We start from the raw sequence: 72089 nt of genomic DNA, 5'->3' as shown, positions 1-72089 counted from the left end.
CCAATTTCGCAAACCTTATACTTGCATGAATTTTTTTCAAACAAGATCAGTTCATTCGTAGTATTTCATTTTACTAGAATTTATGTGAAACGTCGAGATCAAAAAACAATTCATATACCTAATCCTCCTCCAATTCCATATCCTGATGAAAGAGCTAGGCTGCCTGATCCTAAATGACCAATTCCGGAGCCATATCCATATCCTAAACCAAGGAGACCTCTTTTTTCCTTCTTGACGTCACCGCAAGAGATGACGGCCACCAAGGAAAAAAGGACGCAAGCCTAGAATTGAATATAATTTGAATCATTCATTCAAGTCTCATCGATTATTTTGCATATTGATGTGGAGTTCACATAAAAATTTCCTTATGAAGTGACAACAGAAGAAAAATTGGTGAAAACGTACTCAAAGAAAATTATAATATTCGACTAAAATATAGAATACAGTTTACCATTTCAAAAACGACTGAATTTGACATATTTCACACTTTGAAACGTTCACAAACATAATTGGTTGATAGATTATTCATTGACTATTAATTATTATGTCTCTTCTATTCGTAGGAATACTCACTTCTCGACAAGGTGGAATTTTCAAGTATACATTTTCTAAAACTGAATTTTTTATTGTGAAGAATGAAATTCTAACTATGGTCAAGAATCCAAAATAACTCTTTTCTGATAGACACAACTGCCACTCTTTTCACGAATTGCGTTTAACAATTACATTGTCTCCAGAACAATGCTGATTTGTGATGATAATCAATATTTTACAAAGAGGGACATATTATTGATATATTATTCAATTCTCTTAGGTCGTAAATTAGAAGGTTTATTCATTCATGAATTATAATCCATCATCAATAATCTTTATTTTCATATGAAAATTGAAAAAAATTAAGTTATTTGTATTTTTGGAAAATGTTCATCCTTAGATATTTCCAAAATATCATTTTCATTGCGTTGAATGAAGGTGATTGTATAAAATGCAATGCATAAAAACTATAAATCAGGCTGAGCAGGGCTTATAAAATTTTACGGCGATTGAATGCACTAAATCTATTTAACTAATTAACATCATCATGAATTGGCGCTCATTTTACACATACATTCTCAAATTTGGTTTTTGAAAGCGAGTTTCTCGATTGTATATCATGGTTTTATTTTTCTGGGAATGATATCAATATATATGCTTATACCTCGTACCTACACTCAGCAGGATCAGTCATAGCGTGTTATCCGATAATTTCAGAATTCTACTTTTCAGCTAATGCTGTATAATAATTTTAAAAAAAATCCTCGATCTATCGTGATTTTATAGAATTTTTGTACACTCAACTTATTTGGTTCAAAATTTCAAATATTATGGTTTTGTATACATGTATACGTATTATTTAACGTATCATTGAACGTATATGAGTTTGCAATATTATTTTGAAACAATGTTACCTTCATTTCTGAAAATAATTAATTTTAGGAGAGAAATCGTAACCACTCAATACTACGGTGAGGGTATAATGAACTAGAGATGCACCTGAGTGAATTGTAACCAGCATTCTGAGAAGGCTAAAAATTGAATATATTGGGAATTTTTTCACTGAAAATATCATTTAAATAAATTTACAAAGGGAATGAATAATATCAGATACACAGAAACCCAATAACAACATGACAAATTACATTAATTTGGAAGTCTATTGACTCAGTACTACATCTGGTTATTTTCATTTACCAATAATCAATTCTTCTCTGACTGAAAATCAGTGGGAGATTTGGTAGAAATGTAAAGGTTTCATTTCCAAAACATCAAAAATAACGAAAAATTGCAGTAAATATCAATGAATATTCATTGGCCAATTGAAAACTCGTATATTTGGAAATATTTCAAATGCATTTTCCAATTAACTTGATGAGAAATACCAAAAGTATAGTAACTAAGAAATCGTTCCAGGAAGAATTTTCAATATTCTTCTTCCGATTTGCAATTCCACAATTAACAAATATGAGTTACTTCAAAAACTCTTATCGAAAGTATTATCCTTTCTTTGAAAACATTGTCTACAAATCAGATTGAATAATACTCAGTTTCAAATTGAAAATATGGCAAAACTTTCTTGTTCTGGTGACGAAAAGTGAAGTGTTGTTCACTGTCAAAAATTCAATTTCCATATGAAACAGAACCATACTATTACATGAAGAATATGAAAACCGTCGCAAAAAAATTATTTTCAAGTTATCACTTCACTTTTCTCACTGTTTTACTATCACTTGCGATATCACTTGACAATATTTTTTATTGCTAGGATTATATGCTTACTTTGAATGCCCTCATCGTGTTCTTAGGATGTCGGTTGAATGCATTTGTCGAATCCAGATCCAACATTTATATGAAACAAGGCGTTGCCCCTCTTTTTTAGGCTGGGAATCGAGCCATTTTGAAATATGAGATGAAACATGCATCTGAACTTTCACTGATAAGTCAGATCGGTGGTTACGCATGAATAATTAGTCGCAAAAAAGTACATCGACGGGTGGGTTCGTGCTTGGTGTACCATTTAGGAAACAGGGAACGAGTTAAGTCATGAACTGTTAGAGAGAGTTAGGAGAGTTCGCTGGATTTATGTATCATTGTATTTCAAATGAGTTCACTAGAATGTCACAAGGTATATTGATAATGAATACGTATTTTTGGAAAATATTGCTGCAGACGACACTTTGCAGTATACAGGCTGTTTCATATTCGGACCTCATCATTGGGAACTCGGAAACAATGAGAGATACGAAAATGGTTGAATTAGGACAAAGTTGCGCATTTACGTGACTAACAATTTGCCATTGAGAGAGTTCTGAATTTCCGAGTATATCTGAAGATATCCGGAAAAAACAGAAATTTCGGAAAATGATTTTTATTGTTTCCTGGCTTCATTTTTATAATGACTCAAAAATAAATTGCACATCCACATCGCCACTTTTTTTTCCTGCTACAAAATAGTGTTTTCAGATTTACTATCTGACGTTTCGTCTCCCGGCCACCACCATCAACTTTATTTTTTCTTACGGACGATATATTGGATTCTCTCTGTTTTGTGTTCAACCAGATTTCACCTTTTTAATGATGTATCAAAAGTTATCATTCTTTTTTGAAAAATTGGAGATATAAAAAAAAATTATAAGCATAATAGGCCTCGACTTAGATGTTTCTAAATTGGACTTTCAATTTGTTACACTCAATGACATTTTGTTATTGTACAAGTCATTGAATTTTTGCCGGAAAATGACTTTCACGAGTGAAGAAAAAAAAAGATATGATTCAAATTAATCACAAATACGATAGAAACAGTGTTAGGACACAGGAAATGTAGTTAAACTTATATCCCGAAAGACAACCGCATCGAACTATGTTTAAGCTATTGGATCAAAATCTCACCAAGTTTGGTTCATTTGAAAAGCCATTGAAAATATACGAAAACAGAATCAACAATCAAAATTTGATGAATAAGGTGTGTATGAGGTAAATTAGACATTGTGTCCTTTTCAAGAAAATAGAACAAAATATTTGAACAAATAACAATAATTAACTTGAATGCTCAAAATGCTGGCTTTGTTCATGATAACACAACTGTGCCCTTTTCGAATATTATTATTATTCAGTGCACGGATAATTTTTCTCCTCCTCAAGTCTGCGAACTCTCTGACAATGCTGTGTTGAAATTCCTTGATATTTTGATATTCCCTCTGACCAAAAATTCATTTTTTAGTGTATCCTATAAGAATGTATCCATAACATTCATGTCTGAAGACCTTGCTGGTCACCTCACCAACCCTTCATTCATTATCCATTTATCACAAAACCTTACAGTCAGGTAATTAGATACTCGTCTGGTAGTGTGCGGTAGAGCATCATCATGTTGTTTATGTTTCAAATGTGTTCATTATTTCGGTTGAATATCCCACAATTCGTAAAACTGCCCAAATTACATTTCACAGGAAAATCAGGTCTTCTTATTAGCCAATTACAAAATTCTAATCTTCTTTCGGGATCACCTGGATGCAATTTTCAAGATATATGTATTTTGTAACATTCTCAAACGCTTTTTTTGTGATGTCTCCGAGCATTTGAGTGACAAATATTCATTTCAGAGGAAATTTGACGTGTAGATTTCCCAGTGTTTATGTCTGCAAATTAATAAATTTTATTGAAAAGGACACAATGTCTAACTTGCCTCATAGATACCTCATTTATCAATTTTCTTCAGTTTCCTGGTCCATTCTGTCTCCGTATTTTTTCCTCGGTTTTCGAATGAACAAAACTCGTTGAGATTTTGATCCAATAACTCAAACATACTTCGATGTGGTTGTCCTTCACGGAATACAAGTTCAAATATATTTTCGATGTCTTAACACTGTTTCAATCGTATTTGTAATAAGTTTGTATCATATCTCTTTTTTCTTCATTCATGAAAGCCATTTTTCGCCTTGTACAATAACAAAATTTCATTGAGTGTAACAAATTGAAAGTCAAATTTAGAAACATCAAAGTGTATTATGATAAGAATTAGTTTTTTTCAATATCTCAAATTTTTCGAAAAAGAATGATAATATATGATACATCATTTGAAAGGTTCTATTCTGAACGGAAAAAATCCAATGTAGCGTCTATAAGAAAAAATAAATTTGATTATATAGCAGCGAAAGAATGGCAATGTGGAAATGCAATTTATTTTCGATTCCTTCGAAAAATAAAGCCAGAAAAAAATGAAATCCGTTTTTGATAATTTCTGTTGTTTTCGGATACCTCCGGATATACTCGGAGTTTTAGAACGTTCTCAACGGCATATTGTTAGTCAGGTTAATGCGCAACTTTGCCCCAATTTAACAATCTTCGTGCCTCTCATAGTTTCCGAAATCCCATTGGTGAGGATTGAATTTGAATCACCCTGTATGCATTGAAGAATGCATGCAGAAATGAAGTGTCACAATATAGTGTTACCACTGAATCGTATATTATGTTCAGTGAAGTTTTTTAGTTCTTCCGAACTTGTTTAAACTAAATATTGAAAACAAAATATTTGAGTCAGTCGTTCAAGAAACCCCAATTATCCGAAAACTGAAACTTGTAGAAAAAACAAAAAAAACATTTCAATACATTTTTGTAAACCACACATTCTATCAGGTTTTCAAAGTTTCTTTGAGCCCAAACAATTAGAGTTACCAATAAAATGTATTACATCAGGTAAACAAAATAAACATTTTCATAATACGACATGTTTCGCCAACACAGTTGCTTTATCAAAAAATTACTGTTGATAAAGCTACTGTGTTAGCGAAACATGTCGTGATATATTTTTCAAATAAAGTTTGTGATGATCAAATCGTTAGGCGTAGTTTATGAAATTACTATGGATCTTCATCAAGTAACGGTCAAATCAATCAGAAAAAAAAAACAAAATAAATAAACTATAATCAATTTTGATCATAAAGAGTTTCTCTCAAATGACAGGTCCATTTCTTAAATGAATTGAGTTTTTGGGAAAAAGGTTTTGGCTTTCTATTTCTTCACTTTTTTACCTAAAATGTGGGGAACTTACGAAGAAAAAAACCAATGAATTTCGAAATAAATTGTCTCCCAGATAGGAACTAAAAATACAACTACCTACTTCAAAGAATATGAATATTGAATTATATAAAAACTACTTTTTTCGACTCAGTTTGTAATTTCTTACATTCATTATAAAAATTAAACGGATATCATATACAACTACGCTATACAACATAATACATGAAATATAAAATTATCCTTCTTTCAGTCGAGCAAATAATGAATGTTTTTACGTACTGTCATTGTGACAAAAGCAGACTAATCTCTCCGTGACAAAAGGTTTTAATCTTGTGCAATAAATGCGGGCATTTTCCTTCTCAGTAGTTCGGTGATCAAAATGCGTTAACAAGTGTTTCTGAAACAAAAATTTGAGGAGATGATAGATTTTCATGTGTGTGAAATTTCATATCAGTACTCTTTTATATATCACATTTCTGTGAATGATATTGGTTTCAATTTCTTTGATAAATTTAAAATCATTTAAAAAATAAATCAAAATTGTCAGATTTTGAATACCCTAACCCATCACTTGATAAAGATCAAAAGGAATATTCATAATAATAATTTATTATTTTCCATAGAATGAACACAATGTGTTTCTTTCCTTTTGATATTCTGATAAACTTCAGTGAATTTCACCATCCAGGTGGCACGATCAAAAATGCAAATGGAGTGAGGTCTGTAGATCGAGCATATCATTTTTGGTTGAAAAATTCAAAACTGAAAGTGTAGCTAGAGCTAGAGATAGATGATCTAAAAAAAAACGATTTGGGACTAGGAAGAGATAGAAATCATTGCGTTTGTGGTAGAAACCCACCGCAATTCACGACAACAGTTGCTCGTGAGAATAATATCTCCACAATCACCGTCAGAAATAACCTCAAATAATTTTCACTTCCATGAACTGAAATTATCACATGAATTAAAAAAAGATGACCCCGACGGATGAATGCAGTTTTTTAAGTATATCCGAATGTTTGATTGCAAATTGAAACTTTCTAAACGGAAGTGTGATGTGAGGATGTTAATGTCTGGGGAGAAACATCAAAAATGTATAGTGCTGGTTCTATATCTAGAGGTCATACGGTTTTTACCAATTAATGGAAGGTTTGTCTGTACACTTCATTATTGTTTCGCGTAACTTGGTTGAAATATGGCTATATTATCTGTGGAAAGACAAGGAACAGATGCTTCCCTGCGGGTTTTCTTCGGTTCTCATTATCATCAGAAAAATTTCTTTCCGCACGGATGTTCAAAACGTAAACTTCAGGTTTGGGAAAACACTTACTCCTCCTCCATTTGAAACTGAATTTTTTCGCAGGTTTTTCAGTTACCAAATATTCCATGTGATGAATGACATTCTTCTAGATTTGCTACAGCTGGAGCTCAATTTACTTTTGCATTTATTCAACGCACATTTTTTCAGAGCTTCACCTCTTTTCTTTTCATTATTTGTTCCTTCAAATACTTACCCGTCATAATGTAGACGGATTCATGTATTTTCATTTCTCTTTATTTTTTTTAATTCAGTTAGTTGGGAACAGTCACTGGAGAAGTAGTTTTCAGAGTTACGTAGAAGAACAGCTAAGTTGTTGAATTCATTCAGAAACTTGATTGAACTTCGTCCTTCATTTTCAAAAGTAATCTCAGAATATGAATTTTTGTATCCATTTATTCAATATTGGTTTGAAATCATTTCAAATAAATCATAATTAAACTTCTTATCAAACAATTTGAATTGATATCTTTGGAGTCATCGCAAAATTCAAATTATCGCACAGAAAATAAATTCTCCACACACTGAACGATACACAAACACAAACACACACAGACACACACACAGAGTGAATCACTATGAAGACAAATTTCGCATTTCTGTTTTGTAATATGTTCGAGTAGATGGTTGTGGAATTGGCCGCGGTGGTAGTGCGCCCGACTCACGAACGGAAGACCGTGGGTTCGATTCCCGCCTCGACCAGATATTTTTCTCGAGAGAATGTATCTAGTTGAAGCTGGGATGATTCTGCAACCATGTAAGGAATCACACGTCAAAAGGTAAGACCTCGTTAGTCCTTATCTCGCACAACTTTTTAGAGTTGTCGTTCGTATGGGGGTGACAGCTGATTAACGGAAAAACAGATTTTGAACAGATTTTTCAAACAGATAGCTACATAGCTATTTCGAAAACAGGACTGATGGAAAAAAGTATTAACTTCAAAATATAAGAGGTCGGCGTATCTTGCAATGGAATGATCTCTGATACTTTCGAATTATCTGGAGTTTTGTAGAAGGTGAAATTTTCAAAAGTACTCCTGTTGGCTAAAAACGTATACCTTTCTTCATGAATAAGCCGATGTGACACTGACATAAAAAAAAGGATATACGTTCTGCCACACGTGCAAAGTCTGGTCGGGTTTTTAGTAAAATGTTTATGAAAATTGTAGATATCGCTGCATAATTCAGTGAGGCTGAATAATTTCATGATAATCAGCGGCATCAAATCACATTTTATTGCAGCAAACAAACTTTCTTCCGCACTTTTATGTCTCAACCTGAATGTATTTTGGACGGTTCCAACTTATAATTCAGTATTTCAAAATATAGGTATGTACTGAATAATCCGATGGACATCAAAACTGTTTCCAAACAGAAATCAGTGAGGTATGCCCAGCTTCAAAATCGCTGAATAGTTTCTACGTATCGCTATAAAAAAGTCGATAGTTTTAGATCAAAGGATTCAGCTATTCACTCAATATTCATCAATTTCAAAAATGTCCCTCTTACAGCAAATTTCCGTACAAAAAATGTTTTTCTTATCACTTTCATAATGTAATGGATACAAGTATGATATAAAATGATATTAACCAATATAATGTCATTCATAATAACAAACTTGAGAAGTCAATGAATTCTACCTTAACCAGTCAAGGAATGATAAACGTTTTTCATCATGTATTTTCATAATTTTCATTTCCTCACTACTCCCTTTCATTTTTGGAATAACTATGGTGAGTCATGACAGTCTTGTGAGAATTTTCCACTAATAATTTACTAAGTTATACAATAAAATACGAACCGGAACTGAATTCTATCTTATGAACTTGAAAGATCTATACAATCATGAATTTGGGAAAACCATAGCTTTGAGAGAAATACTCATTACTGTAAATGGAATGACTCACTGGTCAATAGAATCTTGAAAATTATTCAATGAAACTATGCTCAGAAGATTTTTGCGACCATTTTTGCAGTACTTCATTCATCATTTTTTCTAACACCCTAATGTTGCCTTTCTCGTTTTCTGGATCTCGAACAAGAAAGCGTTACATGTGCCAATTTGGAACGACTAGCTCTTGATTTGCGGAGCTGAGGGCGAAGGTCGGTTCTTGACCTTTTATAGAAGTTCAATTAGTGCTGAAAAGTGTTATCTAATTGAAAGATTTCATTTGAGCGCCATCAACAGAAGTTTCTAGAGATACTGTACCCCTCTTCAACACTTATAAATGTAGACCAACTGTGGTACACCAGGATTGAAGACACTTCCAGAATACCGATGAAACAAGAAATAATGTTCTCTCGAGAATTCCAATAGGGTTTTGCATACCCAACCTTGAAATGTTTTGGATTAACAAAAACATTTTGAATCGATATTGAAATTCAATGGTCTCCAGATGAAGAAATCAGAGTTCAATGTTTGGAAAGATTGTACTCTTTCGAATGATGACCTCAATAGGAATAACAAAATACAAGGTCTTATCCTAGAGGTTGATGCACTAAACCTGTCAATTTATGATGGAAATCCTATTTCTAGGAACCATCAAGAAAACTCAATGTTGTTGTTTTACAATCCTCCAAATATATTTCTCTGATTCTTGAGATCCGGGTTTGTGGCAGTCTCCAGCAGTAGCCACCTCAGCGCAGTCAGACACGTCCACGGCGATCTCATCCTTGTGTCCAGTTTGTCCTCGTTTTCATGCTACGAGGGGTTTCTATGCTTTTTATGATCGTATGCCTTTCACGAATCTTTCATGATCTTATGATCTCTATGATCATTTCCCGATGTTCGTGCTCATTTACTATTTACGATTCAACAATTTTTCTTCGGAGAACTATTATGAAAAAATTGTTGTAAAAACTATTAATGATTCTACGGTTGGTTACAACTGAAAAATTTGGAATAGGATCTTATATAATTCTTTAATGAATTCATATCTATAAATACCTTAGATGTGGAAAGTGGAGGATGGAAGATTTCTACGAATTTTATTCAAATCACAACCACAAGTTCTCTTCACAAAGCCAAGCGCAGAAAAGACACTTCCAATATCTAATCATTCAGTCACAGAATCAGTATCGGTTCAAAGTTCAAACCCTTTTACGACTTGTTACAATAGTTCCTTCAGATTCTGAGTATCACATTACTGAAAGTACCTCACTCCTCACTCTATGTTACTCTGCACTTCAAAAATGAACTCTAGGACAGAACAAAAGTACTAGCTGACGTCTGTTAACAATATGGACTTTGAGTAAGTAAATATCAGCATTCTGATTCTTATTTGATTGGAGGGCTACTGTAGACTGCTCAGAATAATCCCAGATCTGTGAAAATATATCGGTTTGTTACAATCTACAAGTTGAAATTAGCAAAAGTTTCTCTGAGTTCAGAGTCACAAACAATATAAAAGGAAAAGAGGAAAAATGGAATGTTACATTAATTTCTGCCTAATCAGCTTTCAAAGATATTACGTACCTGATTATCATCCCAGTCCCGTTCATTCCACGAAAAAACGCAAGCCTTCAACACTTTTTATTATATATCAAATTTCTCAGCAAAGAAATGTTTCCCAAGATACATCAATAGGGATATCTATAAACATTTCAGATTCTGGAGGACTCCCAAAACCATGTATCAGATATCCAATTTACCATCACCCTATATTCATCATTATCTGCCCGATATGAATTTTGTTTATTTTTTATAAAATAGTATAACTTCCTAAATTCTTGAAAACTTCATACCCAAAATATTTCTTATTGGTCAGTGGGCTAGGCTTGAAGACTGGCAGTAAAGAAATCCAAAGAAATGAACATCAAACGTTCAAGCCAGTCTTCAATATACTACTCCCCTGGCTAATACTACGAAGGGCGATGTTGGATTATATCCGACAATCGTCAGTGCAGGAATCTCCACAGGAAATTTCCTGCATATGCAATTGGCAATACAACTGGAAGAATCGACTTTCAATTTTGGAACACGCACACTTGCAGATCAGTTTCGAGCTCATTAGCCACTCATCAGTGCAAGATAGTGGCCATCATCGAAAAATCGATGATTGCCACTATATTGCCACAATATATAAGCCACAATATTTTCTTTATATTCATGACACTGCCAGCAATAAAAAATTTCATTGGATATTTTCACTAAACTTTATATAACATTTCTGATTTTCAGGCGTTTTTTTCAATTTCTTTTATGATAATCATTTTCAACTAGCTATATGATTTTTCTATATTTCTATTCCATAGATTAACAAACCGTTTTCATTGGGAAGATTTTTTCCAGTAGTTTTGGTCAAATTTTCCAATGAAATAATGAAGAAAAAAGAATTGAAAGTTTCTATGTTTCTTATCACTTTTATTTATTACTAACTTGACTGCAGTTTCGTCTTATTAGGACATTTTCAAACTTATACATTAAACTTACAATGATTGATTGAATTAGCCCTTATATAACACCATTATAACACCAATATAACACCACTGTAGGTAATAATAAAGGTATTTAGCTAGATTGAGTACCTGAATCTTGTTTATTAGTGACAATGTGGATATGCTAATTTGAAAACCGGTGAGTAAACCAAATCGATTTGATCATTTAACAGGTTGCACCCGCAATGTTTATGCTTGTAAACTTCCAAGGATTCCAAATAATTGAGTTTGCAACCCTTTCCTCCATAGTTTGCAACCCTTACTTACATTGTGCAAAATTTCCGTATCGTTTAGATTCGGGAACTTGTGGTTGCATGCCAAGGAATGATTTGAAAACGTCGAATCTTTTTTACCTTGATCCTCAAGCACCCTTTATTCCAGAAAAATCCCTTTTCTTTCCTACATAATCCAAAATTTCTTCAACTTTCTGTATTTGATTTAGGATATCTCTATATTATCTATTCTACCAGTTTCATGAAGCCGCAGACGGGCCACATATTTTATTATTATTTGTTTCTTGGGAATTTTGAGAAAAAAAATCGAAATTTCCAAAGATTTCCAAAGATAAATTTCGAAATTTGTTCGAAATTTCCAAGAAACGAATAATTTAAATATGTGTCAAGTTTAGAGTCGACATTTCGAAATCGAAATTTCAATAGTAGAGTTGTATACTTTTTCATTAGGATCATAAATGAAGAAGTAGGTTTTTGCCGATACAAAATGTGCTTATCATGTATTGATTGAATCACATATAGGTTATGCAATTGCTGTTTGGTTGCATGCAATAAACGTTCAATGAGAAAGGTCCAGGATGTTCAAAAAAGAGTCGAAATTCTTGAAAACAATATTTCAATAACTACCAGATCCTCACAGTGATCTCTATCTCAGAGATTTCTATATTTCCCATTTCAAATGCGATTTCTGAATTTTTCCAACATGTTCAACATGTCATTTTTCGAATGAATGTTATGTTGCAGTAATGCACTGTGATGCGGATGTATCTGTGATGCAAAGTATCTTCAATACTGCAATTTCATCAAATAATATTCGATAAAAATATTGAGGAAGAAATACATAGGTAACTCGTTTCAGACTGGTAGAGACTATGCAGGAATTTAAGCTATTTGATGTTGCAAAAACCCAATACAATACCGGTTGACAGAAAACTTTCATTATTATTCATTAAAATTTACAGTACATGTCGATATAGAAACCATAGATTGATTCAATTTGCATTTTGCATCTTCTATGCAAAAGTTCCTTAGTTCCTTCAACAACGTTGTTTTTCCTTTCACACTCAACATCAACTGCTTCCTAAATCTTATTGATAATATCAGTATTTAAAACTGGAAAAATTATTATGTAGTTTTCAATGTTTATATTTATGTGTAAGTGAATTTGTTGAAATTGAATTATGTTAATTAAATACACATACTAGTATAACCATTCTTTTTAGGAGGTGCCACTACATCTATCTGCTTGTCTATCACTACTCAACATTATAAATAATCATCTTTATTCGAAAACAAGCGCATTTGCATCGATCTGTCACATTATTGAATTCAATTTGATGTTACGTAGTTTGATAATATATACATGAATGTGAATAAGTATGTTCTCATTCAGAGGCGTAGAAAAAGTTGAGTAAGAATAAAAATACTCTGTATCTCGACATTTCGTTATTGACATCCAAATAACTACCGATTCATTGGAAAGAACTCATCGCACATGAAAATTAAGATTTATCTTTACAATATTTTATGAACAATGGCAAAGCTCAACCAAAGTTACACTAGGACACAAACTAGAACGAAATATTCTAATTGAATAATCGAAAAGAATGACCTTGCTATGTACCTACATTGTCGTTTTTTCGTGACTTGATTCATTAAAATATTGAAAAGGTTTATGATTCTCAGTTGAGAAAATCAATTCATCAATTTCTGCATTATTCAAATTGGAGTAAACTATAAAATTGATATTGCCGTTAATGGTAACGATACCGATTGACACTAATGAATATGAAATAATTCATGAAGTACTGATACTAATGCAAATACCCGTTTCAACTAGCATTCTCCAAACAACATCAATCCAATAATGATGATTTATGTTATTTGACATCCTTCCTGTTACTCTTGATTTTTAGATATTGATTTGTCTCTCCAATGTATTTTTCTTCATAAGACTCCGAGGACTCTTTGAAGTTGTTTATATTCATAAAATACTTTCGGTAAATTCCCGAACGAAGAAAGAAAGCAATTAAGTATAAAATAAATACTTCACAAATATATGTAGGTCATGAAAAGAAGTTGCTTCCAGATATAAACTGAAAGAAAAAAAATTTTCAATGAACACTGAATTACACGGAGGAAAAGAATACTTTTGGAACAACCACTCTCATTACGCAACATGATATATCTACAATTTTTCACATCTGCATATGTCTACATAAGAGTTACGTTATAAAAGTCCATTCACTTGGAACTTTGTCAGCTTCGATCGCATACTTCAATGTTTCGGTATAGGACACTTGTTCATGTGAAATTATGTATTTCTGGAGGTGTTTCTCTATCCGTTTGTATCTGGAAGTGACTTCTATGTATAGATCTTCGTGGAGAGTCAATTTGACTATAGTATTTTCTCTTTTTAGAAAACTCTCATTTCTTTGTATGAAAATGGTGAAACATTGAACTGCACTCTGGAAGGGGAGCCGCCCACAAAATCGATAAAGCGATCCGTTGCCCTAATGATGGTCCCAAAAGTCAGGTCGTGTAATAATTTTCGAAGTAGGAAACTGATGTTGACTTTTTGGCATCGATTTTAAAATCCACCCACATACCAAAAATTTTTTAACACTGCATGGTTTTGGAACTGAGTATACGGGTACGAGTAATTTATTACAGACTCTCTCTTCCTTTGTGAGGTTTGTTGGGCTGCTTTTCCATTACCGGGGTCCTAAGACAAACTTGTAACAGAAAGGCAGAAAGAAAAATCATGACGTTACCGTTCTGAAAATTTTCGGTATCGCCTCGATGAAAGCCCGTGAAATTTTCAATAATAACTATATATTCTACTGACTTCATAATACTGAATGGAATTAACACTTGCTAAGAAATACATTTATCAAATAATGAGATTGTTTGTAGTTTTCACCAGAAATTCACTAGTTTCAGTTGGCTAGTGCTCCGCTACACTTTACAATGGCCTTTTTCTATCATACTCCACATTATCTACTGTTCACTACACTTTCCAATGGCGACGAAAACTTAATGAAACACACAAATTGCACTCAAGAATTGTATATGTTAATTCTTACGATTTATCATTACTATCCATCATAATGATTTATAGCATGAAATTTTCACAATGAATTTCATTTAAAATGCGTTTCGCTACACGATAGCTTCATTAGTTACTGATTGAAGCTACATCGGTTACTAGTAAATGATAGAGCTCGTATAGCGAAACGCGTTTTGAATAAAATTCATTGATAAAATTCTTTATTCATTATCATGAATATTATTATTAATATTCATCAAGTAACGGGCCAGAGGTTTCTCATCAATTGCTTTACTGATGTTCTTAAAATGAAAGTTATATTTTCTCATCTGCCGATTTAAAAATATCCATACCGGATGAATGCAAAGTTTTCATCGGTATATATGAGTTTCGATGTGACAACAGATCTTATTAACAAAAAGAATAAAACTTTCTGAAATATCGCCGAAAAATATGAAAACAAGCATATTCTTGATCCACCAAGCTAGCTGATTGATTGATAGATGCGACTTTTCTAGGTGGGTTCAAGGTGAGATAAAAGAAATGCCTTATTTTCATCGAAATTGAATCTATTGAAAACACTTTCTCAACACCAGAACAAAATTACTGTAATTTAACGCGCGTTTCGCTAACCAAGTTAGCGTCCTCAAAAGATCATCATGACTAAATTTTACTACTATGTTAGTATTTCTTTATGCTACTGGCCCAATTGCCACCTGTTGGTATTACCTAACTACTACCTGTTATTGATCCTACGCTAAACTACCTGTTTTTTAATACTACTGATTGCTTATGTATTTCCTCTACATTTTTCTGTAGAGAGTTATTTAAAGAGTTAGATAATACTGAATGGTAGTAGTTATGTAACACTAACAGATAGTAGTTGGGCCACAAGCATATGAAAACACTAACATAGTAGTAAAATTCAGTCGTAATGACGCTAACTTGGTTAGCTAAACGCGTGTCGAAAGAACGTAATTTTGTTCTGGTGTTGGGAAAGTTTTTTCAATAGATTCATTTCACGCCATAGGTTCCAATACGAACAACTAAATATCCCTTTTGGCGATGAAAAGTAACACATTGCAAAAATGCCACAATTTTTTTCAACAGTGTCGTTTTTTCAGTAGCTTGATAGAGACTTTGGTAGTGAACGACAGTTCTGACAGTTTTGGTACAATGATTTACCTAAGACCTGTAACATTTGAAGCATCTACCCAAAAATTCATAATGGAAATTCAATACATTGATTCAGAATTTTTACATATGCACATCATCATAAGCTATGTATGTAGTGTACTGTTCAAAAAGTAAGGTGAATGTTGAAATTTCATGGGTTACGTTCATTCGATTGCCGATTTTTTCTTTGGATACGCTCATCTCAAACATATATCGAAAAAAAAAATTATCAAATAATTTGCATCCAATTTTGTGAAAAATTAAATTTAGTGCTCAAAAACACTTGAATTATTAACAGTGGCATGCGGTGATTGTACTCTGAGTCAAAAAAATGTATAAGTGGTACAAGCTTCACACATTTCGAAAATATATAAAAGATGACGCTCGCAATTGCAATATAGTCAATAATCATGATCATAATCTCACATCTGAGTTGAAAACATCTGGTATTCAGAAAGTTTCAATGAAATATACATGAAATATACAACATTTGTTGGCTCACACATCATCGCTGGATACATCTGGATCTGAAGTTGAGAAAGGTAAATCTGAGAATCAACAATTTGTCTTTCTTGAAGTTCATAACATTCAAAGTTGTTTTCAAAACTTTCAAACTTATCAACTAGTTAAATATATAGATAGGCATTCAGTCTACACAATAGTCATATATTCCTTTTCAAATACCTACTGAGTTACATTTTTTGTAATTACTATCACTACTAACAAAAATATATCGAAGAAGGTCAAGCAGAACGTTAAACCTTTCTATGGGGTTGATATACGGGTATACATCCCATCATTTCAATTCAGTAAAGTTGCTCAAACAAATATGAAAATAAAATATCAAGCATGTTCGTGAAGAGCCACTCAACGGAGTATAGTCGTTGAAAATGAACCTTTTGGAGTTTCGAAATGAACAATTGAAATTTCAGTCAACCTTTTTATGAAGTATTTCGTTCTGAAATTATACTTAGATGATCCAGCAATTTTCATAATGTGCAGGTCTATTAGTTTCTTTCATTTGTGTTCCACCTAATATGCACATGTGCTCAATGCGTGACTGATTAATTTTTTTATAGTTTTTATTCACTGAAGTGAATATTTTTGTTACGTCTATGCCTCTCATTAGCAATAAAAGCTCGATTCCTCGGTAACTTGGGATTTCAACATCCATAGTTGATGTGAATGATCTGAAAGTTGCCTGTAGTTGAGCCATTACCATAGCTACATCAGTTAAACACCCTACAGTTCTAATGTAATGTTTATCTCTCAATCAAGTTCTTGTTCGATAAACCCATAATATTATGAATATAGCAAAATGCTTGATATATTTTGATTAAAACACGTCTGCTTTCTAAGAAAGTAAATGCTGCAATTCCCGAAGAAGGTCAGAATATACAATAACGATGGTGAGTTCCGAATTAAAATATAATATTTCCAGAACAGAGAAGTTCTTGAAAAAAAAATTCGAAAAACTCATTTTTTTTTCGTTTCTCGGGAACTCAGTTCTCATTTATAAAACACATTCAGTCGTTTTCTCATTAGTTATAAGCCAACGAATACCAATCTAAGTGCATATGTCACCAGCTCCCAGATATTAAGCTTCCAAAGACTTTATAGTTTTCAACACTATCCTTTTTCCCCCAAAAGCCAGTTCAACAGTAAATATTTTGCTGAATAGTTTTAACAGAACGTTCGACAAAATGGGACTTTTCAATTGCAATCTTTTTTTGTTCAATTGTGGTTTCCCTCCGACTAATTATCTGAATAACATAAAATCTATAAAGATAAACAGCATTTTCTCATATGTAGAATGTAACAAATTCAATAATGTTCTTCAGAAATATGAGGATACGTCTGAGGTTAGTAGATATTACTTCCTTATGAACACTGATACCCACTATCACTTCACTTAACTAATTTCCTTGTTGAACAGATATGAAGTATAGGGTTATTGTAACTAGAAACAGTCTTGTAAGAGTTATAAAAAAGTGTAAAATTATATTTTGAGTTCATAAATTAGTATATGAATATTTTCAGGTATATAATAGTTTTTTCAAGGGAAATATGACATTCAATTTTAGGCAACAGATACATGGATAATTTGGATATTCATTTAAAATCAATAACAAATGTAGCTCGAGTTTTATGTATTATGTGTCATAGTCCTAATAAATAGATGAATTTTTTTTTCACTTATTTGGTTGATGATAGGGTAAGAAATGACTTCAATGGATATTTTGCGGTAATTTTTCATTGTGAATGTCGTTTTTAGATTTCTTGACTGTCTTTCTATCCAGAAGTGATTCAAAACGTGTTTTCAACACAAGTGGAGTTCAAAAGTTAATTTCTCCTCTCCCGGAAAATATGTTGAACACATGCGAATCGCACATTACTATTTTTGGCTAGTTATTACGGGCATGGTTTCTCTAGTGATGATTCATTTAATTTGGTTTATCCAGAATTAGATGACATGGATCAACATGACATGGAACTATCTATCAAACTCCTTTCCTCCAGTAAATTTGAATGTAGTACTAAAAATATAGATAGGAAACAGATAGACAGATACGAGTGTAAAGAAAGATATCTCTATATACAGATATGTCTTACTGGCAGCCAGTGACGACAAGAAAGTGTTTGTAGCGATATCCCACGGGGTGGCAAATCCATGAGTGTGGCATATAGAGCAATACTTCTAATATCTAACAGAATAAAAAGTAGATATTTCCAGAGAAAACCTAAAATCTAATTTTCATGAGTCGCAGGAAAATAGTTACAATAGCGTTCGACATAGAAGAAATACTAGTCCAGTCATTATAGTAAGTTCACCTCGGAATTCGAGATACTCAGCTGTAAGTCTGTAAATACTTGTATATTGACACCCTAAAAGTTGTCTCAAAACCTACATATGGTAGGGTGTAAGCAACTATTAAATTTCAAGGTCAAAGGTCACAAAAATCGGTTTTTTGCGTTTTTTTGGAAATATTTCATTTCCTATGGGTTTTTTGCTATTTATATATATTATCAATATTGTAGAATACAAAATTCTCTACAAATCTTGTTTGAAAAAATTTTTTATACGGTGAACTGTTTTCGAGATAGAGGGCAGAGAGCACGCGGTCACAGCATCACCTCAGGTCAACCGGTGCCTCCGGTCGAAAACGCGCCATATATAGTTGATGAAATATCGATAATTCAATGATTATAAATATTTGTCAATTTTTATTAACTATTATATTATATTTTATCATTTTTTTTCTAACTTATCCACTTTTTATTCAGTATTAATTTATTTAACAACACTTACCTGCCCATGTAATTGCAGAATTGTTAATGAAAATATAGGAATTATATTTGAATTTTAACCTAATTAATATTTATAACTACTTTCATGATGAAAAAAAAACAAATAAATTATGAATTAATCTTTTTATTAAAAAATATCACTGAATACATTTATTTTTATTGAATGAAGGGTACAAAAACTACAATTTTTAGTTTTAATCATCTTCTTCCTCTTCATCGTCGTCTTCTGGCTGCTGGTAAATTTCAAACTGGTCTTCATTATCGTCTTCAACGACATTTGTCTCAAGTTGTTCCATGATTTCGGGGTCGAAGGTTCCATCTTCGTTAATGTTGCTCTGATATGGTAGAGCATTGAGACAAGCTTGCTCATTACATTGGCCACAAGCTAAAGAGCGTTGCAAGCCCGCTTTCCTGCATCCGCACCGCGAACCACAACCACTCTTGCAGTTGCAGAAAATTGTATTTAGCAAATCTTCTGGAGCAGGTGGTAAAATTGTCATGATAGGCTCCAGAAAATCGTTTCGCATTGCCCAACTCCATACCTGGGGTTCCAAATCATGTCCTAACCAAGTTTGAACTTGATAATATACACGGTTGAAATGTTGATGAGCAGCTGCACTTGTTGGTGGAATATTTGAAAGCTGCACAGGTTTATTAAGTTTTGTAGACTTGACGTAATGCATATAACGAAGATGATCGAGACTTTTCACAGATTTCGGAGCATTATAGACTGCCAATAAGGTTTGATTTCCACTCTCTAATAATCTCTGGGCCGAACAATTTTCTTTCTCAAATGCTGCAGCTAGTTCATCCAAATTTGTCAGTTTCTCAAAAACTTTTAAAAATGATTTTTTCCCTTTTTAAAAAGCGCAGAAGTTGTGTCACAGCCACTTAATGCGTGTAGAAATAAAATATGTTTTTTAGAATGAGGATAATTATCAAAACTTTTAGTCGAGTATATCTCCGTTTTTACATTACCTTTCCCAACTTTTTTGAAGAAAATTTCTTGTTCGTAAGACAGTGTACGCCCAATTAAAATGAATCAATATCTTGTCCTATTATAACTGCAGTTTTTTTAGACTTTGATTCTTCAATTGCAGTTTCAACAATAAGAACATCCGCATCATCTCTGGCTTGTTTAGTAGTAATATTGGCAGCTTGTAATTTTTCAATTAACATATTAATGAACTTATCTTTGTTATTTCGATTTGATAAGAATTTTTCTTGAGTAACTGGTACAACCATTGTTTCATCGAAACAAACTTCATACGTTTTTGAAAGTGCAGCAGTTCTTCTATGCTGCTCCATAGCTTTTACGTTCTTACTGTAGTCTGAATATCCGTCAAATACAACAATTATTTTGGAACTGTAATGCCTTTGTAAATAATTCATGTATTTATCAAAAATAATAGAAAAAGTATTTTCTCTGCTCCATACAACATGATGAAGAAGAAATCCGCCATCAATAATGAATGTCACATTATTTTCATTGAGAACAAAATCAGTTGGGCTCATCTGTTTAAAAAATCTGTTTAAAATCTGTTTTTTCCGTTAACCAGCTGTCGCACCCCTACGAACGACAACCCTCAGAAGTCGAAACTTGTGCGAGCTAGGGATTAACGAGGTCTTACCTTTTAACGTGTGATTCCTAACACGGGTTGTCATACAATGACGATTTTGTTGTTTTTCTCATGCCATCATTATCAAATAGAGCTGTTGGATACGGACTCAATTCATATTGAAGATATTCTTCAAGATTACTTTCAAATTGTTTGCTGACAGTAATTCTTTGGAAGAGTAATAATGGATCCACTGCAACTCTTCAATCATTTATTTTTACAGATTTGTTAACACTGGAAAGCGGCATTACTTTTTCGGAGCGTTTAAACTTTATTTCATTAAATGATAAGTCGGTGATCTTCTTCATAGACTCTAATCCAATTTCGTAAGCTCTGTGGCAGTTAATTTGCTCATTTCCAACAATTCCAGAAGCTATCGATATTAACTGCGTAGTATTTGGAAAAGGATCATGGAGTTTAAACCAATCAAATAGTATATTTACGTCAGCATTTCCTCACAAATAGTATTTGTGGCATACATAGCATATACCCATTTACACAAAACACTTTCTTTCGTACTTCGACCACGAGATACTCCTCCTTCGGTTTTCATGGATTTCATGAGACTTTGTTCGATGACCATATCTGTCCATGTACCTGAATTATATTTTTCTGTTCGTTTCACTGTGAAAAATCCATTTCTGAAATTCTAATAAGTTTACAAATATTTATAATCATTGATTTATCGATAGTTCGTCAACTATATATGGCGCGTTTTCGACCGGAGGCACCGGTTGACTTGAAGTGATGCTGTGACCGCGCGCTCTCCGCCCTCTATCTCGAAAACGGTTCACCGTATAAGAAATTTTTTCAAACAAAATTTGTAGAGAATTTTGTATTCTACAATATTGATAATGAATACAAATAGCAAAAAACCCATAGGAAATGAGATATTTCCAAAAAAAGCGCAAAAAACCGATTTTTGTGACCTTTGACCTTGAAATTTAATAGTTGCTTACACCCTACCATATGTAGGTTTTGAGATAACTTTTAGGGTGTCAATATACAAGTATTTACAGACTTACAGCTGGGTATCTCTAATTCCGAGATTCTTACCTAATTTAAGCTTAAATGACTGGATTATACGGATTGAAATGAACAAAGCAGAACCTCAGAGACAGACAAAATGACTAGAAGATAGCGAAGCCGAGTTTTTCAGATGGTTGAATAGCTGCTTTAAAACAGTTGTTCAATTTGTTTCATATACACTACAGATCTCTAAACATGAGACAATATTAACTTCTGACTTCACAATTTAGACTGGCATATTCTGTCAGGTAGATTCCATTTCTTCAGGAAGGAATTTTCAGGTTTCAACATAGAGGTGAAACATCTTTTCGTGTGTTCCTTTCACAAGACTGGGAGGTAGGTCAAAAGTAAGAATATCTATTCAATCATTCGTTACATCCATATTATTCGAATGCATAAATCCAGCTCTTCAACTAGGCCGATTACTATTTTGGAAAATGTCCTCTGCTAAAGGGGTGTAAATTCCCTCGTGAAGAATAATCCACCTCGGATTTGACATACCATTTTATCTTCAATCTAGTGAGGACCTGATTAGTGGTCAGCATGCGACTACCCTTTTTAGGTAGGTGAGAAACACAAATATGTGACTTGCAAAGTATAGATATCCTGTGACATATTTCACATCCTTTCAATGCTGCTGGAAACTAATTGCACCCAGCAGCCAAGAGATGCTGATATTTCCAAGTAATCTGCAGCAATTCAGGCCAAAAGGTGCAAATCTGTAATCGTATGGGTGGAAAGTCTAATGAAACACCCCATAAGGCAGCCATAATATCTTTCACCACCCATTGCAGGGCGTATATGAAACTTCATGAAGTAGATCAAATATAAAAAGCAAATATAGTAGTTTATCTTCCATATGTCAGAAGTAAAAACTCATAATTGCCAGGAATATAGGTATCCAGTTTGACATCCGGCAAACTCATCGCCGTATGAATTTCAGAAGCATTCAATTTCATTTTGTTACTCTCACATGTCAAACTGAGTTGAAATTTTTTCCACAGTTCCATTGAAGTATAGAAATGCTTCTTGTCGCCAAAGATGTGCACAGTCGTGCTGTAGTCAGCAGAGCAAATTTAATTTTTTGGTCTTTTTTACGATTTGTTGATGTTAAAAATTGATTGAAATGGATTGATCCTTCCACCAGGTGTCATCTACATACGAACGTTAAAAAAAATTCAACTGATAAAAATAAACGATGTCTCATATATTCATGTGTGCCATTTTCAACAGGAACCAAATGATTTCCAGTTAGCATCTGAGTGAAAAACATTCGACCACCCATCGTAACCTACCAGTGGCCATAGAACAAAGAATATTTGAAACCAATATTGATTCTTGAGAAATATCAGCGTTGAAGATGAAACCGGAATAGCCGGGAATGAATTCAATAACTCCAACAACAAATCACGATTCAAACATTCATTTCAGCAACTGATAGAAAAAAATATCCCACAACATACATGCATTCATTCTGACATTAGATTGATTCATTAATTTTCATGTGGTTTATTGATTTCCGTTAGTAAATTATATCTCTTTGAATTGTTTAAGTGAACTATTTTCGGGTAATTCACCGGCCACCAGTGAGTCGGTATTATAGTAAATCGGTATTAGTCAAATTGAGAAAGGACACGATAAAATGAAAACATATTACGAGATTTTCTCGTTTCATTGATCAATGGTTGAGTGCATTGATGACTCAAGCTGAAATCATAGACGTGCATTTATTTTAGCTCTATTGAAACAATTCAAAGGTGCATGCTATGCCATTCCACTAGACATGAATCCTCTCTTCTACCTTCCTATTTTCAAATTTCCTTTCGTTTTCAGTTCTGTTACAAGAGATCCACATCCATTCCAATTTATATAACACTACTTTCAGTTTCTCGGTAAGTGACATGGAAAACCCGATGTAAAAATCCAACTCAAGTAAGTCTGATGAAAAAATTAATACCTACGAAGTGTGTGCGTTCCAATTTTTCAAATACCCAGTTTCTGTAAGAAATGAAAATGAATTATGAACATATCCTCATTCCCTAATAGAATATATATCAGGAGTATATGATTATAAACTTGAACTTGAAACTTTGTAGCGTATGATCCACTCAACTTTTTTACAACTGCTTTGAGAGATTCGCATATTACTGCTCTATGTATATAAAAGATCCTGAAGATTAATCCTGAAAGATTAATTTCAGTAATGGAATGAGTTGAGGAAATCATTTTCGATAAGAATTTCTCCGTCGATTGTGTAATATTTTCAGTTCTGAAATCCATTTATCCATATATCTCCAATATATATTTCAATTCAGATAAGAGCAGCAAATGAAACACTACCTTCCATGCAACATGATCATTTTCTTTCAAGTCAAGGTCACAGACCTACAACAGGATATGAAATGAACTTCTCATTGAGAATGAATCTAGTGCATTATTGCATGTACCTAATTATATCTCGCTCCATTCCGTAACCTACACCTATTTTTTTTCGTTTTTGTTGACAATAATTGTTATGTATCGACACCGTTTTCCTTGCAAGTTGGACTAGGATAAATTGAAATGCACATTAGTAAATGTATTTAAAAGGTGTAGGTTGTGATCGCACAGCAAACTAGTTTAGTTTTTGTCCTCGGGTGTATAACTGAAAGTCACTACGAAACCAAAGAAGGAATGCCCATTGAATCGGTAATTTCTGTTACATAATCCTTATGTGGAAATGTATCGCATTTGCAGGGTTAATAGAGTGAGACTTGCTTCATTTCAGAATTATTGAAGGCCACATCTGCATGAATTTTTACTGGATAACGAATTAAAAAAATAAATACATTAAAAAAATTGAAATATATATTCAGTGAACCTATATTATGTGTTTCATCGACAGAATGTGCAAACACGGAGGATATTGCAATTTGCTTCGTCTATACATACAGTCGGTTCAGTTCCACTATACCTTCAAAAATTTACGTCTTGAAAGAGTTTATTGTTTGAAGATATGTCCCAAAAAGTTACTAGAAATATGGTTTTGTGCCTCTAAAATCACAAGTACTGAGAAACTGATTGCATACAGCACACGGTTTCCAGAAAACTGGTGAACCAAACGTCACAATACTAATCGATGATTTTGTTGGGGTGAGAGTTTCAGTTGGTAGATGACGAATTACAAAAGTGAAAAATCATATCTCATTTCACTCACATAGATGAGTAGAATCATATGCTTTTTATAGCATTTCTTGATCAATATTTTCTGTTAGACATTTGAGGGTTTTCGTTCGTAGGGGTGTGAGAGCTGGTTAACGGAAAACATATTTTAAACATATTTCAAAATGAGAATTTCATTGAATTAGGTACTTTTCAACACTAAACAGTTCCAGTTATGAACTAGTGTTTCATTTCAGCTTTGAAAATAATGAACTACACATACGTTTGAACAGGCTCAATTGAACAATCAGCAAGATACACATATTGAAACCGTTGGTAAACCAGGTAAAACTTAAGTAATTTCGAAACTGTCAATATTGAAAGACGACTTCGTTCTGTTCACTAAATTCAACTTTTCACGTCGTTCAGCTGAAGTTGTCGTGTGACAATAAACCCAGATACCTTTTTCAACACAGTTGAAAAATATGATGGATGGGAAACATATAGTTATAATGACGAACTGAAAACCCTTTTCACATCAAAATATGCATCTATCCATGAAGAACACAAAACTGAACTCAACTCATAATCTCAAAAAATGACTCGAGTGATGAGCACTCTCTACAGTCATCCATTCATTTGGTTTTGAACCAAATTAATTGTTTTTCATCAACTGGATTTCATAAAAAACAATGTTAGGATCTCTGATTGATTTTCATCATCCTCAAACTCAATTTTTGATTTGAATTTCATATGATCAAATTATTGGAAACGGTATAGTGACAGTGCATGGTTTCCAGTTTCCACATCGGAAAAAAATCTGTAATTGATATCAATGACAAAATTAACAAAATCGTTCTTTTTCAAAAGTAACCAATAGTATTATTATCTTTTTCAGGTAACCGCTATAAAAAATTCCGGTTGCTAGTGGTTTTTTCGAACATATCTTAACTGAATTCTCACTTCTTCCAGAATAAAAGCTCAAAAATGTTTATTAATTTTTAAAATGTTCCCCAACTTCAACCTTTAACGTAGCTCAAATTTTTTTTGAAAAATGAACAGTTGATTGATGATTAATAACTCATCTACTGTATTTTGAGACAGCTCAATATCAACAAAGCGTCTGGTCCTGATGAAGTGCCCGTCATCGTACTTGAAAAGTGCGCCAATGAACTCGCACCAGTATTTTGCAGACTTTTCAACCAGTCTTACAAAAGAGGGATTTTTCTTCCAAATAACTATAGACTAATCGCTTTGCTATCAATGATATTGATATTGATATTGATATATTGATATATTGATATATTGAAGTACAGTTTATATATTTACATGTAATATATCGTGTTTTTCAAAAGTCTCAGATCCAGTAACTTGGCCTAGATATGTTTATCTGTTCTGCCATGTACTAGATCTATAGACTTTCTAAAAAAGTGTACATTTTATGATAATAACTAAGCAGTGAGTAGAGAAAAAAATTAGTAGAAAAATTAACATGATAGATTCAATGATTTTTTTTTAAAGAATAACAAACAATTATATAATATAAGTTGCAAATGGTGAGGATTCCAAACCGTTTCAAGCAAGGTCAGTTACAGAGGAGAACAGATAGTTTTTAAAGGTAAGGTTCATACTAAATTATTATTCATTATGTTATAAAATTTGTTTGAAAATTGTAGAATATATTTCTTTGTTTCTTTTTTGAATTGTTTTAGTTTTCGAATACATTTCAATTCAATCGGAATGCAGTTGAAGAATTTAGGGCCGAAGAAAAAGAAAGATCTTTGCGTTAAAGATTTTCTGAAAAATTGTATACTGAGATTCAAATTACTAGTGGATCTGGTTATTCCAGTTTTTCTCTGGTTAGATGTTTCGTGTCTGATGTACATTCTTTTTAAACACTGGTGAGTAAATAACAGTTTTATATTCAAGACCTGTGATTCTTGGTATAACATGTCAGTGGAATAGCGTTTATTTTTTTTCAGAATCAAAAATCATGAAGAAAAACTTCAACATATTGTTACGGTTCCCAAAATGCAAGAGCGTATTTATAAGATAACAGAAAAGTAATGTAGTGAAATCATAAATTCATGCACAGCATCCACCCTGTATAACATTCAAAACAATTCAGTTCAGTTTTTTGTGCTTAAAGACAATCAGAATAATTCGACCTTGAATAACGTTGATAGGGGGAAGAAAAGGAAAGGAAAAAAAAAGGGTTTTTCTCTGGGAAGGAGAGTTGAGTTTGGTTATCTTCTCTGGATCAAGAATTTTGAGCTCATCACTGTGTGGATTTAAAGAAACCAAAATATTCCATACGGGAATAACTATATTTGGGTTATCTAAAGGAATAACTCACCCACAGTATTGGGGATTTTCATTAAGTACCCGTTCTCTTGTCAAATCTCAATCTTTAGGCCACACAACAACTACGATAAGAACCCACTTCCCGAAAATACCCTAAAGGGTATATCCTTCTAAACCTTAACTTTATTTTAGGCCTTCTTATTACCACCTCAAGTCGATATTGTGAACTATATCCTGGTGTATCTCTCACAAGGCTAGACCACTACACCCCTTATATCTCTGATTACGGTCTTCCGAGGAGCATGTTATCTGCATGGAAAAGATCATTGCCTGAGTGGACTGCGTACAGGGGTTGGATCGTGCTGCTGGAGACAATTCTCCCATATCCCATGCATGTAAGGTCTTTCCTGTTATGTATTACACCCTCCCGCACGACCTCGAATCAACATTGCGGCACAAATTGCGAATTCTAGAATAAACCAAGTATTTACCACACCTTAAGTTTGATCATAAGTTGCTTACATTTATATCTGTGAACCCAAAAGTATACTTCTGGGCCATAAGCCTGTAATCACCATAAGCTTGGCGTGTTTGAAGAGACAATACACTTATCCTCCAAGTGGACTTATATTTACCCACCATCCCTCTCCGCTGAGTTTCGGCAGCCCATAATTTAGTCTAAGTAACAAAGTAATCCGTTTCAATCTACGACAACGGATGTTACAATATTGAGCGATCATCAATATGGCTTTCGGAAACAAAGATCAACAGACGACCTTCTATCGTATGTCACCCATATTTGGAATTATGCAATCGAGAAACATGGAGAGTGAATAGCTATTGCGCTCGATATTTCTGAGGCCTTCGACCGTGATTGGAATGAGGATTTGCTGATCAAACTTTGATGCTATCGCTAGTCGTATCATTTTTGTGTATGGCTCTTCATCTTCCCGAAAATACGTTGCCTGCAAGTGACCATCGATGGATATCTCCCGAATAATTTTACCATCAACGCTGGTGTCCTCCAGATATTCATATTATCTCAAACGTTCCAAGAATCCAAAATATTGCTCTGCCGGCACCAGGAAGTTGCATATCTTAATGAGGATCTAGAAAAAAAATTCAAATTGAGATGGAAGTAACCAGGTTCGATTCAATGCCACGAAATAAGATATAATAAGGTCAGGATAGACAATTTCGCTTTCTGCTTCGATAAGTTTGTCGGGGTTTGAAATGTACACCAATATGTATCGCTGAGTTGCAAAGGCTGCTTCTCAAAAGTTCGGAACACTGTTTCGAACCAGGAAACTGTACACACCTCAGCCACTTTTGATGCTTTATGTAGCTAATATCAGCCCTTCTTTGGAGTATTGTTCTCATATATGGAGCTCCGCCCATAAGCACACCCTGAAACTGCTGGATTTGATCTGGAAAAGAGCCATTCGCCTGTTTGGAAACTCGAACATCACTTGCAACCTTGATCTGGAAAATCGAAGAAAGACTGGAGATTTGTCTTTTTTTCATAGATACTTTCACAGGACGGACTGTGGCTGCTCATCGTTTCGAGGTTCAACTCAGTACACCTCGAACTTCATTCCTTGAGATTTTTTTTATTGGTTTGGACTACGTGTATGTGAAATAAATTTCCTCAGAACGTTTTTGAAACTTAATTTAATCTCCAGCCTCAAGGATTTTCTTGTGGTGCTTGTTTTCTGTCGTTGAAAAAATCTTGCATATTCATTATTCCATCTGTATAGGAAGGATTCAGTAGAATATCAGTTTCAGTACTTTTTTTCGTCAATAGTTGTCGGTTGACTTTGTTCATTTTCATCCTGATTTTTTCTTGCATTATCGAAATGTTTTGCAGTATTGAAAGTTTTAGACGTTTTTCGAAACCGTTTCTCAAAGTCCAAAGAATTGGGTATATGTAAGTGAGCGGGTAGCTTTTTCAATCGAATTAGTAACATTATGGCAACCGTGGACTAAAGCACGAATTCTTTAAATATAATATTTGATGAAATCGATCGATATTTGATGACAATCCATAACGTATTCAAAAAATACTTCATTGTGAGATTTGCACTGAAAGTTTTTACAAAAACCCAACACATGTTTCGCCATACAAAAACTTCTTCCGACGTGTCTGTGCTCTAACGTCAAAATCCTTCTAGTAATCACCGTCAGTTCATAATATTGATTCAATACAATAATCTTTTACAAAAATCTTGAACAGCACTGACCGTCGCAGGGAGCAAAACCGTATGATATACAAGTTCTTCAATATAATTGTTGATACAATATTGGAGGATGCAGTTCCCCTAATTGAACCTATCTGTTATCGTGATATCTATTCGGTATCATGATGATATTCATCATTCTAGTTGACATTTCCAAGATATACTGTTTTTATCCCATTAGCAGTAACTAGCATTTAATTTGAATTGAATGTCGATAAATATTTCACAATTTAGAGGTGAAGTTCAAATAATGGAATCAGGTCATTGGAATTATTCCAATGGCTAAATTTTAAAAGAGTTATTTTCTAGACAGTGAATAAATCATGAACACTTTGAATGGGTTTTCTGAAGGATTTTCAAAAGTTGAATATTTAAAATATTTCAATCCAGCTCCATCACATTTGTACCACTTTTTTTTCAGATTTTATTAAAAGAAAATTCGCCCATATGAATACTGATGTATTCTGATATTCTTATGATTTGATGAGTTAGAACACAAAATGTCAAACAATATTCTGCCTATTTGGAAAAATTAAATCATCTAAACGAACAATTCGTTCAGGCCAGTCTCAACTTCCTACACTGTATCTCAATGGACTGACACCTATCAGAAAACAACTACTTTCCTGGCTAATACTATTGTAAATGGGATGGATTCTTATTATTTTATCGGTTTTAAAATAGACTTTGACTTTTCTCGTAATGACTTTTAATTAATAATTTTTAACAACTGAACTCTACTCTATACAATAGTTACCAAAAACAAAATTATTCCTATAGGGAGATAAAATATTAACATCGATATATTATAATAAACAATTCCAACATTCTCCCCCCATTTTGCAATCTAATTGCAAAATCATTCCAACCCAAAACGCTTCGGTATCTTCACTCTTCTTCCAGATCTTGTTATTACTTGTGATGAAGCCGTCGCATCTTGGTGTCTTCTTTCGCATCTATTTTCTCCCTCTTCATCTTCTCCTTGCTGTGTTACCTTTCCATTGTATATGCTATTGTTTTCTACGTTTCGATTTTCTGGTATCTCGTTAGTATCCCCTTCTCTAGTCTCCTTTAATTGGTTCGCCGTGTCTGCCTCAATTTCTAATGGAAACAATCGCTGAAGAGGACGAATTAATTCCCCTCGTTCTGTTTTAACACGTGCTACCCTTTCTATTCCATCTCTTCCTGGAAACAGTTGTAAAATTTTCCCCAATGGCCAGTTTACTCGTTTTTTGTTGTCACTTCCAATGAGTACAATATCTCCAATTTTGAGTGAAGTTACCCTTTTTTGACCAGTATGGACTAATTCTGCCAGATATTCCTTCCTAAATCGACTACGAAGGCCCTCTCGAAGTTTTTGCAGATACTTGTACCTTTTCAGTAGATGACCTCTATCAACCATATCCAACTCTGGAGTATCGGTGCTTGAGTTTTAACTGATAAACATCAAAGGCGTTAATGGAATCAGATCCTCTTCGCTACTTGAGATATATGTGAGAGGTCGAGCATTAATATTTGCTTCACAGTCACACAAAACAGTCATGAGTTCTTCGTAATTTAACGATGATTTTCCCAAATTACGACGCAATAGTTCCTTTATAATTCTGACTATTCGCTCCCACCATCCTCCCCACCAAGGAGCAGTTGGAGCATTGAAAATCCATTTAATTTTTCTAGTTGTCGAATATTCTTCAATCTCTTTCCACGAAATTTTCTGCAGCAAATTCCAAGTACCTACAAAATTCCCACCGTTATCCGAATAGATTACAGAAATATTTCCTCTTCTCGCCACGAATCGTCTGAGTGCCATCAAGAAATCCTCAGTAGACAGGGATCGCACTAATTCAAAATGTACTGCCCTGTATACCGCACACGTGAAGATAACAATCCAAGATTTCTCGCCTCCTTTAAGAAAAAGCGGTCCTGCCAAATCCACACCAGTTACTTGGAATGGTGAAGACTGTTTGATTCTATTCAAAGGTAACGGTGCATACGGTGTATCTGCGGGGTTTTTCTTATGTTTCATACAAATCAAACATTTTGCCACAACATCCTTGACAAACTTCCTTCCTTTCAGTATCCAAAATTTTTCTCTCAATAATCCTAGAAGAGTTTGGACTCCTATATGACAATGTATTCGATGTTGTTGTCTAATCATTCTTTCTACAAGTTCGTGTTTGTATGGCAATATAATAGGATATTTGAAATCAAATGAATCATCACTTAGGATTAATTTAGTTTTTACCCTCAACAGACCATCTTCTGAACGAAACAAATTGATATTTTGAAGAACGTTCATATTTTCAGAAAAACTTTCATTCTGTATTGCTCTGAATAAACAAATTTCAGCATGTTCAATTTCATCGAAAGTTAATGGACCTGATTTTCTATGATTCTCTTTATTCGCATTATAACAAAATCTGAATAGCCAAGCAATCATCCTAGTAATTTTCGTGAATACAGAAAAATATTTGAATATTTGTGTAAACCACTGGTTTTGATTACTGACACAAGAAGTTACAGTCTTTTTTCTTTCTTTATCAACTTCATCATTCGTACAGTAAATCTCTACGTTTGGCCAGTGTTTTGGATCATTCTTCAACCACTCTGGTCCCTTCCACCATTGTTTCTCAACCAAAGTCTTACTCGAGCAACCTCTTGAAGCAACGTCTGCCGGATTTAAGTGACCAGGTACATGTCGCCAATCATTAACATTGCTCACTGAAGTTATTTCTTTCACTCTGTTACCTACGAAAGTATTCCAGTAACCTTGTGTTTTAATCCATGTGAGAGCAACCATTGAATCACTCCAGAAGTACGTTTTCAGAACACTCAGTTCATTCACACTTTTTACAGTTTTCCAAAGTCTGACCCCTATAACAGTGGCTAACAATTCCAACCTAGGTAGGGTTATATTTTTAGGAGCTATTCTCGATTTGGCCTCAACAAGTTCAACAAACACTCTTCCTTCCACTACATTTCTTAGAAATATGCAGCAAGCATAAGCAGATTTACTAGCATCCGAAAACACATGAATCGTTGCATGGTCATAATCAACTCTTTGGCCACTACTGAGTGATCTTGGAATTTTACACAGACTGAGATAATGTATTTGTTTCAACCACATATCGAACGGTTTCACAATATCACTTGGCAAAACTTCATCCCAAGCAACTTTTAGATTCCAAATTTCTTTTAATAATAATTTTGGAATAAGTGTTACTGGGCATGTAAAACCTATCGGATCAAATACTCTATGTGCTGCTGATAGTATTCCTCTTTTCGTTCTTGGAGTGTTTTCTAATTGAATGAGTGCGTTTACATCACACGAGAGTTCATCATTATGAAAATTCCAAATCAATCCCAAAACATATATATTTTCATTTTGAGCTACTTCATCTTTCATGCCTGAATTGGAATTGGAAGTCCAATCTCTAAGATTGAAGCCTCCCAAAGACATTAATTGTTTGGATTCAATAATAAATTTATTCATATCTTTCTCAGAATCAAAACTACATAAACAGTTATCTACATAAAACGATTTCTTCAACAAATAAGCTGTGTCTTGGAATTCTGGAGGTGATCTAGATAAATGGTAGTTGATAGTTGCAGCTAAAAGGAATGGACTACATTTCAAACCAAAAACTACTCGACGATGCCTAAAAAATTTTATTTTTTCATATGAATCATCTTGCCACCAAAGAAATCTTAGAAAATCCCGATCCTTTTCAGTAACACTGATCTGTAAAAATGCTTTCTCAATGTCAGCTGTTACTCCTATCTTTCCTAATCTGAATTTAACTAAAAGTGATGGGATTAAATCAATCATATTTGGACCTTTTTCTAGACACCCATTCAAAGATACACCTCTCTTATCAGTTGCCGAAGCATCAAAAACCGGCCTCACCTTTGTGGTTATACTGACATCTTTAATGACAGCGTGATGTGGTAAATAGTGTACTTTTTTGTCCTCAGCTTGTTTTGCTTCCTCAATAATTGCCAGTGTTTCCCAGTCATGAAGAATTTTTTCGTATTCTTGTAATTTACCTGTATTTCTTAACTTTTTTGTAGTAGACATCAACCGAGAATTGGCCATTTCATCATTTCTCATTATTTCTGGATGACCTTCAATCCAAGGTAGATGAACTTCATATCTGTTCTCCTTCCAAGTTATCGTTTGATTAAACTTCTTTAAAACTTCTTCTTCATGTTCATCTTTGGTTTTGATATGTGCAACATCTTTTATTCCTATCACATCCAAATTCCATAGATCTGCAATGGAAAACTCAGTAAAACCGGCAAATATAGTAGAATATGTCGAACATTCACTTACTCTCTGACCCATTATTGTCCAACCTAAATAAGTTTCGAGAGCAACGTAGCCATTCATCAAATTTTCGATTTTTCCTGTCAAAAGCTTACCAAAAACATCGGCTCCTAATAATAATTGTATTTCATTTGAAACATCAAAGTTTCTAGTATCACTCAAAATTATATTTCTTTGTTTCAAATAGTCTATAACGGATAAATCAATCAAACGAGGTAAGTTGTTACATATTTTCACTTGTTCCACCACATTCACTTCTGTTTCAAACGTATTATTTGGATTTTGAATAATAATATTATACACATCATGTATTTTTGGTTCTGACTGAAACCCACCAAAAACACCTTGTACAATATTTTCCTGACGAACACTATCCAATCGTAATTCAGCTGCACAGTGTCGTGAAATATATGATCTTTGCGATCCTGAATCAAGTAACGTTCTAATCAATTTCTGTTTGTCATTATTGACAATTTTGACAACAACCGTTTGCAATAGAGTTTCGTTCGAAAAATTGTTAGTTAAAGTATTTTCAACCTTATTGTTTGGATTTTTATCATCTTGATCAGTGATACCTTTCTTCACATGCAAATTAGGACATAAAATGGGGTAATGTTTCTTTGAACATATCAAACACCTAATTACAGCTCGACAATTCTTACTAATGTGATTCAATTTTAAACAAGAAAAACATCCACGTTTTTTCATTATTCTAGATTTTCTTTCATCAATTGAAAGACTTTGAGCTTTCAAACAATCCTTACTTGCATGTGAATTCAAATCGCAGAATAAACAATTATTTTGCTTATCTTTTAAATAATCTTTGGGATTAGCTGTGTACAAAGCAGCTGCTGTATATAATTCGGGCTCACCTTGTTTTGGAAAATATTTATCCTTACTGTCATGATATTTGTTGTGCTCGTGTCCTTTTCCAAATCCTTTTTGTGCCAAATTTATTCGTTCTTCTGACTCAACCTCCATTTTCAAAAAACCTAATAACATATTCAAATAATTAGTACCTTTGGAAGTGTCATTATCATCCTTCTCATTTCGTTGATTGAAATTACGATGTCTTTCCCAAGTTCTTAAAACTTCTGCAGGCAAAGCCGATTCTACAAGAGGGAAAAGCATAGCCGCATATTTTTCGCTAGTAACTCCTAGGGATTCCAAAGCTCTTAACTGGGTTTCAAGTTTATCATACAGATTGGAAAGAGACATACCTGTTTTAGCTTTTGAAGATTGTTGCAGTACAAGTTGTAATAGTTCCCTTACGTAAACTTCGATTAGGAATTCGTCCCTGGCAAAACGAGTCTTCAACTGGTCAATGGCTTTAATGTAATTGGGCCCAGACGGGGGGTAACTTTCTACTAAATCTCGAGCAACTGAACCAATTTCCGTCGCTTGTAAAAGATACTGAAACTTGTCTTCATTATCTATTTCTGGGTCGTTGTGAATCTTCTTGAATTGTCCCCAGAACCCAATCCAGTTCTTCACGTTCCCATCGAATTTCTTCAGTTCTATTCTTGGTAAATGAAATTTTCTCTGAATTTTCTCCGTTATAGAGAAATTGGCACAGCTCAAATTATCTTCTTGGGTCTTCGTAATCTCGTTCAATCGGAATTCGCATTTGGATTTATATTTTATCAGTTCGTCTCTGTAATATTCTACCTCGTCGTACTCCTCTTCTAATTCAATATCATCGATGGCTTCTAATGACAATTTTTCTTTAACTCCTTCATCTGCCTCGAATAATCTGCTACTCTTATCCTCCAATTGTCTCAGTAAAAACAGTAAATCATCTTTGGTCGAATCTCTCAGCTTCAAAGCTCCATCAAGCGCTTCAACAGATTTTTTGAAAAGTCTCCTCAACTGCTGCCTATTTTTCTTCAAACTATCCATCTTTTATGTCCTGTCACGGTCGCCAAATGTTGTAAATGGGATGGATTCTTATTATTTTATCGGTTTTAAAATAGACTTTGACTTTTCTCGTAATGACTTTTAATTAATAATTTTTAACAACTGAACTCTACTCTATACAATAGTTACCAAAAACAAAATTATTCCTATAGGGAGATAAAATATTAACATCGATATATTATAATAAACAATTCCAACAAATACCACGAAGGGCGTTGGATTATATCCGACAGGTGTCAGTGCAGGATTCTTCACTGAAATTATTTCTGCATATGCTGTTGGCGATACAACTGCCGCAATACATTTTCAATAATTGTAACACACTTGCAGAACGGTTTCGGGCTGTTTGGCCACTCGTCAGTGCAAGGTAGCGTCTATCATCAGGATCTGCATGTGAAAAAGGTAACCAACCGCATATCCGAAATTTGCCCAAAAGAAAACTTTTCACATATAGTCAGTGGCATACTTAAAGACTGGCTACAAATTGAGTCATCTAAAGGAACAATTCGTTAGTGTACTGACACCTATCAGAAAACAACTACTTCCCTTGCTGATACCACGAAAGGCATTGGATTATATCAGACAGGTGTGTGGAGTTGAAACTGGCCTGAACAAATCGTTCCTTCAGATGATTTGATTTGTAGTCAGTCTTCAAGTATGCCCACTGACTGTATGTGAAAAAAAATTGAAAAATATATGACATAGAGAGTATTGTTATGGGACAAGATGTAATTCTAGAAATAGCAACATTCTTCAGCTGCTTTTTATGAATTCGGAATGTTTTCTCATTTGAGATAACAAAAGTACCAATTGAAAGTTATAATCCATCACTGTAAACGTAATGCAGTTCTCATGAAATATTGAGTAATGTGTACCATTTGACAAGTGCCGGTTTTGGTTGAATGTGAAGTTTCTATAATAAACAAAATTAATGAAGCACTTTCTCTGTAATCAGGAATGCTGGCAATGTATAAAGAAAACTAGATCTGTTGATGTTATGAATAACTTGTCGTCAAACAAGGCGACATCTCCCAATGGAGATTATGACTTATTCATTTTCGAAGCTTGCGACATGAACAGCATAGTAAATAGCGAAACCAGAGGTGTGTATTTAGAACAACTTGCATTCAATTGATAGTATTTGTAAAAATATTTTTTTGAAACTACTGCCAAAATGTATGAAGATATAAGTACGTAGAATTATTGGCAATGCCAATTTGGAGGAGTAGTACACTGGTCAACACAATTCTTTCCTCGTTCTTATTAACTTCAATTAGATATTCATATGGCCTCGACAATGGAAGAAATATTGTGAGATTGCTAACAGCTTCATTTCTTGAATGAGAGAATGCACCCAACAAGCTTGACATGGTCGTCAGATTCCTTGTGACCCAGTAAATTACCCATGCCGATTTTGATATGAAGTGGCGGAAGTATTATGCAGTGTCGGCTAACTTGAGGCACGTTCATAACCTCAAGACATATTTCGCTAACACAGTAGCTTCTTCGACAGTTAGTTGTAGTTTATGAAAGTACTATGGATCTTTAGCAAGTAACAGCCGAATCAATCAGAAAAATAAACATTCGTAACTGTTTATCCTACCCTACCCACACATTTCGTGACGGATGATGTTGCTTGTCAAAATTGTCCAAGGAAAAAGTGGAACAAGAAAACTTTGTGAATACCCTTTGTTGACATCGCCATCATCAAATCAACACTATGACCTATGATACGTGAATACATCCTTAACTTTGAAATCATTTCTGTATTTTATAATTTTGTCTTTCAAGTCGTCATATGTGCAATAGGTACGGATCCATACCTTGTTACCGTTATGAAGCAAAACATACTTCAAGAGGAAGTTTAATCTTCCTCTTGAAGATGATCACTTGGTGACAGAAACACGTGTGGATGTGTTGAAAATAACGGTTTTGTATTGGGATTAAACTCCGGTAATATTCATTTTGCTGCTGTAAATGAAAAGACGCACATCACTAGGTTGCTAGTGTGCTAAAGTAATGCTAATTTCCTGCTAAAATGCTAAAATTTCAGAAGTTCTTCTCAGTAAGTTTAGATCCCTCACTAAGTCGTTCAGTTCTTCCTGACCGAATATTCTAAAAGGCCAACTTTTCACTCTGGATCAGAGTATCCACTTAATACATTTTATTCAGGTTCACAGAGATTTGAATCGATAAAGATTTGGATGTGATGGGTTTATTTATTTATTTATTTACCAATACAGGGGTTACAAACAGATTAACAAATCCAATAGAGAACCCACTCTATAATTTAAATTTAAATTTTTTGTAAATTACATTGGACAATCGAAGAATAACATAATTCTTACAGGAGTGACAGGGACAACAGAAATGATCACAACTTATCAATGAAATTTTTTTCATCTTGCGTTTGAAACAGTCTAAAGTGATTTCAAAATATTTAATATCATTGCAAATTTTGTTGAATGTTTAAAGCATTCTACAATGTGGTGAATTTTGAGCAGCATTTGTCCTTGTGCAAGTTAACTTAAAGAATTCTGTACGCCTCAAAAAAATTGTTTCGAAAATACTAGTTTGTATTATGTATGAAGAGATAAGATAACAAAGAGGAAAAAAAATGTACCACCAAAAACTGTACGAACCAGATCTGAAAATAAAGTTACTCGCCTACAAACCATGATTGTTTTTTATTCAACTTTGAACTTTGGATATCGCTAGAATCAACAGTCTGCTTCCATACTTCGAAGAGAATTCCTGCGCAAACTAGTCATGGACTTGATAGAACCACATGTGCGAGAACATGTCACTTTACCGAAACATGAAACCACTGATTCGGGAGATATATACGGTTCAGAAGAAAAACAAGTAGTTCGACATGAAGTGCACGACAGAGAAAGGTGTTATTTTTGTGACACAAAAATCAGGTTTTTTTGCAGGAAATACATAAAATGTATGTGCCTTGAGCATATAAATCTGTAATTTTCCACAGAATTAATTACCCCAATTCCTTTGTGTAGTAAATCCATAGAAAAATAGAGTGTACCTTGTTGACCCTATCTGGTCTGATAGACCGGTACGGGTACTGGTGTCTTACAAATTCAAACGGGTACCATAGGGTTGAAGCCTACATTTCAGGATGTCGTCCTCCACGTTCAATACAAATTATGGTGCTTCTACTGACATCTGTAACTGCGTTTTTATTAAATCGAGGATTCATATTTGCACAGCACTCGCGAATGATATTTTCCAGATGTTGTATGTCAGTAAATGGTCTACTCCGGTACACTTTTTGTTTCAGGTAATCCCATAAGAAAAAGTCTAAAGACGTCAAGTCGGGTGATATAGGTGGCCAATAATATTCCCAGTTACATCCAATAACTTTGCCTCTCAACATTTGTAGGAGGGACTGTTTTACAGCAACCGTGTGGTGTATTGGTGCGCCATCAAGCTGATACCATAGGTCGTATCTAATATTTAAAGGCATATTATCTAAAACTTCACTCACCTCATCATTTAAAAGGTTGAGATAACCGACGGATGATAAATTTACCCTAAAGAAAAATGGCCCAATCATTTGGTCGTTAAGTATCCCACACCATACATTAGTTTTAAAGAAATACTGATCACCACATTCAACTGTGACATTGAAATTTTCTTGGGCCCACCATCGCCAATTTTGAGAACTTACCGTTCCATTTGAAGAGAACGTTGCCTCATCTGTCAATAAAATTTTATAAAACTTTACATTTTCTTCTCTTTCTCCTTGAAACCAGAATGAAAACCGCAAATGGACATCAAAATCTTGTTCTTTCAATGTGTTAATGAATTTTGGCTCCTGTTTCTCTGAATTTCGACATTATCCTTGACACAGAAGTATGTTGAACTTTTTTTCTTGGATGCCGTTCAATAAAAATGTTAGCTACTTGCCGGTATGGTGTATTTTCACCACATACTAAAACTATTTCTATTCTTTCCTGATGAAACAACATTATTGCAACAATAACTGTTGAATATTTGACAAGTAAATCAACTTGACACTAGCATAGCATGCATTTTGTTTGTCAAGACCTACTTAAAAATTTCATTCAACGTGATTAAGCATCCTTACCACCCTAGTTAGTGTTAATGAATAATCTTTAAATACTGAATATTGAAATTTTAATGTAATTTCAACTCTAGTAATTTTATTAATACTTATTGCAGTTTTTGAGTTGTGTCTGCTTTTTCAAAATTGAAAATACTGACGTTTGTTTAAGAAAATATCCAAGTGATTGAAACTTTGCACTAATCATGTCACTAATTTATCAGAAAAGTTGAACTCCATGATGAGTTTGTTATGTATACATGGATTGATGACAATTAACCGAACTTGTTTTTTAAAATAAATGGGATATATGTCAAAAATAAGCAAAACCTTAACTTTATCCTAGTTGCATAAAATTTGGCATATGGATATAAAATTGCCGTAGACATAACTTTTTCAAGTAACTTTTAGTTAAATTCGATCTAGAAATGCACTTTTTCAATTTTTTTCGAAAATAAAGTTGAATTTGACGAACACTGAACGTCAGTGGGTCGCAGTTGGCCGCATCATTTTGAGTTAAATTTAAAGCACAAATAAGTGCCGAAGTTAAACTTCATTGAAACTTTTCGAAATAAAAGTTTCCCATATGCTGCGCACTTTAATGGTGACACTGTATATTATTTTATCAAAAAGTTTGCCAAATACACATAATTTACTGATCAGCCTATAATTCTTTGAATTGTGTCTGTCGCCACTCTTGAAGATTGGTGCAATATGGGAAATTTTCCAATTCGCAGGAAAAATTTCACTCTGCAATGATTTGTTGAAAATATATAGTAGAGGCCAGACAAGGTTGTTCTTGCACTGCTTAACAAAGGAAACTAGTATATCATCAGGACCTCCACTTTTTCATATCTGATGAGTTAATAGCTGTCAGTAAGGTATATTCATGTATTTCGACGTATTCGACTGGGAAGATGGGGAAAGTTGGATAAAATTGTCAATAGGTTGGATGAAGTTGTCTTTGAAACTTTTAGCGAAAAGGTTAGAAATTGTATTCCCGGTATCTGCAGTTTCATTGTCAAGATATGACGAGCTTGGGATACAATTTTTATTTTTTCTAAAAGTTTTTATGAATTTCCAAAACATTTCCGGGTTGTACCTTTCGTGATTTCAATTGAGGTCGTTAAGCAGAAGATAAAATAATATAATACCAATCACTTCGATTTTTGGGGTTGATTTCGTTCATTTCAACAACTCACAAGTAGCAGTCGTCATGCGGATTTCGAAGTTTTCGCCAAATGAGGCGTATAACACATTTCTGACATACAATATGTGAAACCCATGGCTTGTCCCAATAACACAATTTTATTTCGGAATATTGATTATACTTTGTTTTCACAATGTTCGATGTTGTTTTTCATTATTTTTTAAAATTATATTGGCCACAAATATAGCAAAAACAATTTGATATAAGCACACAATAGCTTCTTGACGCAGATGTATCGAAAACAACAACAGATGGCGCTGTGTCGACGCGCTATAGATCTCAATAGTAGTGCTAGGATTTCACTAGTTCGGACTCCCATTGTCTACTATATAAAATGATTTTGAATCCCTGAAACAACTAAAAAAAATGGATTGAAAATGAATAGCTGAAAATAACGATTATATTAAGCGAAATAAACCTGAAATAAAGTAATAGTGAAATAAAATACAAGTAAAAATAGAACAATTGAATAAATCCGAGAGATGACTATTTATAGGTCGTTCGAGTACCTACTTTCACTTATCCCCGCTTTTCATTTTCCGCTTCACTGGTTCCGTGGGAAATTACCGTTTTGGCGGGAGTTGGCCATTTTTCGCTTGATGATGGGTTTCCATATGTTGCGTATTTCTACGCTGGCTTGGCTGAATACGCAACATAGAAATACGCAACAAATGGAAACCCATCATCAAGCGAAAAATGGTCAACTCCCGCCAAAACTGTCATCTCCCATGGAACCAGTGAAGCGGAAAATGGAAAGCGGGGATAAGTGAAAGTACTCGAACGACCTATAAATAGTCATCTCTCGGAGGAATCAGTCCAGTCATCACTTGAAGACGATTGTAGATACTAACAATCGAAACGTCGTGAACTAACGTGACTTGGAATCTCTACACTTTTGATTTTTATTTTCTTTTTTCATTTATTTATTTTCAAATATTCAATTGTTCTATTTCTACTTGTATTTTAGTTCACTATTATTTCATTTCAGGTTCATTTTGCTAGTGAAATTCATCATGAAACATTGTCAATCACCTTCAAACAAAAGTAGTGCTAGGCTTAAACTCAAATGCATTGCTGAACTCAAGTGTCCTCTGAAGGCGAAACTGAGTGAGTAAGGGCGATGACATCTCCTCTTATGAAGACGCCTCACACTGCAAAGCATAAGATTGAAAACCAGAATCCAAACGCAAAACATTTATGATCAAACAACAGACAGCGATTTTTTGTCCCAACAGGTCTTATTGGTGGTGCTATCTTATAGATGGCGTTTTCATATGAGTATATATCGACGATCTTACTTACTCAGGCTTACTCTTTAAGGATATTTGAGTCCGGCAACTCATTTGCGGTCTAGCCTGGGTTGAGGTTCAGGTCAAAAGTGAGTGGGTCTAGTCGACCCTCCGCCGCAACCGCAAGGGTTTTTAATGATTACATATTTTCAAACTTCAACAAAAAACCCAGATTCTTGATGGAGTCGATGAGATCATATAGTGAGTTATCTTCCAGGTCAGATGGTGAGAGTGTTGTTTCTCCAAACTCTGAAAACCTGATTCGATCCACAGCGGACAGGTAAAAAGAATATGCTCTGCTGTTTCATCATTTTCCAAATAGAGGCGACACACACACTCTTCCGACAGTCCGAGTCTCTGCATATGATGATTCAGACGACAGTGAGCTGTGACGAGGCCTGTTAAATATCGTAGTTCATCCCCACTGTCCAACAACTGTTCGGTTTCGATCTTCGAAGGGTGAATAAACGCCTTGAAGAAAGCCAAACTTGGAAGATCCTGCCAGGAGCCCATAAATCTTCGTGCCATCCAGGTGTTCAATCTTTGTTAGGCAAAACCTAAACCGATGCCAATGACAGGTTCTAGTTCAATGAAGCTACTTGTAGCAACCTCCTTTTCAAGAGAGTCAGCAGCCTCATTGCGATCCAGCCAATGTAGCCAGAAATCCATACCACAGACAATTTGTTAAGTCTTCCCATTGAGGAGAGTCTTTTTTGGAAATTTGCTACTAACTTAGACGTTGCTCGGTAGGAGATAAGAGCTTCCAACGTCATTTGACTGCCCGAGAAATATTTCATTGACTTGTGTGAAATTAAATTCTACCAATTTCTCCGCACACAATTCAATAGCATAGATTTCCGCTTGAGATACGGTTCAACCTAGCACGACTTATGAAACCTGATGGGTCGAAACAGCGCTGTCGAGTGTTGAATCATAAATGTGATTGGGCTTTGGTTTTCAATCTCAGGCATTGCTGTGAAAGGTTCAGTGGAAGACAGAGAATGAATCTCGCCGGCGCGGCGGTCGATGTCGAAGCTAGTGACCGCCTTGTGGAACAAAGTTCACCTTTGATATTTTTGATATTCAAGAATTGAGTTCTCTGTTGATCCCATAGATGGCGTCTTTGTAAAGAGAGATATCTTCCACCTAACTCCGTTAACTATAAGTCAAAAACGAAAGATGTTAGAGACATTTTGTGATCTATTCAAAAAATACTTGTCATTGTGAGATAGAAACAAAGTTAAACAAATGTTTTATCGAAATCATTTCAAACAGTAGTAACCTTACCGGCGATTTTTCAAACATTTCATACAGAGTTACATGTAAAAAAGTATTATAAAAGTTATCAGAATAGTCTAAATATAATATGAAGTGCACTTCATATACTGAGTTAATTATATTAGATGCTTATAATGGAAGATGGAATCGAATACATTTTCGAAGCTTTTCCATACAAAGTGAAGTTTCACTTCAAATTGAAGTCGTTATTCGTTGTTATTCGTAAAAACGATCTCGTATATTCGATAGTGAATATAATACTCTGCGTGTTTCATTGACAAATCTACCTGAGTATCATTTTCCCAAATCATTTTTGAAATTCGCCCTGAAAACTATCGTTTAAACGTCGTTGACAATTGATGTTAGAGATCCAACTTCCATAGTCTGACAAATTGTTAACAGTTTTGGAATCTACGAGAAGATACGGAAACGAATCATCAATATGAGTTGAAAAATATTGTTCATAATCAGTGAAGCGTCATTTATGAGAAATTATAGAGGAATATATCAATAGTGAAATTACAGTAATCAGTAGAGCAGGATCTAAAAAAAGGAGATGTGCTGCATTGCTGGAACCTTTTCTAAAGATCAGTAGATATTTATGAAGATTTATAGGATGACATTGCAACTTTGATCCGGTCACTGTACTGAGGTGAAATGCTCATTAGGCAATCTGTGCAATAGCTGCAAACTTAGAACGAATGAAAGCAAAGAACTTCACAGTCAGAGAATTTGGAATGAACTGCTTGCCAATCCCAACGAGTCTAGATTTTTCTGGTCGGTAGCTAAAGCTGTTAATGAGAACTTCACAAAATCGACAATTCCACTACCAATACAAGAGGATGATTCAATTGCAACAACAGCCATAGAACAAGCAAATCTACTAGCTGAACAATTTGCGTTCCACTCCACAGTCGATTTACTGGAAAAGGCATCACCCACTATTTCCACACTGAAATCCACAATGCCAAAAATTACTTTTCGACAGCTTCTTGTCGTACGGATTTCAAAACAGTTCAATATGAAAAGTGCGTAAATGAATTTCCACCTGTATTTTGCAGACTTCGCAACCCGTCTTTCAAGAAAGGGGTTTTTCTTTCTTGTTGGAAGATTGCTCGCGTTCAGCCTATTCCCAAAAAGGGCAAGAAAAATCTTGGAAATAATTATAGACCAGTTGCTTTACTATAAGTTATATCAAAAATCATATAGAAAGTCGTAAACCGACTTATCCTCAAATATTTGGAAATTCCAAGCTTGTGAATCATTTTCTGAACATAAAATATATAAGCAGACAGTAAATAATGAAGATGGCATAAAAACAGGGCTTGGAGCCGTAGTCAATCTCTTATTCTAAGTGAAAAGCGAAAAAGGAAATATTTCGGAATCATTCGTTTCAAGTATAATTTCCTGAAAAATCAGTCCAGAGTGAAAAAAAAATATTGCATACAAACAGTCATTTTTGGACTGCTCTCACATAATTATGAATGGAAGTGAACTGAGAGTAATGAAAAATTCATGTATTTTCAATCCTCAATTTCCACAATTCAAATCGATTCGAAACCAATCATTTTGGAAATACACCTCGCTGTATGGCTCGTCTGAATTTGATACAAAATAACTAAGTAGATAACCCCATTTAAATTTTCAGTAAAAGTTACTTATCCATAAAAAAAGGATAATTGTCTAATCGAACATTTTGTTCGATTGACTGAAACATTGTTATATTCCACCATTATGAATTGAATAAATTGTTTGCCATGCTTTTTCTATACATCGTCAATGAAATTGGAATTGTGGATAAACCATGCCACTATAAAACTTAATAAATTACGGTTAAATCCAATTAGCTCATTGACAATTACTTGAGTTATGCATTTGCAATGTCCTTAAACAGGTGCACCTACAAATTCACTTCGACCGATCTGCGTATAAGTGATGTAAGATAGGAAAAAAATTACAAGAACTCGATGGTACTACTCAGTGCCAAGCAGGATATACAGTGATTGTAACAGTCGGTTTCATTCTTAGTTTCAGGAAGTTTACTGCAAGAATTCTGAATTTCTGGGTGTAACTACTGCGTCTTACCTTTGTGTTGATTGTTTATTTATTATCATGAAGCTTTTTAAAGTAATCAGGAAACAAGCAGAATCACGTACTTCTCTTGGTGGAATTTATTTATTATATCCAGTGATGTTTTTATCGGTCTTCAATTAAATCACAACAGCTTGACAATGAAGATTTAGAAAGATTTTACTTGTACGCAAATTTTTCTAAGGGATTTTCTTCGAATGGAAAAGTAAAACTGACTGTTTTATAAGTGATTGTCTACAGAAAATTTATTGTAAACAAAATCAAATAACATACAATATGCGGCTTCCTTGAATTTTCTCGTGAACCAATTTTCCTTTCTGTGTAAGATCTCAGCTTGGGACCAGTCGATGTTGTGTTGATGGGTCCAAACATGATCTGCTATTCCTGATTTGCTGATTCCTCTCGCTGTGTATGTTTTTTGTGCTCGGCAATGCAAACATTCAATGGCCTCTCAGTTTCACCAATATAGAATTTTCCGCACTCACAGGGTATCCGGTAAATGCAATTCTTGGAATCGCTGTCCGCGTTTGGTGGTCTGGTTTTCGTGAGGCTACTACAGATAGTGTTACCAGATCTGAAGCAGGTTCTGATGTTGTACTTGGAACCAATTCTGCTTATCCTCTCCGGTAATTCTCTGATGTAGGGGAGTGCAAGCACTGGTTGTGACGGCTTCTCTTCCTTGCTAGGCTCCTGCTGTCTTTTGTCTAAAATATTTTCTATCATCGCTTTGGAGTAGCCATTCCGTTGAAGATCATTTTTGATGATGTCTAGTTCCTTCTCGAAACATTCCTTCGTGTTACAGATCCCGAAAACACGGTCAAATAGAGTCTTGATGATTCCACTTTTAGTTGATTAATGGTAGTTGTATTCGTGTATCTGAACCACTATACTCTGCTACTTTACAGGCGTGCATATCGATCCCTGTTTATGTCGTGCGCACTGTGAAACGCACGAAGAGAAGATGGCCAGACTTTCATTCAGCTGGTACATTTTGTGGAATTCGAAACTTCAATATATTTTTGGAATTGGGATTGAAATATATGTTTTCCAAATTTTTCAATAGATTTGTTCCACACGAGAGATCTACGACAGATCTGGTCATCGAAACTGTCGGGGAAGAACGAAGTCGCTGCAACAAATATGCTTGACGTTCCAATCTTACTATACTCGTTTGGACTGGTGAAATGGACTTGGTAGGAGCTGTATCAACTCGACATGAAGACCCAAAAAATTATGCATCTCTATAAAGAAGTTTGCATCCCAAATCGTTCGTTCCACGATTGTAGTTCCCCCAACAACAGGGAGGCCGTAGACTTTTGAGTTTGGAGTGTCTACATGACAGAACGGTTCTGGATATAGCCTGTAATGTCGTCAGGAGTTCGGACCCCCTTTCCTACATGGTCCGTGACCATGGGAGAGCAAGAATTATAGCATTTATCTTTATGGCGGCTACCCGAGCAGCTGATGAACTCGATTTAGTTTTCGAGACTGAACGAGGTGACCGCAATTCTGTCACCCGTTCTCTGAACCCATTCAGAAAAAAGCTCATGTAAAAGCCGCAGAGTTCACCTCACTTCTGCGGAAACACAAGGATAAGCCAATGCATGGGGTCTTATTTAATAACATTGGATACCTTGGCTTATCAAAGCGCCTGACTTTCGCTTTCCTCTTCAACACCTTAGTCTACCGCAGTCGCGTGATGGGTATAGAGGTTCCTGACACTTGACCCTGAAAGTAAACGAATATATAAAAAAACTAAATCTATGAATATAACATTGCTAATGGTACATTTTCTAAAATACATAATTATCACAAAATGATTTATTTGAAAATAAATGACATGACGTTATCTTTTTTGGCGAAAGAATGGCCAGATGTTACATTTCATATATCTCGGAAGTTCACGTTGAAGTGCATACTGTTGAATTAGGTTGTTTACCTCTTCCACCGTGTCTACACATTTATGTTGATACTTTGTTCAATCAAACATGTTTTGAAAGTTACCATGGAATGTATTTTTTGTAGTTCTCGTCCATTTCAGTTGTTTGATGAATGGAAAACTCCGAATCAATTAGTTTGTTGTGAAATTGGCCGCGGTGGTAGTGCGCCCGACTCACGATCGGAAGACCGTGGGTTCGATTTCCGCCTCGACCAGATATTTTCCACGAGAGAATTTATCTGGTTGAAGCTGGAATGATTCTGCAACCGTGTTAGGAATCACACATTAAAAGGTAAGACCTCGTTAGTGCTTAGCTCGCATAAGTTTCTCAACTTTTGAAAGTTGTCGTTCGTATGGGGGCGACAGCTGATCAACGAAAAAACATATTTTTTTTTGGTTTTTTAATAGTGAATTTTATGTTGGATATATGCATTTGTCTATAATTCTCAAAAAATCTGAACAAGTTCAGTTGAATACCATCAAGAAAGTATCGTGGGGTGTATGATGTTTCAAATCGACCTGAAGAATTACCATAAATGAAATAAAAAAAGGATATCCAGTGAGAATAAGTCTACCGCAGCAGTTAATTCTGAAAACGATAACATGACTCATTGTGGCAACTACGGTTGTTATATAAAATTGAGATTTATAGCCACGACAACGATCTCACATATCTCCGGACTATTTACAAGTAGAGCGGAGGTGTACTATTGAGTCTGTTTCACATTGTTTTTCACCGTCAAGATAACAAGGGTTACTAGAGCTCCAGTTTTGCAATTTGCATGTGAATGCCTTATAAAGAGATCAATACTGAGCTTTGAATTCAATGTAGCATTTCATTTCGAAACTATTACAGAGTAATTGTAACAGATTTCTCAGCTCGAAAATATTTTCGAGTTCATTTCATCATTTTCGATGAAGAATTATGGAAAGTTCATAATCATATGGAGTTCATTGATCATACTGAAGTAGGCAAATACATTCAGTGTCACTATTTTTCAGGTTTTCGTGGATTTTCGGAATGTCTTCCTAGCGTTTCGCTGGCGCGAGTGGCTAGCTTCTTCAGAGGTTTATACATCCTGCGTAATGTGTATTCATGGTAGTTTGTTGTGCTAATACCTTCAACTAGGTTAGCCAAATTCCCTGAAGCGTAGTATATATAATACATATACCTTGATTGTGTTAGTTGTCAATAACATTTGTTGACCTGCCGTCATACTGTTTGCTATTCATGAACTTCTTAGAATGGGATTCCATACTTGATTGCGACAGCTTCTTCTTCTCTATTGGAATTATCCGTGTGTTTGTGGATGATGTATTATCACACCAGACTACCTAAATGAACATTGTTCAAACGTATCGTATCAGTGTTTTTTACATGATTTCAAGGGTTCTATAATTTTTTAATTTAATTTTGACCCTCGGATCAAATGGTAATCTCAAAGTGTTTATTGTACGCATTCACCCTAATTTGAAATTGAAAACTTTCACGATATTGGTATTTATTTGAGATGGTTAAATCTGCAAATGACGCCTCAATGAAAGGCCTACACTTCTATTGTTAACTTTTTCAAAACCGTCTTTTTCATTTCTTCATGGTTATATTATTTGAGTTCAAATACCAAGATTTCTAAAGATAACGTGACATTTCTCTGCATTCCTATCTTTTTGGCATTTTATGGCAACTAATAACTACAATCCATACTAATTGTATGGACTTGACCTCCATATACGTGACTTAACAATAATTCCAGCCTATCCTTATAAATTACCCTCTCTCAAAAAAAAAAAAAATTCGGGGGTAGCACCAAGTGAAAATAAAATTTAGTCTACTTCCCAGAGTACTAGTAACAAGACATACCGTCTTACCCGTATCACAAAATACAGTTCATCGTTTGCAAGTACCGTAGAAACATTTTGTTACAAGACTTACCAAACACCATTAACGATATCAATCCCATCTCAGTTTTTCACCACACATTTCTTTGTTTTTATGCATTGAGGTTTATAATATAAACTCATAGTAAATAAAATATTGATTAGATATTGATTAATCTGGACAAAAATTATAGGTGAAGTCTAATTACTTTTTTCAATTGTGAAATTTGGATTGGATCAATAATTGAAAAACAAATATAAACACTTTTCACGAAATTAACCTAAGCCAGGTACAGGTATAAGCACACGAAACTACTTGAGGAGTCAACATAAAGACGTGTAACGCAGCTGTAATACACAGTCATCGGAGATATTAACTCACGATGTATAAACATCTGAAGAAACTAGCCACTCGCGCCACCGAAACGTCAGGAAGAAATTCCGAAAATCCACAGCCTTCTAACCCAAAAAATAGTGGATAACTATAAGCAACATTCAGTATGAAAGATATGTCAGAAACTATTTAGAAGAGTATGGTTTTATTCCTATGCTTTACAAAATAATAAATGAACTGAATCAAATCAAACCCATCCATTTATTACATTTCACAAATTTAGATGATATAAGAGTTTGATGCGAGAATTACTTATATTATAGAAAACACAATATGTTTTTTTGATTACTAGTGTCAAAATCAAGGTTCATATATGTATTATTTTTTACCTACGGAAATATATATAGGGAAACGAAAAGAGAATTGTTTTTTACCACTTTCATTTGTAACTAACCTTACTGCAGTTTCTTTCTATAAGGACATTTTCAAACTTGTACATTAAACATTAATGTATAATGTATAAACATTAAACATTAATGTACAATGTATAAACATTAATGTATGAGTTTGAAAATATCCTCATAAGATGAAACTGCAGTAGGTTAGGGTAGGTCCAACGTGAGAGGGTCCATTCGACCCTTCACCGCAACCCGCAAGGGTTCATTTTGGCTCACATCCAGATCCTTAACGAAGCCGATTAGTTTGTATGGTGAGTGGTCTTTCAGGTTAGAAAGTTAGAGTACGGCTCTGCCGAACTGTAAAAACCTGATTTGGTTCCCAGCGGGGCAGGCACAAAGTATATGCTCTGCTGTTTCATCGTTTATGAGGTAGTCGGATAGACAAGGTGCAAGATTCCCACTTTGATACCCGTGACAACCTGACGATGCCTTATATTCAACGGTGCAGGGCTTTTTCGCCTATGGGTTTTGGTGAATTATCACTAGAGCGCAAACGTTTGCTAACCTGCTCATGGGGGTTTGTTCCTCCACCTGAGACAGATTCTGCGTACGCCGCTCAAGAATTTGGTGCAAGGCGGTTTAATAAGGTACTCCGCTCTTGAGGAGGCGACTCAGTCGTTTCCTGACTGCAGTAACGTAAATTACAAATAAAAGTGCTAAAAAAACATAGAAAGTAAAAGTTTTTTTTTTTATGAAGAAGAGAATTCTTTCCAGAGTCTATCCCAATTTTTCAATAGATATTATATTTCATGATTTGATAATTCTTCAGTCTGCAAACATGGATAAATATTTCCTTGGAATTCGAACACTCTCAAATTCGCCTAAAACAGTAAAAAGCTTTGCTACGACTTTGGCCTCACTTCAAGAATATTCTTTTGTTTTTGAAACTCAATAACTATTCTACAAAGAAAATGCTTATTGATAAATTGAGCGAATTTTATTTCCGAATGAAGGTCCAAATGAACATTCATTAGTCAGATATGTTACTCAGATTCTGTATTGTATTTTAATCAGAGCAGTTGTCCACAAATCCAGGAAAATCATAATTTCTTAAACAATAAATATATTTCATGAATAATATTTTACGTCCACATAAAATTTTTGGTTAGGTTTATCTTATATAGATTCCCATGATCAGACTTAAACTAATCTGAGAACCACAGGTGATGTTATAAATTTGCAATTGCAAAGTTCTAGTGACAAGTGTAATAGATAGGAATAAGACAACTTGATAAAATTACAGTTACGTGTCAATTATTTTTCAAGCTACCAATATTTTTCGACAAAACCATAACGAAAATAGGATTTTTGTGGAATTTAACGATACTGATTGATTTGCAGTCTGATTGAAAATCAAAACATGGATTGAAAATTAGTGAATTATAAATTCACGTTCGCTATGATGGGACAGCTCCTCGTTATACATAAGAAATTCTCAATTACTCAACTGGACTTCTCAATATTCAAGCAATGTCAAGTTCGATATTTCCACTTGGGGATATGTTGAAGGTCCCAGACCCAGCCCTTGCAACAGCCCCAGTCACTCTTGAAATCTGAGAAGAAGGAATTCCATATGCAATTAGAAGTATAATGCCTCAGATGTTACCAAACGTGTTGAGAGAAACAATTGAACCAGACAAAATGGGTTTCCAACAAGTAGAAACGCACTTCCAACATTTACTATAGCGATCTCTTCTATGAATTTGGATTCGGTTGATTTTGTGAGTAATATGGAAAAACTCTCTTTTTATACCATTCTCCTTCACCAAATCTCATTTTGATACAGATACGTGAAACAAATATCACATGCTTTCATGTCAGACAATTCATACAGATTGTGAAGCCTGTATATCGTACCTATTTGAAATAACTCAATTAATTTACTATCGAAATACTGAATATACCGATTCATCAATAAATACAACAACATCTGAGAAGATTATTCAAGAAAGTTTTTCATTGACATTATCTCTCATGATTTCAGAGAATTCAGTCTTTACATCTATTATCAAAAACTAGGTACATATTCATTTTGAGTTGAAACATTTTATGGGTCTCATGAAATCCTTTTCTTATTCATCAGCGTCTTACTGAAAAAAAATCAAGAATTGAATATTGCTTTGTTGACGACAGCACAATTGTTTCGTCATTTCATTTGGACTCCAGGATATCGGCTACGGAGTCATTTCTTCACCAGCAGCAGGAGGTTGCATGGGAATCTAGAAGTGATTTTTAACTGGGGTGAAAATAACCACGCCACAAAAACCCATGCATCGGTTTTCTCCAAGAAGATAAATGTCTCCGAACCGGATGTAATAATGTCAATTCCACTTTCAGCTTCGATAAGTTTGTTAGAGGTTAAAATGGACACCAATATATCTTATCACAATCATGTCGCTGAAATTGCGAAGACTTTCTCAAAAGCTTGGAACACTATTCCGAACCAGAGAACTATACACACCTCAGCAACTTTTGATGCTTCATAAAGCTCAGGTCAGACCTTCTTTGGAGTATTGTTCTCATATATGGGTATGGAGCTCTGCCCCCAAACATACCCTGAACTTGCTAGATTCCATCCAGAAAAAAACCATCCACCTGATTGGAGACGCGAACATCACGAGCAACTTTGATAGCTTGGAACATCGAAGAAAGGTTGGGGATTTGTCTCTCTTCTATAGATACTTTCATGGGAGGGGTTCAAGTGACTTGGCACGTTTGATTACACCAAGAGCTGTACATATCAGAAATACGCGACGGACTGTGGCTGCTCATCGTTTTGAGGATCAACTCAGTACACCTCGAACTTCACTGTTTAAGAATTCTTCCATTTGGAGAACTGCGCTCATGTGGAATAAACTTCCTGAGGAAGTTTTTCCGAATGGATTTAAATCCAATGTGAATCGCTACTTTCGCACAGGTACCGCTCTGAGAGTGTCTGAAGTGCTTTTGTTTTGTTCTTAAACAAAATGTATATTAGTAAAGTCTTCAGCATATCCCAAAATAGAATGAGGAGCAGAGACGATCTCTTTTGGAGTGGCTTGCCGACAGGTTTTACTTATAACAATTAAGACATGGTCAAAACATACATAACATACATCTGTATCATCATCATTTGCATCCAACCATTGTTCATGATGATGAAACATCATCTCATTGGAATCTTATAACAAATTATACTTGTAGGCAGAGATGTATATATTGAGTACTTGCATACGATGCAATATTTGATCACATGATATTTGATAATGGAACACTTGACAGGTAATTCATTTACATAGTCAATAAAATAAAGAACCAAGTCACCCCTATCACATTCAGTTATCATTTTGAATGTCTTTCTGAAACCGAAATAGCTCCAAATCAAAATGATACTGAAAAGAAGAAATGCGCTACAGAATAAAACAATAGAATCATGACAGTGAATTATTTCATTAGAAAACAAATATAGAGAAAGTATAATCAAGTAGCCCTGAATGAAAGAATATCTGATAGCTAGTTCAAGAACAGCGAGTGGGGGGTAGTTGCACCTTGTTATATAGATGTCTTGAATGCTTCAGAACCAGTGACACCCCGTGCAATTGTTACTAAGTGTTAATTCCGAATACCCAACATGAGAACCTTGGTATGTATTAGTTCTGTTTCTTTAACAAATCTCATAAATTGTGTCTAGGCAAGTAGGCGCGGAGACTGATTCAGGTTTCAATAAATCAACTGCGAACTAATAATGATTAATTTTTTGGAATACCAAGAATCGTTGTTGGTTATTGAATTCCAATAACAACGAGTGATCTTTTCACATTTACAATATTTGGTGGAAAATTCAAACCAGTAACAGAATTATTTCGCAATAAGTGATTATATAATTCAAACGATATATATAAAAAAATTAAAAAGTCATTAAACTGTGAGAAATACCTTGGATACAAAAAACTGATTTTGTTCAAAACACATTTGTGATACACTTATATGCAAAATCTTCAAATTAGCTATAAAAAAAATATTTAATAGGAATTCGAATTTTTTCCCACCAATAAATAAGTTAATGCTGAATTACTTAAGGATTGCGAATATGCAAAAACGTGTCACGAAACAAAGAGAATAAGAACAGTTTCAAGTTGAGAAGTAACCGTTTCTACTAGTGTTGAAGATATAAAAAACAAGCTCTAAGATATCGAAAGTGCATAACGAAACGACACATAGATTGTTTTCTAGCATATGATTAATTGAGTTCTGTGTGAAAGAAATACATCTGGTATCTCTTTCATGTATATTCGTTTTTTTTTTGATAACTCAGTTGTTGAGTGAATTAGGATGTCATCTTTTGAATTTGAGAAGCTAATGGTAATGTATTTGAAGTTGGTGGGCTGAAAATGCAAATGTTCATGATTTGCAAAAGTTGTAGTAAACTTGTCCATTTGTTAAAAGTGAGAATGACTAGGTCCGAATTTTATCACTCACAACATTTTTTTATCTATGAATATTATTTTTTTAACCACTTCAAACGACTTCTTGTTATTTGAGAATTGTATTTGTATAAAGTCAGAGATAATCCAGTTTCTTTTTTTGATCGTCGGCACTTTTTCGAACAGCAACAATACTGAAATTTCTCTGAAACTGAATGTAGTAAGTAGTAGTGATCAAACCTAATTTTTTTTGGGGAGTTGAAACTAGTAAAACCAGTGCAATATGAAATTTGAAACTGATGTTTCAAAATTCAAAAATTCTGTAAAAACCTAGAGGTTGTTGAATAAATATGAAATGATTTCGATTGAGGATTTCCTTCGGTGAAATGTGTCTTAGCACAGCTACATCCTAACTCCTTCTTCAAGAACTTATTCTTGAGTACCACACCCTTTCCTGAATCCTGTTTCACAAATCTCACAACACACAGTAATTAGAAGAATTTTTCCGTTTTGTGATTATTCGGAAAGTAGTTGTTTTCTGGCAGGCATACACCAGATCCTACTACGTGAAAACATTGGGAAACGTATTTCCTCAACACGTATGCATGCCTTCTCGATATACTTTGATTTCTGTCAGAGTTTTGATGAAAGAGATGTTTATTCCCCGTTTTTGGGGCCGTGTGCTGATACTAGTTCACAAAACTTTCCCTCGGACGAAGGTCCATACTTGCAGTCGAGCCGTGATTGGAGCCAGTCGAGTTTTAGGCACATAGCTGTTTGGGTCAGATCTTTCTTGCACTGATGAGAAGTAACACCCCTGAAACAGTCTGTAGGTGATTTACTCTATGGATCTCAGCGTAGTTGTTTCGAGAAAGTACTTTTTCTCTCGTTTAATTCAATGTTTATGTGAAAGTGTTGTTGTGGCAGGTCTCTTGAATTTTTTTTTCCAGTTTGTATCTGGAAGTATTTTTATGGCATTATTCACACGTCTATGTAGGGAGCTTAGTCTGAACTTAATTGGTTCCTTCCTTCATTCGAAAGTTTCTCATTTTTTTTTCATAAAGATAGAGAAGTAAGAGGTCAAACACCTATCTTTCCCAAATACCTAATGGGTATATTATTGAGATGCTTTTTTTTTTGCAGCTGGTTTCTCCAGCGTTGATTCAATATAATAATTCCTAATTTGTGTAACTGATGATTTATTCATTTTGTAGAAATTCATGATTCTTTCAATGTAATATGAATGAAACCACTTTTGTCTAATTTCCACGAGTTTCATTTTGTAAAAACTAGCTAATACATTAGAATTCCAAAAGCGTGGTTATGAAGTGAGTTTCTAAGTAAGCTTGATGGGAAGGTAATTCAATGAATCAGGGTGCCAACTATGAAAATTCAACACTGGAAATTATAGAATCAACCCAGGTTGTCAAACTTATGAATTCAAGAGTGGAGACCTACATAAATCCAGTTGCTCGTTGAGGGTTATATATTTTGGGTTTTTGGTCGGTTTATTAATTTCCCTGGCTTCCAACAAATTGATTTTTGCCCTTCATTACATGTGTGTAGGGTTTTGAGATTATATTTACTCATCTTGTGTTTTGATTATTGCAGATGTTCGTACATTGTAGATTTTTTGTCCGTGTTCACGGAGTCTTTCTACCGGTTTGGCATGTATATACTGCAGAGCATTCCCCACACCTTATTCTATATATACCTGATTTATTCATTCCCATTTGGGTTTTTAATTGATTAGAAATATGCCTAAATCATTATTACTTATGAAAGCTGTTGTATTCAGTAAAGTAATGTTGATTATTTTCTGAAAGTTTACCTGAGTATTTAACGCTACTATATTTACATGTATTGTATTCTCTGATACTTGGGTATAATTCACTTAATAAAAATTCAGGAATAAAACCCATAAAAATAAAATAACTAGTGGAAATTAGACAGAAGTGTTTTCATTCATTTTATTAAAATGAAAATTTCCCTTTAACTTTTTGAAATTTCAATTTTTTTGCAATTGTCAGGTGAAAAGCTGATTTTCAAATTTAGATGGGATATAATTCATTAGAAATTCACCAAGAATTTTTATTGGGAAATGATTCAAATGGGGTATGAGTCCTTCTCTGAGTTTAATGTTGTTAGGTGCAGTATTCGAAAAAATGATATCCAAAATAACAACATTATTGTAGGGCATTCAAATTTTCCTTACTAATGTTTTCACATGCTATATAGGTTCAATCATAACTTTTATAGCTATTTGGGTTCATCACCTCTCGCATATTGATATCGACACAAGAGTACTTGTAAATTCTTTTGCAAACAATACATTCAACCATGAATGGATAATTTATTGTAGCAGTAATAATGGTTATCAATTTCGTCAGCAAACAAATATGATTTCAATAATCTGTCCAAAAATATTGAGAATGATGTTTATGAATTCAAAATATGATGGCATAATCACACATGTGTGATTGTATGTATAAAACAGCAGATGACTCATCAACACACTTATTCGAATGAATTATTGTCATTGAGATTTTTTCCCATTTTGTATAAAATGAAGGACAAGGAGAATACCTGAAAGAATATTCTGCCGATATTTCAAGCAATAGTTCAGTAGAAAATTTCAGTATCCAGTATATAGAGGAATTATGCTCTGCTGTTCAAATGAGGTTGGATATCAGCATTTTATTCAGAATCAAACTGAAAAATTGTGAAAGTGAAAGTTTCATATCACTCATATCAATCTGGTCGATACCCAAAAAATAACTGTAGAATCATCATATACGCTTCTCTCATCATATCGTCTATCAATTGTTCAAAGTTCGTCTTACATTCATTTTGTATAACCACATACAGGTTTTCTTTGTGAAAAATATCTATGTTTATTTTCTTTGTTTATTACAATTCCATTCACTATTGGCATAGGTGAACGTAATCATTGTCACCATCAACATAATCTTATTGATAAGTAAACAAAGAGATTTTGTAGCGATATACGAATTAGACATTCAATAAACAATCGTAAGTCTATCAACAAGTATAATGCAACAAATCAGGTTAACACTGATAATATTTCAGGTATAATATTGCTGCTACAATGAATAGAACACTAGTATCATGTATCTGAAATCGTTAATCATTCCCAAGGTCTCTGAAAGTACGATGTTGAGTAAAACGTCATTCATTTCGTATCAGATAAACGGTACAAGATAGACTATCTATTACATCCATTCAACCAGTAATTGAACTATTGTCGTCGATTCAATTTACATTCTCCTTCAGTTATATATATGCATATCGATAGTCGTTTGTCAAAAGAAAAAGCGGCGTTTTGTATACACCTTTCAATAAAGTAACTAACTTCCTCAGCTAGGGATCACCATCACCGTCAGTTGCATTTTAGCAAGATAGATGAAAGTTTATTCTTTCCATCAATCAGAAACTTTTTGTCAATTGAACATAAATCCATGATCTTGTTATGTCATCAAAGTCCCCGCTGCGTCTATCTGTGATAAACTAAAAACTATCAAAAAGAGTTTCATACGGTTTTATCAATTGACGAAGTGATTTAAGAGGAAGCTTCATGTGTATGACTGATTATTGTTTTGGATGAATTGATTGAAATATGACGTTGTTATCCGTGCCAAATCGGGAAGACGGAGATACTCATGAGAAGCCGGGGTTCAGGTACTCAATAGTTAACTTCAATGCTTATAAATGGATAATGTTCCTTACATTTTGAATATTTTGATTGTTTCATTGTCTCAACCGAACTGATATTTTTTTTTTTCATTTCTTACAAAAAATATGAAGGAATGCAGATGGCTATATTTTTTTCATCAGAGTTTTGTACTTATGATGTACTATTTGGAACCTTTGGTGTAGTAACGAATATTACTGGAGGAAGATCACTTGAAGATGATCACTTGGTGATTGAAACACGTGTCGAGCTGTTAAAATAACGGTTTGGTGTTGTGAAAATCTTCAATAGTAATCAGAAATTTGAATGGCGAGAACTCAAAAGTTCAATGAGTTAATTTTAAGTCATCAACATTCATTTTAATGAATCAACTTTCAGTAACGTGAGTCTCTTTGAAACTTAAATCGAAAGTCTGCATACAGTATTTATTTCCATTTGTCACTAATATACAGGGTGGTACAAAGTTTTCTAATCATCTCTTTATGCGATTACTCAAGAATAAAGTAAGAATGGTCATCGGTACACGTCAGTAATTTCATTTTACAGTTCAGTTAGAGTTGAGTATTTTCTTCAGCCAAATATTCTGCACATTTTAATTTCTTCACACAGTGGTTTTATGTGTTCCCGTTTTCATAATATTGATTGCTTGGGGTGTTTTCTGATATGAAGTATTCCTTATATATTCCTATTAATTGCAATAGTTAAATTTTGTTAACCTTTCTGATTACATACTAGTATATAAAAAAAATTATACGCAATTTCAGGTATATTTTTTTCATCTTTATAGTTGTCAAAATATATTTTGAAACTGTAGATCTCAGTCACACAATGAATCTACTATGAATGGACGAAATGTGAATGTATCACTCAGATTGATTACAACAAAAACATTTCCTGAAAGTTTGCGAAATTTTCCTTGAAGTGTTCTCTGCAGGATCATAAGGAGAAATTCATGAGATGTAGATTCATTTCATATAAACGCGTACGATCCCTGCTAATCATGAAGTGCTACAGGGCGAGTCGCGGTCTTCGCCGCGCTATATATAGGTTATATCCATGAATTTCAAATCTGGTAATGTTTTCGAAAATACTCATTCAAATTACATGCTGTTGAGGACAATATTGATTCATTTTGAATGCACAATGTATTAAAAGATTTAAGTTACTTAATTGGATAAGAATTAATACTGTATTGCCTAAAATCCCTTCGTGAAAAGTAAAGGGTAAAAAATTGTTGATGTGCGTTATCCCTAAGGAATATAGATATACCATCGTGGAGTTTTTCATAGAATTTTACAATTTTTCAAATACCTCCAAAACGATAAAACAAAATCACTCAACTGAAGTTCCCAATAATTTGTTTATTATTTTTGGACAGTGTGATAAAAATATCAGCAGTGAATTAAGAAGTTATAAGGACGTCCATATAGTATTATTATTGAAAAAAAAATATGGAACATATTCCGACTGAGATGATCACTAATATTCATTAATAATTCTCATCAACCTATTTCATCACTTTGCATCAACTCTAGATGGCACTGTTATCATTAAAGAAAAATATGGAAAAGTGGTAACAGTCTAACAGATTTTTTGAAATAGATTTCTCGAAGGCAGTCTTATGAATAATGAACATGGCTATTCAAATTCTGGTCTAAATTCTTGTAAAATGTGTATAAATTTCAGAGTTATCATAATATGTGATGCACATTCTGTTACAACATTCTTGTTGAATAATTCTGAATATGGTGAATCCAACATAAGAGAACAAGTCGGTCACATACTGCACGGCAGATATAAATGGATAATTTATCGAGTTTTCCTAATTATTTAACAAAATCGAAATGCCAGGAAGTGCAAAAATAGTGTGATCTATGAATTTTATGGCGATGTTGACAACATAGTAACATTCCGTTACATAAACGAGACATGAAAGGTAACTGATTTTGCTCATTTAGGAGTACCATGTACAGTTTGGAATTATTTCGATTGTCTCTTCAGAATTGTTAACTTGATGAATTGAGTTTTTTGAACGAACAACACATCATCTTGAATATGAGAAAAAATGTGTTGGCGAGGAAAAGTGCATTTCCAAAATTTTAAATTTCTCTCGTTTCAGATTGTGACACAAACATTTTTCATTATCTTTCGATTATCACCAAACATATGTACTGAAGAGAGATGGTACGTTTTGGTGACTCGAGATTTTTCGATTTTATTCTGAGGTTTCAATCTATGGGATAGTGACAACTCTGGAGAATCTGAGTTACTCTCTGAAGGCTAGTTTCTTGCATATATCGACCTTCAGAGAACTTGATCGTTATTCAATTTCAAACTGAAAAAAAATTAAAAAGGTTTTTTTGAGTCATTACTGTGTAGTTATATAGCTGTAACACTGAGAATTTGTTATTTTTTGTTGGAATTATCTTTCAAGTGGACGAGGTAATTGATTGTTATAAGGAATCCTCCCAATATTTTTTGGCAAAAACAGAAACTTTTCAAACCGATGGAATGTGAATTATCGTGAGTAATGAATTAGTTACAGGTTATATGTTTAACTCTTCATGAAAAATTCATGAATACACTTACAATGTGAAATTAGCAAAGTATAAACAATAATGTTAAAACACTATAACACTTTCCACTTAATTAATAGAAAGGAATAAAAGAGTTGTCAACTAGGAATAAATAGATCCATTCACAAAAGAATGTTTAGAACGGAAACTAATTGTTAATTGATGAATATATTTCTATGTTGACAGAGAATGAGTACGATATAAATTCAATTTCGCCTCTGAACCTGTGAATTGACTATAATTCCATTGGAACCCATATTTAATGGAAAATCTTGATCTGGGATGGATCTTTTCCTCTTCACTTCATGGCCAAATATGAATAGCATCTTCAACATGATGTACGTCCACTTTTAATCAACAGTATCATTAGTCTGAGACCTCAGTATCGTTTTTCTATTTTTAACAATGAATTATCATTATTCTGTCGCCTGTTGTTGAAGAAAAAACTGAAGTTAGCAGTCAGAAAGAAGATTCTGTAACTGAAATTTTCGTGATGATGAATATATTGAAGTTTATATAAATATATAAAGATAATTTTTCAATCATGGTGTCTTGGTGTCATCTTCAAGGGGAAGTTTAATCTTCCTCTTGAAGATGATCACTTGGTGATCGAAACCCGTGTCGAGGTGCTGAAATAACGATTTGGTGTTGGAAAAAAACTCCGGTAATATTCATTACTACATCAAAGGTTCCAAACAGTGCATCATAGTTACTCCATATAATCAATTCTACATCAATATTATTATGTTTATGATAATCAGGACAACAACGGTTTCTAAAAAAACAAGTTCAGTAGTGGTGATTCATTTAAATACAATTGGGCATGTTTTCGAATCACTTCTTCAATCGGTGTAAACCACAATGAAATACGTTGGGTTGTTTAAGAGTTTATCAAGTTCCAACAGACAGACAGATACGGCGTAGGACTTCCGATAATTAATTGAAAGTTGTATGCACGTGTATGAATATTCGTTATTATTTCTGAAATCTTTCTATTTGGAGCATCAATGGAAATGAATACCACAATAAAAATTAACTTGCACTTTAATGGAAAATCCATTATAATAATTCATAATTGGATAAATCGTGGTGTGTTTTTTTTTCAGTAAAATTCTTCTAGAACAAATTGAATAAGAAATTCACATACAAATTCTAGAAACACCAATGAGTGAGAAAATTTCTCAATACTTGCTGAATGCGTAATGGATGATCTATTTGAATATATTTGACGGTACTTACTTTCAACGTCCCTTTCTTATGAAAATGTTGATCTGTGATTTGGAGTTTTATAAAAAATATTCATCATTGGAAAAATTATGATAACTTACTTCTATCGTATTATCGGCAGCTTTAAAAAATTCATTTCCAAATGAAATAAATAATGTTTTACTTGGATTTGTTTCATTTTTTCAGGTGTTGTTTATTGTGATGAAATGAAATTTCAATGAAAATTCGGAGGGTAACTGAACTGTGATAGTATATTACTGAAATGTTAGTTTTTGTGATGAGATATGAATATATCTGGAGGTTTCAAATCAGATAATGACTTCATCGATCGTTCATTCAATGAAAAAAAAAATTTAACATTAACACGCTTTTATTAACTTCACTTGTATGTTTGTTTGTAACCGACTCTTTAGGACTCGATTTTGACTGACTTTGAATGGACAGATTTATTTTAAACTCTGTACACTCATCAGGATCGCCAGGATTGAATAATAGTTCAAAACACAAAAACATGCTTTAATAGCAACACAAACTGAAATATAATTCGAAACTAATTCAAGATAGTGTTCAACATCGATAATAAGTCCTATGGCTTGAAGTATCTGATGACTTTCAATAAGTCTGAAATCACATTCACCTCACATCACATCATATTCACAAAACAAATTATTTTGTTGTGAAAAAGCGTGGGATAGCTCCTAACCAATTATTTATAAAAACGGATATTTAGCACCACACGCTTTCTCACAGCAAAATATTTTTTTTGTAAATAGATTTATTCTGATTTCAGACTAATTGAAATTAATAAGTTACATCAAGCCATGAGACGATGTTGAACACAATCTTGAATTAATTTGAATTTTTTTATTTTTCAGTTAGTGTTGCTATTACTGCGTATTCTTTCAGTTTACCATTATTCATTTCCCTAGATCCCACTTTCTCAATATAACATGGTTCATGGTTTTCCTTCGACGGCACGGCTATTTTACTCAAGCCATTTGAGAATACAGATCATGATAAACGAGATTTCAGAACCATCACTCGAGATTCGAAAAAGCTATTACAATCAAGGCACTCTAAAAGTATTTCACATAAATAAGTTTCTTATTGCTTCCATCGTTAGTGCCCGTTTCAATCGATTGATTGAAACAATAAAAAGAGCTGTTACTCTGCCGGCTCTAGGGATTATTTCGATTGTTTGGATCGAAACGACTGATTTTATAAGGATATGTTAATTCTTCACAAAATGTATTCATAGAATGGCATAGCTATCGGGGATTGAAGGGGTCAGTACCCTGCTCACTGAAACATCGATAAAAAAATCATTGAACTTGCTTCAGATATCATTCAAAAATCATAATTCGATTGGTGAACTGCTATAATTTTGTGCTATTTTAACCATATTTATTTTCTGTCAAACATTTTATACTAGGTAACAATGGGATATTTGAAATTGAGAATCCTCGGTTTTTCGTATATCCGATAATCAGTGTAAAGAATCGAGTATTAATGAAAAAATAAAAATAATAATGAAATAATACATCGAATAGTGAATGAATTCATTCATATCTCTAAAAATTTATGGATTTTCAATACTGATAATTTGTTAGTCAATTCTTTTATTGTTTCTCAAAAAGTACCCAATAGTTTTTTTCACTTCATTTGGAATTTCATTACATATTTTCGGAAAATTGTTCGCATAAAACTTTCTCAGTCATGCGTGACAGGCTCTACTATCGATTTTGATACATTGTGTGTATGACCTACCATAAACAATTCAATGGGTTGATATTCTTCATAGATTTCATCTGTTGAAAGCGATACAAGGAAAGCGCAAGAGAAGATTTTGTCATTCACTCGAGGGGGACAGATAAACAGGATGGATACTTTGCATCCGGTTGTAGCCTCCACCATATATGAGCCCTCAATATAGAACCGGGCAAGTAGGGTGGTCCTCAGATTTGTAAAATGAAGCAATACTCAGGAATATTCAAGCGACATTTGAGTTAAAACAAGTACATTCATCGAAACCTGACGTTTTGAGCGTGACGTAGGAAAGTGAAATGTAGCAAAATCCACGCACGCAATATATTTTTGGAAATGACTTGGTTTGCTGTCAATCAATCACCTCATGCATACGGAGGTGTGATGGTACCACCTACTGGCAAAACTTCAGATTCGGGTATACTTCTTTTTAATGGACACCAATATATCTCAGCACAATCATGTCGCTGGAATTGCAAAGACTTAAGAACCAGAAAAATATACACGACTCAGCAACTGTTAATGATTTGTAAAGATATCTACCTTCTTTGAAGTATTGTTCCCATGTATGGAGCTCCACCCCTAGGCATACCTGCTGCTGGATTCCATCTAGAAAAGAGCCATCCGCCTGATTGGAGACACGAACATCACTTACAACCTTCATAGTCTACATAGTCTGCAACATTGGAGATAGGTTGGGGATATGTCTCTTTTTATAGATACTTTCACGGGAAGTATTCGAAAGACTTGGCACATTCTGTTCCACCAAGAGCAGTACATATCAGAAATATGCGACGGACTGTGGCTGCTCATCGTATTGAGGTTCAACTCAGTGCTCCTCAAATTTCACTGTTCTAGAACTATCCCATTTGGAGAACTGCATTTATGTGAAATTGACTTCTTGAGAACGTTTTCAATACGATACGCTACTTTCGCACAGGCATCGCTCTCAGAGCGCCTTAAGAATTTTTGTTGGGCTTCTGTTTTATCCTTGAATAATATGGAATCAATACAATGATATTAACGATTATTAGGATTCATTGTCACAGATACAGAAAAAGCATATTATATAGAAAATTCAATTGAATTATCAGAAGGCAAATATAATGATTTATGCAATGAATAAAATGAATGATGGACACATTTCGTTTACTTGTATTTCATTTCTATATTTTTTCCTGACTATATTATACTTTTCAATGTGTGGATAATTTTTTTCAACTTCTATTCATTAAATGTAATGGTGATGAAACATCAATTTGAAACTTCTGTATTGAAATAAAACACGCTAGGGTATTTCAATATGGTGATTTTCTCTGCATTTTCAAAATGGCGCTACGAGCTAATTTATACAATCAAATAGATCCTCACGACGATCAAATGAACCACCATTCAGCATGATGGGCTTCTCTCTCACAATATAGATCTGTAATGAATAGTGTCAATATATTTATTGTATTACATGTGCTAGACTGGAAATTACTTGATTTTATTCAAAGATCGAATTTTCAGTTCTACTTGTTTGGAAATGGTTTTCAGAAATACTTTCAGTTTTTGAAAAATCATTTGACATCGAGGTCATTTTCGAAGTTTTTCTAAGTGAGAAATTATAGCTCTATCCAAAATTTCAAAAAAAAATTAAACCGTTTCGACTAAATTCTACAAAATGAATTGTATTCGAGGTGGGGTCATTTGCATCGATATCTCTGCTATCTTCACCAATTCGTTACAAGATAACATCTAGTCTAGAAGGAGGCATTATTTATTCCGTGAAATTATCGAAAATGTATGAAGTGAAACTTCATACATTTTGATTATTGAAAGTATCTGCTCAGAACTTTTATGTTTATCAATGATATTTCTTCATCACATTTCTTTGTTTCAGATTGTCATCTCCCTCTTAGTTGGAGTTACTCTCGCAGGAGAGAAAGCCACTAAAGCGTCAAAAGAGAAGAAAGTTGACAAACGTGGTCTCTTGGGACTTGGATATGGTAGTGGAGTGATCGTAGATGGAGGTTTAGGCTTAGGAACAGTAGGAATCGCTACGCCAGCTGTTGCAATTGGTGGTGCCGGAATTGGTCTAGGGAGTACCAGCATTAGTCTTGGGGGTGCTGGTCTTGGAGGAGTAGCTATTGGCGGACCAGCAGTTGAATTGGGAAGACACACACATACCCATACTACTATCACCAGAAACATTGGAATCCCCGTTCCACATCCTGTAGCAGTACCAGTCGACAGACCTGTACCAGTGTCTGTTCCAGTGAGAGGTAATGGATAACATCTCATATAATCGTATAAATAAGTTGTGCACACTATATGATTTTGGTAGACACAAAACCGACAAAATTCCAGGAGAAATGGCAACACTGGCATTTTGTTATTACCGTAGGATAAGGAAGGTGATAACAGGGCGTTCAAAAAGCCGAATTATGCCAATATGTATAAGCTGAGACCGCGAATGTTTAATGCTCCCAGAAGTTTAGAAATAGGCTCTTCTACAACTATTGCAGGCTGTAATGAATTTCTTGATCTTTGACTTCGGAACACACTACTTGTAATCAACAAAGAGACTGAGCTTGGTTAGGTATCTCAAATAAATTATTTTCAGATATAATTCAATATCCAGTGTAGTATCAGCCGGCAAGGTAGTTATTTTCCGGTAGGAATTTGCCAGAACCTATGGCGTGGGTAATTGGGAGAAATGAATATTTCGATTTCATTTCGAAATATAAATTTTCTAGTAGGTATCCCTCCCCGATAAAGTCCTCAGACACCGTTTGATCTCTATTGGAGAAATGATAAAAATGCTCATGAATACAAAGTTTTGGTTTGAAAAATGAAGCACAAAAAATAATCTGAAGAGAAGTAAAAAAGAAAGAAATACATATATCATTAACCCACATACAGAAAAACTATTCTCAAATAGAAAATTCTCTTTGCTAAACTGAGATGTAATTTGGATTATTCATATTCCAACTTATCTCTTCCAGCTCATAAGAAATTTTCGATTGAAACCAAAAAGAATAGACCTCAAATAGAACCAAAAACTATGAATGTTGGATTTTGATCTGTTTGCCTGCGTGTTTGTTACTTAAATCAATCGGTACAAAAATAAAAAAAATAAGTCGGTTCATAGAATGGCGTCAAATATTATTACGAAAAAAAAACACACAAAGGAAGTCACGATATGAGCTTGTGTTTGTTTTTGCATAAATATTGAATTATTAATGTCTATTAGGTAATATCGATAGTTGATATGGTTGACAGACGTTATTATAATTACTACAAAAATCTTATCTTGTCATTACCACAAAATTCATAGTGACAAGTCGTTATAAATTACAAATTTTTTTATCGATACCTATAGGTATTTCAAATAATCTCTATCAATTTTCATATTTACCATGAATTCATTTTCCACGAATTTGTTTATCAAAAACTATTCGCTTATATTTTTAGAATTATTTTTTCCACTAATTTCACCTACAATCAATGTTTTCAGCCTTGTTTATTATTTTCGGACTTATTACAAACTATGACTGCTTTATATTACGATTAACAGAAATAGTAGACCTACTAGGATGTTTATTTCACGAGATGGATCCATTGTTACCACAGAGGAAGTGTTTGAAATGTATTTATTTCTGTAATTCTGTACTAATTCCTCCCAGAGATGACTATTTGTGGGTCATTCGAGTACTTTCACTTATCTCCCCTTTCCTGTTTCCGCTTCACCGGTTTCGCGGGAAATGGGCGTTTGGCGGGAGTTCGCCATTTTTCGCTTTATTATGGGTTTCCATATTTTGCGTATCTCTAAGCTAGCTTGGACAAATACATTTTTGGACAATTTACGAGGCTCTTGCTGTCATGTAGCCAAAGTCTGTTTCACTATTGCTAGTAGTTCAACAAAATGCCTTGAATTTTTCACGAAAGATGATGTTTTTCCTTGCAATAGTTGTATTATTGGAGGTAAAAGTCTAGACAAGTTTTGAGAAGCCGAATATCTGGAGCTGATGTGGATTTTGGGTAGTCCATACAAGTGAGTGGGGGATTACTGTGGTGCGGTGTTAGCGATGAGCTCTCCTTTTCCGAAAAATAGACTTGGTGTTAATTTGAAGTCTGGTACAACTTCCTTTCAGAAAAGACAATACACGAAGATTGTACGGGACCCTACTGCATCGATTGAAAGAAAGTTGTTCTAGACAAAAAAAACACCAAGTCTGTTTTTTGTAAAAGAAGAGATCATCGCTAACATTGCTCCACAGTAATCCCCCTCACTTGTATGAAATACCCAAAATTCACAAGAAGAGTGTTCCGCTCATACCGATCATCAGCTCCAGAGATTCGGTTACTCAAAAATTGTCTAGATCTACACTCTCAATAAAACAACCATTATAAAGAAAACAACATCTTTTGTAAAGAATTCAAGGCATTTTGTTCAACTACTAGGGGCAGTCGAAGTCACAGAGCAAGATTAACTGATCAGTTTCTATGTAGAAAGCCTTTACACCAACTTTCTGGTTAGAAAAACACTTCGAAACTTCAAATTGTACAAAGGAAGCTATCCGAAGACGGAGACCTGGAATATAGGAAGAACATACCTATAGAAGTAATTATGGAATTACTAGGATGTTGTGTACGAAACTATTATCTCCAACTGAAGAACGAATTCTTTAGACAAGATGAGGGACTGCCAAAGGGATCGCCACTCTAACACGTGTTTCTGGCTATTGGCCTCATCAGCGCGGTGCAGCCAAGTGTGAAGATGGGCAACACTTGTTTGCCGAAAGCAGGAAACAACACATATGCACGGAGTCATTTTTGATTTTTATATCATACCCACTCGATAAAATATTTCTTTGTATTTATATCCTGGACCCGGATGTCACGCAGGTAGCTATAGCTGCCTACGTGGTCATGTTAGATGTAGCCTGGGAATTCTAGGTCTTCTAACTGGAACCACAAATGTGCGGTTGACTCCTGTTGTTGACTCCATGCATATGTGTTGTTTCATGCATTCGGCAAACACGTGCTGCCCATCTTCACACTTGGCTGCACCGCGCTGATGAGGCCAATAGCCAGAAACACGTGTTCGCGGTTTGCCCCATATTTGGGGCAAACCATATATATATATATATATATATATATATATATATATATATATATATATATATATATATATATATATATATATATACTATCAGAAATTGAGAAACTTGTGCAAGGACTAAAGGACTAACGAGGTCTCACCTTTTAACGTGTGATTCCTAACATCATAGATTGAATATAGGATACCTAAAACTGTTTCTTCTGTAATATTCAAAATTCAACAAAATGATCATACAGTCATTCGACTTTCAGTACCCGTGGCTGTTGACCGCCCTGTTCCTGTTGAAGTTCCAAGGCCATATCCAGTGACCGTTCACAGAACTGTTGCCGTACCAGTAGATAGACCTGTCGGCGTTCCAGTTCCCCACCCAGTTCCAGTAGCTGTCGATAGACCAGTTGGTGAGTATAAACCATGAGTAATTGTTTAAAACATACATATCAGTTGAAATCGGAGCCTAAACACACTGTGACAATCTATAAGAACAGAAAACATTCGTTATCCAACACAAGACACAGGTATTCAACCTGCCAAGGCCTCATCAGTATTGTTAGATTGAATCACGAATGTATAGATGGACTCAATTGTCGTTAAAGGACAAGTTTGGGTGAGTAGAAGCGATTCAATTTTTCCTTACAAACACGCCTTCTGGGGGATCGACAGAGAACTCAATCTATGAATATCATTATGAACAAAGTTTCCCAAAGCGGTCCATTATAAAATCGAACTTTGACATCAATAGACGAATGAGATTTGTTTTCCGTCTTTCACCTCTGCTGTCACTGCAAACAGGCCCACCAAGATATCATCAGTGACTGAACCACGAATAATTGGCTGGGCTTAACTATCCTCAAATGACAAGCCTGAGTAAGTAGATTCAGTTACATCTCACGAAAACGCCATCTATCCGATCGACAGAAGACTCAATTCACAAATATCGAAGATGAACGAGGCTCTCCAAGGCGGTGTGTAGCAATTCAGAGCTTATAGACACTGAACTATATCCGAATGCTTTTTGTTGATCCAGCAGTAAGACCACGTTGAAATCAATGCTGTAGGGCACTTACAGAAAGTGAAATTGTCTAATTCTGATCAGGCTCATCAACTGTAGCTGAGATGTTATCAAACTTGCTTACAACGTGAGAAAATCGGGTGCTGTTTTTCTGAATTTTCAGTAGGCTTTTCATGTCACTTTGCATTGAAGCAGAATAATAGATTGTATGACAATAATACACTAGATAATATTAGCGCTTCACAATGCCGTAATACAAATGGTACGTGTTTCTGAAATCTAAGATCAGACTCTAACCTTCGTTCACTATCAAAAGTTTATCATCACAAAGTATTGCATTGATACAAACTTTAATTTCAATTTCCCGAAATGTTTGAAGGCGTTTCACGTTACTTCGCATTAAGGCAAACCCAAAGATTGTGTCATAATGAGAAACTAGATAATACTAGTGCTTCAATATGCTTCAGTTGAATTTTGGGTATTTCTAAGTGTCCGTTTCGAAACAGGTACTATTAGGCAAATGATACTGATGTGTTTGAAGAATGTCAGATCAGAATCTAACCTTCATTCACTATCGAAAGTGTATCATCACAAACTCTTGCATTTATGCAAACTTCAATTTCAGCTTTTTGCGTTTCGTACTCATTAATAATGAATGCGGTACCTATCTATCATTAGTTGATCTGACATTTTTGTAAACGCTTTACGTTACCCTGCACAAAAGCGAACCCATAGATTGTATCACAATAAAAAAGCAAGCAGTGCTTCACAATGCTCTTGTTGAATTCTGGGCATTTTTAAGTTTTAAGATAGAGGTGTCGTTAAACAAATGGTACTGATGTGCTTGTAAAATCTGAGATCAGAATCTCAACTTTGTTCACTATTGAGAGTGAATTATTGGTAAAATATATGATGGAATGGGCTGATACTTCATGAAAATCCATAACGTATTCAAAAAACACTTTGTTGTGAGATTTTCACTAAACAATTTCACAAAAATGCAACACGTGTTTCGCCATACAATGGCTTTTTCGGGCGTGTGTTATCCAGTCAAATGATAGTCATTGTGCAGCTTTTCAATTATTCATAGAATAGGAGTAGTATAAATGTATGAATTTCAGGAAAGACAGGTATTGGCATTCTACTTCTCCATCTTGATACTGAAAATCCTGTTTTTGTTGTTCTGTTAACATTGTCACACAATCATACTTGGGATCCAAAATGCAGAAAATGTTGGGTTGTTGACACTTCCAAATATAAAAAATATCGATACATTTTGATGTACATTTTATAATAAAGATTTGGAAAGATCAATTCAAGAAACGTTTTTTAGGCGTTCCAGTCCCAGCACCATACCCAGTAGAAGTATCGAGACCCGTTGCAGTACCAGTCGCGCATCCTGTGCCAGTCGCAGTTGCTGGAGCTGTCATTGATGGTCATGGTCATGGTCACGGTCATGGATGGTAATTAACACGGACTCGTGGAGTCATTTCGAAATTAGACATTATTTTTTGTAAATAAAGCAAATAAAGACGAAACATCCAGACAAACGAAATGATAAGGAGGGTTAATTATTATTTCCTACATATATACTTTCTATTCATTTGAATTTATCAATCAGTACTGCAGCAACTTTGGAGATAACAACTTCAATTGTTGTTACAATTCATCATGGAATTTTTTGTATGATGCTTCAGAAACGGTTTCTTGAGTAATTTTGAAAACTAGTACCTATTAAGGAGTCCTGTATCATGTGATATGCATTTGGCTTCACAGATAATGAAATAAAATATCATTCAAATCGTAATAATGAATGTGGTGATTTCATATTTTGAAGACAAGAACTTTAGTGTGTTGAAAATTTTTTATCAGTGGGTAGTAATTATGTAAATTTGAGGATCGATACCAGTTGTTGAATAAAATCTCTATAAATCCAGTTCGTGACCTCACAAATGATTGATGGTCGAAACAGTTATACAGTGTCATAGAAATATGATAAATTTCATTTCAAAAAATATGTCAGAAAAATAATGAGTATGTATTTCAGAAATAACAAAGTATGTTGAATGTGGAGAA

At 34.2% G+C, this 72089-nt stretch overlaps 3 protein-coding genes across 3 annotated transcripts in view; 1 reads left to right on the top strand and 2 right to left on the bottom strand.

Moving 5' to 3' along the window:
• LOC111514703 (uncharacterized) overlaps positions 1-2459 on the bottom strand; it is a 3596-nt gene extending 1137 nt beyond the window's left edge. Inside the window, exons 1-2 of the mRNA XM_023170952.2 lie at positions 2317-2459; positions 119-281 (exon numbers count right to left, since the gene is read on the bottom strand). Of these exons, the coding sequence (XP_023026720.2) occupies positions 119-281; positions 2317-2382 (229 nt within the window). The 5' untranslated portion in view covers positions 2383-2459. The remainder of the gene's footprint in view (positions 1-118; positions 282-2316) is intronic.
• Positions 2460-30839: 28380 nt separating this feature from the next.
• Positions 30840-35633, bottom strand: LOC141486742 (uncharacterized). The gene has a single exon (XM_074185249.1). It carries the CDS (start codon positions 35631-35633, stop codon positions 30840-30842), a length of 4794 nt encoding a protein of 1597 aa, XP_074041350.1.
• An 18059-nt stretch (positions 35634-53692) lies between these two features.
• On the top strand, positions 53693-71574 carry LOC111513473 (uncharacterized). Its single transcript, XM_023169695.2, has 4 exons — positions 53693-53834; positions 65780-66161; positions 69256-69402; positions 71347-71574. The coding sequence occupies exons 1-4, from the start codon at positions 53823-53825 to the stop codon at positions 71478-71480; spliced, it is 675 nt and encodes a 224-aa protein (XP_023025463.2). The 5' UTR covers positions 53693-53822; the 3' UTR covers positions 71481-71574.
• Positions 71575-72089: the final 515 nt, after the last annotated feature.

This window comes from Leptinotarsa decemlineata, unplaced genomic scaffold, assembly GCF_025532065.1.
Source record: "Leptinotarsa decemlineata unplaced genomic scaffold, Ldec_3_MD MMD2_tig00026369_RagTag_RagTag, whole genome shotgun sequence".
Classification (NCBI taxonomy): domain Eukaryota; kingdom Metazoa; phylum Arthropoda; class Insecta; order Coleoptera; family Chrysomelidae; genus Leptinotarsa; species Leptinotarsa decemlineata.
Note: the sequence above shows the minus strand (reverse complement) of the source record. Positions and strands in the feature narration are given on the sequence as shown.

Coding starts and splice junctions, on each gene's coding strand:
- LOC141486742 (XM_074185249.1), bottom strand. CDS start 35,633: ATGGATAGTTTGAAGAAAAATAGGCAGCAGTTGAGGAGACTTTTCAAA.
- LOC111513473 (XM_023169695.2), top strand. Junction 66,162..69,255: donor AGTGTCTGTTCCAGTGAGAG/GTAATGGATAAC, acceptor TTCGACTTTCAG/TACCCGTGGCTGTTGACCGC. Junction 69,403..71,346: donor AGCTGTCGATAGACCAGTTG/GTGAGTATAAAC, acceptor AACGTTTTTTAG/GCGTTCCAGTCCCAGCACCA.